A 72,089-nucleotide genomic window follows, 5' to 3' on the forward strand; every position below is an offset into this window, starting at 1 on the left:
CTTGGAATTTTTCTTCTAGGACGTTTTAGACCATGAAACCTGGAGGATATAAATAGAATATTGACATGTTCTTATATTTAAAATTTTAAACCTTGTTCTGTTATAATTTTGGTATGATCCAAGAGGATCCAAAAAGACCAAAATTTTAAAATCCTCATATATTAGTGAAAATAACATTAGATCATAGATCTCAGCGAGAGATTTCCAACGACATGAATGACACCTTAATCTGACACCATATGTTAAAGTTATGCCCATTTGAAGAGTCAAACAACTAAAAAAAAATTCTAGGCCAATAATAGGGTGCCACGTGGCACTTCCACAGGTTACCATGTGTTAGCCTAGTTAGCATTTGAGACAAAAGGTATGGAATCATAGAGGCCAATCATGAAGTACCACATGTAAAGTTCAGATTGAGGCACATGACAGAGGAATGGTTGAAGGGCCTAATCCATAGGAACCATGTGGTCCAATCACTTGTGGATTTCCAATCAGGTCAGACTGGGACAACCTGGGTAGAGAAAATAACAAGGGGATCAAATTTGATAAATGGGTAACCAAACTTGGTAGCACCCATAATTTTTTTGATGGTTTGGTTTGTTTGCATCATCGGTTATGGTGACAAAGGGACGACGAATGGTTGGTGGCAAATTTTTTAACAGACCATTGTTTCTATTATTAAAAAAAACGTATATCATTGGGTTAGCGGGCTTTGGACCCCCAATCTTCCAGGATCAATGAACCACATAACTTCTACAAACCAGGAGCACTCAAGTGGGCCATTAAAAACTCTACCCTCCGATTTATATTTAAACAAATTCATTTTATACAACGCGTAGAGGCGAGGGCACAAAACCAGAGCTTGAGGGGCTGTAACTTGGCATGGATGAAACTTGGAGGAGATTACAAAATCTTGCACACCGAGAATCAACAGTTAAGGTTATAGGAGGGGAATATTCCCTATAATACTCTAAGAATATTTTTATGCAAAATCTATGTGGAATCTAAAATATTTTTTGAGGCTCCAAAATTGCAGGTGAAAAAATATTATCAATTTTATACTCAAATTATTCAAAATTTCTATAGGATTTCATTAGTGCAGTCTGTTTCTCGATATGGGTAGCCCATTTTCAAGTCATTCCTAGGATTGGAGGTATAATGATTTATTTTTTCATGTAATCCTTTTTATTTTTGTTGATATGAATGAAGATGCCTCCTCACTATTGAAGTAGGGCTTGGAGACATAGTCCAAACTAGACAAACTCCATTATCAAACAATTTTGTGCATTGTCTTTATGGTCTCCTTTGTGTTGCTTCTTATTTAAGTGTTTTCACATATGGTTCTTACATGCTCATTCATGCAATTATAAAAACATCAATGAAGTAAATATCCCATGATCATGTTTGGTATCAAAGCGATCTTCTGGCTTATGTGAATTTTGAGTTGGAATGATAACCAAGACCAAGCTCGAATAGGGTGAAGGAAAACTTATGCCTTTTGACCCAAATATTGGATGTGTAACACGAAGAAGGAAAATGGTAGATAATGATTCCCATACCAAGGAGGAGAAAGCTTTTTGTAAAGCTTTCTACACCATGGAAAATAAGGCAGACAAATTGTTTGCAGATTATGAGAGGAAATTGATAAAGAATGAAAATAAGGAAGAGAACGCATAAGACAATGCTTCGATTATAAATCAAGGAAATGGAGGAGAACCTCCTAAACCTCTATCTCCGTATTCAAGTGAATTCTCTACTTCTTCATATTCTTCTCATCATTCTACTAATTAGTCTAGAAAAGCTTTTAAAAACTTTTTTAAAGTTGGATGTAAAGTTTGATTTTCCCATTTTTAATGGAGAATATATTGAAAAAAATATAAATAATTGGATCAAACATATTGAAGTGTATTTCAAAATACAACAAATCGAAGAAGATGAGGCCAGTATTCTGTTAGCGCTTGAAATTTCACCTCAGGCTGAGAAAGGCAAACTTCAAGGCAACATCAAACCACTTAGCCTCGTAGCTAGCCCTACGGGGCAGGAGAGGGCTCTCTCCGGTATATCTCGGTAAAGATCTTCAACGGGCGAGATAACCAATAAGGAAACACTGATTTTAGGCTAGTAAACTGATAAAAAAGGTTTGAATTGGACGTTTTAAGATTTTGGTGGAAAGTTGGGGAAAGGCAATTTTGGGTGCGGGGATTGGACACAGTTTTTGGAGGGGGTTCTTTGGGGTAAGGTAGGAGACAATATTGATGCCTTTGATAGAGGTGGATGGATGAGAATGACCGGTGAGAAGTTAAGGAGAGCAAGCAATAACCTTGAATTCCCCTTAAACAGTTGAAAACATTGATATTAAGCAAACTTAAAAGCAGAGCATGACAGTCATGAATTCTACTTTAACACTTCATTTGCCTAATTTGCAGAAGGAAAAGTAAGGAAGTGATTCACATAACACACTTACAAGTATAGAGAGAAACACACCATCAATACATGTGACCACAAGAATCCCAAAAAGGACTGCAAAACCCTGGTCTTCCTTTGCCAAAAATTGCAGAGATACAATGAGTAATACAATAGAGCTTATCCCTCAAGAGTCCAACCATGAAAATGAGCAAGAAAGTACATAATATAGGCCATCTAACATCTTTCCCTGCCTCTAGGGGTCTAGCTCACTATCCTAGGAGCTGTTTCAACCAATTCTAAACTAAGCACTAAAAACTAGGCAACCAAAACAACTTGCCTCTATAAGCTAGGAAACCAATTCATTCATTAAATTTTACCTATCTTATGAATGAATCTTCTAGAAGAGATAAATAAGTGTCTAAACATCATAAAATTACATCATTTACAACAAGGAGGATGAAAATCAACTCCAAAAAGTCAAATCCAGTCAAAACTGCGTTTTGCTGAGCTGTAGGTTGAATTCCTGTGCAAACTGCCTGATGGGTCGCGCGCAATTCCTGGATGGGTCGCGCGCCTTTGGAGGCACTTTTGAGGCACTTCCAGGTGTCCAAATGAGGCAAAAGTGGGCTTGTTGGAAAGTTCTGGATGTCTACTTTCCAACCCAAGTGGAATTTCTGAATTTGGTTGTCATTTGCCCCTCCAAAATTGCAATCTCCCAAGACTGCTTCCTGTGTGTCAAAAATGTTGCAGAAGGTCATTTTTTGCTTGTTTTTTGACTTTCTGGAGGCCCAAAACTTGGTGAAATTTCTTGGTAATGGCTGAGCAAGTGTAACTTTCCATGAAAAATCCAGAAATGCTGAGATTTTCCAAAATGGGGTTGCCAAACGAAAGGTGAAGAAAACCTGTTTTTTGCCAGGAAAATCACAAATGACCCAAAATGCTCAAAATTTTTTGAAATTTGTGTTGAAGTTGAGTTATTTAGTATCGTGCTCCTTCAAAGAAGCCTCAGCCAAGATATGGAGGGGGTCGGGCCTTTTCCTTCGTTTTTGTGCTTTGGCCAACCGTCTTTGGAGCACTTTCATTCTTGCCTTGCATACGTGCATCCGCGCCCAATAATGATTTTTCATGTTCCTGAGCAAGTCCTTATCTTGGTTGGTCTTGGCCAGCAACCTCTCCAAATGAGCATTGACCTGGAGAAGCATAGCCTCTCGCTCAACCGGTACCAAATCGCCGGGTCTCTTTCGAACCAAGTTGCGGTCCTCATGAATCCTTTGCAACTCATCAAGAGTGTGCTCATCCTCCAACTGCTTGTTGCGCTGCTCTAAATATGTGATCATCCATTGTGCCCCTTCCAATCTTCGCTGCAATGAATCATTTTCAGCTCTTAGGTGCTGAATGATCTCCTTTGACTCTAGGCTAGGAGAACTAATATCAAGGTCAACAACCTCTATGTCCGGAACACCTGATGGCTCCTCATCAATCCTAGGTTGTTTGTCCCTCTCTGATACCTGTGTTGCTGTCGGAAACGAGGCCCCTTCCACCTGATGTGGAGATAACACTCGTGGTGTTGATGAAGAAGGCAAGACCCCTTCCACCTGGTGTGGAGAAAATACTCGCCGAGCTGCTGCAAATAAGGCCCTGTGGCCTCTCTGATAAGTGACCAATGGAGGAGAGCTGACATGTCTAGTCTCAGGGATATCATGCTACTGTGATGGTCCTCCCTCCTCATGAACAATCTCAGGATGTGGTGGTGGTGTTGTGAAAAACTCACGAGAGATAAACTCCTCCCATGGGATGCCATGCTGAGCCAACTGATGTATGGCCACAAGCTAGATCAAGCCATAATGATAAAGGCTCCTATATTGTTATGCTGGGCTTTTCCTCTGCATCAGGGGCACCATCCTCTCAATATTCTGGCACAAGAAAACCGGGATGTTCATCATCCGTACCCGTGTGAAATGCATCAACAAGCGAATATGGTATGAATACACACGTGAAAATCTGCCCTCACAGGTGAAATAGCGCATGATAAGCCTCATCAAAGGAGCATACTCATTCCTCAAAAATCTGAAAGGAAATACACCCGTCAAAAGTCTCATAAATGCAGGTTTAATGTAAGGCTCGTACTGAAAACTGTCCAATATTTTGCGCTTGTTCCACACTTCTCCAACATTTGGTATCCCTGTTGCTTGAGCAATCATCTCAGGTGTCAATGTAAAATCCACCCCTGCAAGGTTCACATGCCCATCATGCAAATGCAAAACAAACAAGCGAGCCAACTCCCTGTGATGCTGAATCTGAGAGATCCTCTCGCAAAACTCATAACATGACAGATAACAGAAACATGTGACTGCAATTGGACAAGCCTGCAAATCGGTCAAAGAGGTGGGCTCCTCTCTCTTATGGTGACCGCTCTTACCACCCCTGTGAGGCCTCCTATGTACCTCAAACTCTGAAGCTGACTCATGGTCATCACTTTGCTCATAATCGGTTTCGGTTTCTGACATGGTTTCAGGAGAAAAGTGGCTGAAATGTACTGCTGCTTCTGCTTTAAAATCTGCTGTTTTAACTGTTTGAGATGCTGTTTCAAGGGGACAAATAGCACAAGGGAAATGTTAGGGAAGGGAGACTTTGAAGGGAAATTGGGAAAAATATGTGAAATAGGGGGTTAAGGGGAAGAATCATGACATATACATCATCATACAATTTCATTTGCAAGGATGTTATGGGAGGTAGAGTTCAGGGTTTAATTCTTGATTTTTTAGGAATAGGGGTAGGGTTTCAGGGCTTTTAGTATTTTTGGTAGGGAAATTAAAGAAAAATGATAAGGGAGTAAGAAATGGGATGTAGGAAAATGTAGGGAAAAATAGGAGTGAAAAGGATGACCTTAAAACAGCAAAACAAACACTAGCACTTTGACATTTTTAAACAAATGCACATGGAGTCCTTATTTTGCAAATGATGGCTTTTTAAGAATATTCTCATGCTATTTACAAGCTTTAGCAAATAACAATCTTGATGATGGAAGGCCTACCTGCAAGCTTGAAAAATTCCGGGGTCGTTTGGCAGTTCACTGGCAAATTTCTGTGGAGAAAACCCCAACGGGTCGCGTGCACTGCCCAACGGGTCGCGCGCACTCAATGGGTCGCGCCCGTGTAATTTTTGCACTGGCAAAGGCACTCTGACGGGTCGCGCGCCAGTCTCGATGGGTCGCGCGCACTCAGGCTTCACAATTTCGCCCAAATTCGCTCCAACACAATTCTCTCTATTGCTTTGAGGCACAATGAAGACTAATGGAGGGAGAGAGAGGTTTTATATTCTTGTTTTAAATTGATTTCATTTCAAAACCCTCTTTCTAATGTTTATCATGACACTTTTTCAAAATTTGAATGCTATTGACTTTATGGTTTCTTTTTGTCCTGAAATTGGTTGAATTGATGTTTTTCCTTGAAAATTTTTGCAGGGATAGCTTCTGAGGAGTCTTGGCAAAGGGGACCAGGGCTGCATGCTGTCTTTCGAAAAATTTGAATTTTTACAATTTTTACAAAATTTTGAGAAATGACCTTGGCTTTAAAAACAGGGTTTTTAAATCCAAGGTAAAAAAATAGCTGTACAAGATGAAATCTTTTAAAGAAACACTTTGATAATCATCCCTCTGGCCTGCTGGGCATTTATTGACTTTTAGAGACATGACCTTGAAGACAAATTGGACCTAAACCCTAGACCTAGAATTTTGACCTCAAGACAAGACAAGTAACCTTGAAAAAGTTTAATGACTGAAACAACTTGATCCAGCAGTGCCAAGAGGGGAATAAAGACACCAGCTCCTCCATCAGGGTTATGGCATGCCTAATGGAATGCAATAAGATGACACTGATGAGACACCTACTTATGCACATGCAAAGAGCTTTGATCGCTGATGGAGGGCTACTAGACCGACTCTAACATATTCAACTAGAATCTCTTCAACTGGGATATGTCACTCTTATATGGTGGGAGAGAATGCTTCAGAATGGTAGCAAAGATTTCAGTAAACTCTTTTCTTCCTCTTCCAAATTTGTTTTTGCATTGAGAGAACAATTATATCCTTTGGGTTTTCAACAAAAGGCCTTGATTTGGACTTTTTCAAGAGTGATGGAGGCGTTTCAGTCTAGGGTTTCAGAAGAATGCGCCGCCGCGGCCCCTGGAGTCTTGCTCTGCTCTGGAGCGGCTAGAAGCCGGACCGTTGGAGACTCAAAGCTTGAGGCTTACCTCTGGTCCTGGGCTGGTTTCTCTGATGGGAAGGATTTCAAGGATTCAAACCACAGCGAAAAGAGACCGATGTGTTACGCCTACTGCTGGGCATAGGTCGATTACCTCAGGGTGGCTCTGATCGGATCTGCTGATGAAAAGTTTTTCTATGAATCGAACCATAGCAAACTGCGACCGGTGCGCTCCTCCTCCTTCAGGGTGCAGATAGTTTACCTCACGGCGGCACCGAAAATCTTTTGTCCGGAGTTTTTTACTCCAAAACAAACGGCCCTTACCCTGTCTCGTCTTGATACGCCAGCATACGAGAACGCTCTGCACAGGTATGGCAAATATGTCTGCGGCTATGGAGAAAAGAGGCGCATGCCAGCTCCCAGGACCCGTTTTGGTACGCCGTGGTTTCGATCTGCAGATCTAGGGCGGATTTCAAATGGCAAAGCCGCAGATCAAGTATGGGGTGGGAGCAGGGACCTGGTTTCGCGGTGTTTTGAGGCCCCTATGAGCTCTGCAGCGCAGATCTGGGCTCTTACCACCTCGACGCAGCTTTTCAACAGAGGGCTCGAAGACTATGTCATGCAAACGAGCGATAGCCCCAATAGTAGACCCGATCTGGGAAATGGCATACTAGATCGGGCCAAACTTTGCAGAACTGGGGTAGACTTACCAGATCTGGCCAGATCCAGGCAGAAGCAAAATGGGTTTTCGCCAGATCCAGAAAACAATTCCGAAAAACGGGTTTTGATCAAGGCAGACACAGCGGATCTGAAGCAAATCTTCATCAGATCAACAGAAGGAAGACACGTCTGCATGCAGATCTGGGAACAGATGAGTATTCGTGAGTTAAAAAAAGAGATCCAAGACAAACTCGGAATCCCAACTGCATTACAAATCCTTTTATTTTCAGGGTTTTGCATGCAGGATCAACACACACTTCAGCATTACAGGGTTGCGAAGGACTCAACAATCATACTCAATCACCGTTTGCGAGGAGGATCTAAGGGATCTACCTCAAAACCTACAAGCTCATACCGCGATGCAGCCAAAGGGAAAGAGCCTTCAAAGGGGAAAGAATCAATAGCTGTAAATGCACCTCCAGGACAGTATATCGTGGATCAAGTGCCAGAGAGCCCATCTATCTCTTTGGATTTACCAGAGGTAAAGTACATATTCTCAGATCTACAGAAAAATGTTGTTATATGTAGATTTAACGGTTTCTGGCCTAGAACCGATGCATTGTACCAATGGATTCACACGGTCTGGACAAAAAACTGCCAAATTCACCTATGCTCTAAGGGTTTCTTCATAGTAACTTTTCTCGAAGAAGAAGAAAAGGAAAAAGTTCTCAATGAAGGGCCATGGTTTTGGGGCAGTGCGGGACTGTTTGTTACTCCATGGTTCCCGGAGTTTGATGCTAATACTATGGTGGTATCAAGGATGCCTGTATGGGTAAGGCTGCATAATCTTCCGATACATTTCTGGCACTCCAAGGCCTTAATAGTTATAGGGAATACCCTTGGAAGAACGTTAAAGATTGATTCCGAGAGACACATAAAAGGAATCTTTACTTTTGCTAGAATATGTGTCGAGGTAGATCTTAGCCAAGGTTTACCTGAAAGCATCATTCTGAACTTCAACAACTCACAGTGGAAACAACCGTTGGATTATGAGAATACAGCCTTCAGATGCAGGGGATGTCAACAAACAGGTCATCTGTACAATGCATGCAAAAGCCTCAACAAGAGCAAGCCACAACAAAGGAAGCCCAAAGGTTGGCAGAACATAGATGAGGTTGCAAAGAAGAGAGCCGCGGAAAGGAAAGCCTCTTCGACACCAGAGTTTGAAGAATCAGAAACAGAAGAGGATGATACCATCATAGAGGAAGCAGAAACAGGGAATCAGAAGGAAAACATATCAGAAAACAAGGCTCCACAACAGGTAGAGACCCACCAAAATCAGGCAGAGTTGAAAAGCATGGATCAAAGCATGGGAGCCAACAAACGGCATCACCACTCAGATACCTCAGACTCAGACAAAGAAACTGGCACACAGAATGCAGGAACACAGCTAGTCATTGCTTCGACCGAGCCCACTCAAGGAGAGTGGCGTAAGGTCGAAAAGAAAAAGGGGAGAAAAACCTGAAGTGTGAGTTTCACTGCCGGAATTCAGTTTTTTTCCCCCTTTTTCCTGCTTTCTCCTCTTCTTTTTTCTTTTTCTTTGTGCACGTTAGTCTTCTAACGTTGTGTAACCAAGCGAGCCCATGTGGCAGATTGCGAAATGCTTCATTGCAACTACTAGTGTAACTTTTCATTAATTCTTTAATAAAAGGTTACCGCTTTTTCCTTTGGAAAACAAAAGGCCTTGATGGAATGGAAATATTTGAGACAAGGTAAAGACCAAAATGTTCAAAATTTCACAGAGGAATTTAGGAAGAAAACATTAACATTGGGAATTCCTTTAGATTCACCTAAGACTATGATGAAATATATTTGTGCTTTACATAGTTATCTCCAACATGCTTTATTATTGTTTGAACCCACTACCATTAATGCATCTTGTTTGAAATAAATTCACCTTGAAAGCAGGGAAAACATGAACGGTAATATCGTCCAAAGAAGTCATCATCAGAACATCAGAACAAAAAATTCAAAGGAAAAGGAAAGGGAAAGGACAAGAAGACAACTACAACCAAGAAGGAAGAGGGAAATTTGTCTTGCACACATTTCAATAAACAAGGGTAAGATGAAGATCATTCTTGGAAGTTGCATCCAGAATTGAAACCAAAGAAGTATGGTGGAAAAGGGAAGTAGAAGACAGTTTCTACCATGCAACAAGTCCTTAGATCTAATTTCGGTGATGAGCCACAGATTATAGCTATGGGAATATTAGGTAGCAACTCTCTTCATGCTAATTCAAGAACTGAAATTCATGCTATTTAAAGTTCTGCAAATGAATCTCATGTTGAAAAATGGAAGAAAAGTGAATTGTTCCATATTAGGTTTGTGTCTAAACATACAAACATTGATACATTGTTTGACCCAGGTTCCCAAGCCAATTTAGTCTCAGAATAAATTTTTGAAAAATTGGTAATGGAAACCAAACCTCATAGAAAAACCTACCCTCTTGGCTAGGTATGTGACAAAACAAAACTCTATGTAACCAAGTAATGTGGGGTTAGGTTTTTCATTGCATCAAAACTAGTAGATGAGGTTGATTTGGATGGTGTCCCACTAGATAATAGGAGGGAAGTCTTATTCTAACATGAGGAAAAATACCATCTCACAAAGAATGGGGTGGAGTGCATTGTCAGAGCCGATCGTATGAAGATCAATGCAAGCCTTGTTAGTGTAGGAAAGACGAAAGGGCTCATTAACTCCAAGAAAATTACATGCTTGTGGTTGTGAGGGAAAAATATGTTGGAGCATTTTATGCTTTCAAAGGATGTGATCCATATCATAGTAAATAATTGAATGATATTATTTCTAATTATGATGGGATTTTTCAAGAACCAAGTGGGTTGCCTCCTTCAAAGGAGATCCAACATGAAACTCATCTCCAACAAGTTGCCCCTTTTCCAAATGTTGGCATGTACAGGTTGTCAACTATTGAAATGGAAGAGATCAAGAAGAAGGTACATGAATTGTTTAACCAAGGAGTCATAATACCTAGCTATGCTTCGTGTGGTTCACCATCGTGTTGGTTCCTAAGAAATATGGAACATGGAGGATGTGTGTGGATTATCAGGCTCCCAAAAAGATCATGGTGAAGAACTACTACCCTCTCCCTTGCATAGATGATTTACTTGATCAGTTGAAAAATTATGTTTATTTCACTAAGTTGGATTTTTGCAGTAGCTACCACTAAATAAGAATTGCAGAGTATGATGTGTAGAAGAAATCCTTCAATACCAAGCAATGGTTGTCTGAATGGTTGGTAATTCCATTTGGGCTTTGCAATGCCACAACTACATCTATGAGGGTGATGAATGATGTATTTAGGCCTTTTCTAGATGATTTTTGGTTTGTGTGTCTTTATGATATACTAATTTTCAGCATAAATTGGGATGATCATGTAGTAAAAAGAGTGCTTGATATTTTACAAAAGGAGAAACTGTATGTAAAAATTCCCAAATGTGAATTTTACAAAACTTCTTTTGGTTTATTTAGGTCATATTGTTGGAGGATGACAATTGAAAATTTTCCCTTCAAAAGTCATGTAATTGTTAAATGGCCTAAGCCTACCAATGTAACATAAGTAAGATGATTTTTGGGCACAATACAATATTGGAGGAGGTTCATTGCCAACTTCTCCATCATAGCATATCCTTTGCATGCCTTAACCAGTGTGAAGAAAATTTTTCAGTGGGGAGGAAAACAACAAAAGCATTTTGACACCCTAAAGGAAAACATTAGTACCGCACCAGTACTATCCTTGTTTGATCTTCAACAACCATTCGAGATTGGGACAAATGCCAGTGGTTATGCCATGGGTGCAATGTTGATGCAGTAGTGGAAACCAGTTTGTTACCATTCATATACTTTCTCTCAAGTTGTTGTGAACTATCCCACTTATGACAAGGAGTTGTATGCTTTGGTCCAAAGCGTCAAGAAATGGAAACATTACTTAATTTGGAAGGAGACTATCATCAATATAGACTACCATCCTTTACAATAACTTCAGTCACAAACTAGGTTGCAACAAGCACGTAATTTTAGGTGGATGGGATTTCTTCAATAGTTTCACTTGGTAATCAAGTACAAAAAGGGTACAAGCAACAAAGTAGAAGATATGCTCTCTACACCTCTTGTTTCTGCATCTACTATTTTGAAAAATATTCTTTATCTCATAGAAGTTATGTCGAGAAATATTCTATTGATGAGGATTTCAAATAATTTTATGAGAATATAACCCATGGGTCATAGGTAGACAACTACCATTTGCATGGAAAACTACTTTTCCACCTTGGAAAACTATGTATTCCTTCCAATGAAAGAGTCCATGTAATATGAGAAGTTCACACTTTTCTTGTGTCTGGTCATTTTGGTGTAGGAAAGACTATGTATCACTTGCATAGGTTTTTCTATTTTCATTGTATGAAAGAGATTGGAACTAAATATGTAAAGGGGTGTGTGATGTGCTCTATTTGTAAGCCCACTAATAGAAAATTGGGGTTTTATACACCATTCCTTGTTCCTTCCCATCCTTGGGAAAGTGTCTCCATGGATTTTGTAGGAAGGTTTCCTTTTTCAAGAAAGGGTCATGACTATTTGTATGTCGTGGTGGATAGGCTTAGAAAGATGTGTATATTATTGTCATGTAAGAAGCATATTACTACTGAGTATACTACTCAACTCTTCTTTCAACATGTATGGGTCCATTTTGGGTTGCCCACATCCATTGTTTCTGATGGAATCTCAATTCCTTGGAGAGTTTTGGAAAAGTTGGTGGAAGATGATGGAAACCAAGATAAAGAGGAGCATGACATTCCATCCATAAAATGACAGATAAATAGAGGTTGGCAATCGAATAATGGTTCACTTGCTTCAAGGCTATTGCAGCAAATATCCCAAGTTGTGGGATGAGCAGATCCATTATGTGAAACATGCATACAACAAGGCCATGCACTCATCTACTCAAAGCTCACCATTTGAGACATACTTCAGATACTTGCTGAAAGATCCCTTAGATTTAGTCTTTGAGAAGGATGAGGATTCTAGTGAATGAAGTGACAAAGACAAAGCACACAAGTTCATTCAATGGATCCAAAAGATTCATCAAGTAGTGTTGGAATTCTCGGAGAAGAGTCAGGCTCAATACAAAGCTATACATGACAAACATTGAGTTGATCATTAGTTCTAGGTTGGAGATAGGGTATGGATCCATATTAGCAAGGACAAGATGAAGGGAGAAGGCAAGAAATTGAGACCAATTAGATATGGTCCTTTCACCATCTTGGAGAAGATTAGGAACAATGCTTATTATCTTGATCTTCTATCATATATGCAGATGTATTTTGTGGTTAATGTTGAAAACTTGAAACTCTATGAACCACCCATGATCATGGATCTTAAAGAGAGTGGTCAAGTTCCATCCATGGATGATTTTGCAATAGAGTACTTGGAAAAGTTACCTAAAGACATCATCCTAGACAGGAGGACCAAGAATTCACAACGAGGAGACATGGAGTACCTTCGAGTGGGTTTCAAGGGCATGCATCCTAAAAGGAAATGATGGATTGAAAATGAGAAAGCGAGAGATGAATTCCCTCACTTGTATGTTGATTGATAAGGATTTTGGAGGCCCAAAATATTCTCAGTGGGGAGGAATGATTTGAGAGAATTTCAAAAGATCAAAATTTCAAAGTCCTCATATCTCAATGAAATTAACATCAAACCATAGAGCTCAATGAGACATTTCCAACAGTGTGAATGACACCTCAATCCAACATTGTATTTGAAATACATGGCCATCTAAATTTTAAGTCAAACAACTAATTTTTTTTTGCAAGCCACTAATAGGATACCATGTGGAACTCCCACAAGCTTCCATGTGTCAGTCATGTTAGCAACTAAGACAAAAGGTAAAAAATCACATGGGCCAATCAAGATCTGCCACATTTTGAGTTCAAATTGAGACACATGGTAGAACAATGGTCAAAGGGCCTGCTCCATAGGCACCAGATGGCCCAATCACTAGGCACCACGTGGTTGGCTAGTTAGGTAGGACAAAGACAAATTAGGAAGAGAAATTAGTAAGGGGGTCAAATTGGAAAATGGATAAGAAAACATGGTGGTGCCCCTCACTTTGTTGGCAGTTTGCATTAACGATTATTGTGACAACATGGTGGGGAATTATTAGTCGTCTAAAATGGGTGGTGGGTGGTTGGTGGTCTAATGGATCCATGTTTCTATTATTAGGAAAAAAAACAAATGTGATTGGGTTGGTGGGGTTTGAACCCTTGACCTATCGGGCCCAACGGTCCACACAACATCCAACAACCGGGAGTGCCTAAGTGGGACATTGAAAACTTTGCCCTCTATTTTATATTTAAACCAATTCATTTCATATGACGAGTGAAGATTGGGGTGCATAACTAGAGCACGAGGGGGTGGAACCAGGTACGGAAAAAACTAAGAGGAGGTCATGGAACCTTCCACGCTAGTAACCAGGAGTCAAGGTTCCAAGAGGGGAATATTACCTAGAATACTATGATGCATAATCTACATGGAATCTAAAAGTTTCTGTGAGGGGCTAGAGTTTGAGGTGACAAAATGTAATTGTAACATGCCACCCCACATTTACCTGCTTTTACAAGCCCTCTAGGTAAATGTGAAGTGGAGTGTCACTATGACATGACCCGATCTCCTAGTTCTAGTTAAGGAAGTGGGGCCTACAAACTGACAACAATCTGACATCCTATAGGGAATACAAATCACCCAAGAGCTGAAGAAACACCCCAGGTGGTCAATCCCTGAGTTGGAACCTTGTTTCAGTGACCTAGACCTATAACCGCACCCTTGAAACTACCTGCATGCAGTTGTGAGCCTCCAACCACACTCACAAGCCTCACTTTGTACGATTATGACCCCAAATCTCTAGTTTTGTGCCTATGGTTCTAGGATTTGAGCCAATTTTCTAGGCTAGTCTCGAGATCACTACCCATAACTTCCTATAACTTTTCAAAATCATATTTCTCATAACAACAATGTTAATCTTTAAAACTTGGAACCAGAACTTGACCTACATTGATTAGAACATACTAGACATTTCGTCAAATGCATGGTAAACATGTAAGATATAGGTCATGAATGCATATCTAAGTGTAAATATATGTACTTTAGCTAAAAATCATCGAGAAGGTATAATTCCCTCTTGAGTAGTTGAAACAACACCTGTTAGTCCATGCATTCATCAACCATTCATTAACTTATCAAAACATGAACGAGAGCCATATCTAGAACATATTATAGAACCATGCTTGTAACCAACATATAACCAGAATATTAACCATGAGAAAACAACCATCAAAGCAACATAATAACAGGTACAATTTCTCATAGAGTACAATATAAAAATAACTCTTATGCAAAATCCAACCAAGTTAGGGACCTCCACATACCGACCAATCATTTATTGAAGTGAACCAAATCTTTCTTTCAACTAATCACCCCCATGCCATATTCCAAGCATGGATGTGGGATCTCATGGGATAAACCTAGACATAAACAACCAACGGAATCCAGAGGTTAAACCACCTCCACCCTCAAACTACCATGATCTCGCCAAAACTGGTCAAAGTGATCACATAACCAAAACAAGCTTAGATGCCTCAAAATTTCTTCATAATACCTTGAGGAATTTGTCTGTCTCCACCCACCTGTCGAGGGCTTTCTAGAGAAAACCAGATCCAACACAAACCCTTGGTAATTTTCCTAAGACCACCTCACTTGGTTCCAAAACCTTCCAGCAATCCAATGCTCAACCAAGGAATAAATCCCACCACACCATGGCTATCCAAGAAATGAAAATGAAAGGATGAAACCACTGTCAAACCTAAAAAAAACCCATGCCAATGACTACAAATGAACCAAATAAACAAATTTGTGCACCATACATTCAGAGCTTAGCTAGGAAATCACACATGCAACCTATTACTTGCAAAATCTTCCTTCTAAAGTTATTGATCCAACCTTCTCCTTTCATTCCTTTGCCTTCCTTGCTTTTCCTTTTCCTTATTTTTCTTACTTGCATTCTCCTTTGGGTGCTTTCTCTCTTTAACTATTCTCAAGCCAAAACTGATAAAAGCTGTGAAATGATCCTCAGAAGCCTTTTCGTCATTGAGGCTTCTATTTTCTTCATTTTCCTTAACTTTCCTTAAATTTCCTTCTCATGCAAATATGTGTCTCTTCACCTTCCTGTTCACCTATTTTCCTTTATTTATCATAATGAAATGCCGGTTAATGCCTCTTTTATGTTGCCAATTTCCATAGCCATAAATAAAATGAAAGTGATTCCCACTATAGTTCTTTGCCCAACATTAAACTTGGAATACATGTCCCATGACCTTGGTCTTATTTTTCTTTTATTAACCTTTATTACATGAAATTTTAACTTGGGGTTGTTAAAACCCATCCCCCTTAGGGGAACACCATCCTCGGTGTTCAATGACACCTATGAATAGAAAACCACTGAAAAAAACATATTGCCTATGGATCTTTATAACACAACTCGATGTGCTATTTACAATGAACAAACATTGCAAACCTTGACCAACATGACAAACATGACAATCATACCGCTATTTGGAGCTTTATAATAGAACTCATTGTAGTCTCTACAACCATACACATATATACATACATATACTAAAACTAATTTTCTTGACCCAACAAATAATGAAGGATACAAAGATCACATTTGATCAACCATCCCCCATGTAGCTTCACTGGGCCCAAAGTGCTTCCAATGCATTTTAACTTGCTCTATTTCTTGGTTCCAGAGCATGAGCTATTTCCACTGCAATATGCACTGAGGTTCTAGCTATAATTCACCCTCTGGTTCCACCCAAAGTACATACCAGTTATTCACATGATCAACATCCTACACATACTTCTTAAGCAATGAAACATGGAAAACATCATGGAATTTCACTGTCGGAGGCAGTGCAAGTCTATAGGCCACTGGTCCAATCCTCTCAAGGATCTCAAAAGGCCTACAATATTGAGATGCCAACTTGGCACATGATATTATCCTCAAGGATCTACTCTTAGGCTTGATGCACAAGTACACATGCTCCCCAACATGAAACTCCTTAAATACCCTATGCTGACCTGCATAAATATTCTACCTGTCTTGTGTTGCCTTCAAATTCCTCCTAATAATCTTCATTTCTTTTCCATCTCTGCCAACATATCTGGTACAATCAATACTCTGTTCACTGGATCACTCTAGCTGATAGGAGTATTACAACTCGACTCGTAAAGAACCTCAAATGGACTCATCTTCAAGGAATCCTGAATGATTATTATAAGAAAACCCTACCAATGGAAGATACTCCTTTGAATTCCTCTGCTGATGCATGACATACATCCTCAAAATGTCCTCAAGAATCTTGTTAATCCTCCCTATATGTCCATCTATCTACAAATGATAAGTTGTACTACAAGCCAACTCTGTCCCCAAACTTGCAAACAACTCCTTCCAAAACCTGGAAGTGAACTTGAGATCTCTATCTTATATGATCTTCTCAGGAACACCATGAAATCTCACTTAGATTTCCCTGATTAAAATATGAGCTGCCTCACTGGATGAATTCATAGACTTAACTGCAATGAAGTGAAGTACCTTACTTAACTTGCCAACCACAACCATGATGGAATCATGCTATCTTGATGTCCTTAGAAAACCTGTAATGAAGTCCATTGAAATGACCTCCCATTTCCACTCTAGAATCAAAATCAATTGCAATAGACCAGTTGGATGCTTATATTCTACTTATACCTACTGAAAGTCCAAACATCTCGCAACAAACTCAACCAACTCTTTCTTCAAGTTCGGCCAATGATATAATTTCTTAACTGCTATCAATTTCTTCTGATATCTCGGGTGAATTAAATACAACTTAATATGAAACTCCCTCAAGATAATCTTCTTGAGCTCACTATCATCTGGTACATAAATCTTGTTCATGAATCTGACCAAGCCATCTGCCATGAGGTGATACTTGTCATCCGTATCACCTTCACCTTACTTTTGTAACCTATACCTTAACTGATGATACCTGACATCATGTTGTCTTTCCTGAAAGGTCCACTCATGCAAGTTTGTCCCATAAGAAATCACTACTGCAATGTGATTCACCTGCACTCTTCTGCTGAGAGCATACGCAACGTTGGTCTCCTTTTCCTTAACATACCTAATCTCAAAAATCAAACTCACTAAGAGTAGTGAACTATTTAGATTGCCTATCATTGCTATTAGGCTAGTCAAATAAGCACCTCAATCCACTATGATCACTCATCTAAATAAACCATCTTCCAAGAAAATAATGTCTCCACATCTTCAAGGCATGAATGATATTTGACAACTCAAGATCATGAGTCACATAGTTCTTCTTGTTCTCATTCAACTTCCTTGACTCATATAATACCACCTATCCTTCCTACATCAGGACTCAACCATATCCTTTGTTACAAGCATATGTATCCAACACTAAATATTTTTTCATAATCTACAATCTTTGAGACCAGATAATTTGTAAGTAAATGCTTCAACTGCTCAAAACTAGTTGCACACTCCTCAGTCCATTCAAACTTCTTCCCTTTTCGTTGTAAATATGTAATAGGATAGGAAATCCGGGAGAATTTCTTGATGAACTACCTGTAATAACCTACTAGACCCATGAATGATCTGACCTCATCCACATTACTAGGAGCTTTGCACTCCATGATATATCTGATATTTTCCAGGTCCACTGTTATACCTTTCTTGGAAAAAACATGTCCCAAGTAATGAATTTCAGTCTTAAAGAAACTGTACTTGTTATGATTAGCATACAACTGATGCTCTCTCAACCATCTCAACACTGTTGCCAGGTGTTCTACATGATCCTCCTCATTCTTACAATATATTAATATGTCATCTATGAAAACAATCACAAAATTGTCTAGATAAGGACACAACACACTATTAAACAAACAATGAAAGTAGTTAGAGAATTAGTAATACCAAACGAAACCCTTACAAACTCATAATGCCCAAACCTTGTATGGAACATTGTTTTGTAGATGTCCTTTTCTTTGATGCATACCTAATGATATCTTGGTCTCAAGTCAATTGTTGAAAACATTGTTTCTCCTTTCATTTGATCAAACAAGTTATCAATCCGTGGCAATGGATACTTGTTCTTGATAGTGACCACCTTGTTCAACTATTTGTAATCAATACACAACCTGAGAGTTCCATCATTCTTCTTCACAAACAATACTGGTGCACCCCAAGGTGACACAGTTGACCTAATGTATCCCTTATTAAGCATTTCCTTAAGCTGCAACTTGAGTTCCACTAATTCTGGAGTGCTCATCATATAACGTGCCTTAGATGTTGGTGCTTCTCCTGGAATCGAATTAATAGAAAAGTCCACTTCCGTAAGAGGAGGAAACTCTGAAATATATACTAGAAACACATCCTAAAAATACTGCAAAAATAGATACCTCTTCAATACTTCAGCATCCTCAACATCCTCCCTTTGTCACCAGAAACATGCATTGCAAACAAGACACATCCTTTCCTGCAGCTGCACTTACCTTTCATAGTTTTAACCATTCTTTCCATTATATGCTTCTTCTTTCCCTGCAATATTCTCTTCTTTCCATCATCATCCAAACATTCAATAGCCTTCACTTAAAAATCTACATTATTCCTGTGAAATTACAACCAATCCATGCTCAAAATAGTATTGTACAATTCGAAAGGAATCACATTTACATATGTTGATGTATGCATACCATTCAACTCAAATGCACAAGAGTCTCACTCAATGATGAAATATTTTATTGGTCCCTGTAGCCAACTACACTAACCAAGACTCTACATGCATTTCTTTACTCAAGCCACACTTACCCACTAGGTCAGGATTAACGTAACTATAATTAGATCCATGATCAATCAAAATGGAAATAACTTGATCAAAAAGTTTACCTTCAATCTTTATAATGGATTCCTGGTGATCTCACTGCTTATTATCAAATGTTGCATAAATATGATGAATGATACAACTAACATCTTTAACTACATGTGCCTCTTGAGCAGGATATATCTGAGGTATTCCACCCTGATATAATAGACAATCCTTATTGCAATGATCCTTGCCACATATCTAACACTACAATGTTTCCTTTCCATTACCTTTTTTCAGCTGCTCTCCAAGCTGACATCCATGTCACTTCTCTGTTATACTGAACTTCTAGTAACGAGCCACATTTTCTTTCTCACCTACATCTTGAGGTATTTCTAGCTTTGGAGGCCATTTTCCTTTGGTATTGTCATTTCATTTCCAAGAACTCTTAGAATTAGTATTGCGCTTCAACTGCTCATAACAATTCTTCAACTTCCCAATGACTTCCTCCAATGACTGAGGCTCATGATACTCAATCTGATCCATAGATGCTAAAGGCAATTTATTGATGAACCTTCATCTTCTCGTCCTTAAGATAAGGCACATACCTCAACAATTATAGAAACTTAGTAATGTATTATTCATCTATCATAGACCCCATCTTCAATTCATAGAACTCCTTAGCCTTACTTTCATAGTATCTCTCTGACAAGTACTCCTTTCTAAAATTCTTTTGAACTCATGCCAACTCAACTCCTCTGTCTCAATGCCTCTGACACACTTCACATATTCACACCAAATATTTTCCTTTCCCTTGAGGCTAAAAGTAGGTGTCCCAGCCTTCATGTTCTCTAAGTAATCATACAGCTTGAAGAACTTCTTCATCCCAAGCATCCATGCTTATAAATATTTTGGTTTCTTCAACTCTCCATGAAATGCAGGAGCCTTGGCTTTCTTGAACTCATTTGTAAAGTATCCCCTCTCTCTCCTATAAGGATGATAGTGATGATGACCATGATGCCTCTGTGATCCATAAATATAATAGAATCAATAACCACTACCTCTCCTGTCCAACCTATGTCCTAATCGATACCTACTAGCACATTCCCCATTAGTCCTTCCCTCATGTCCATAACTGATCCTTGGTTGTCCCTGTCTCTACAAATCTGATAAGATTTGAAGGATGACTGCATTGACCTCGAATTTCTTTTTCTGAGCCCTGGAAAGCCTTTATTTTGAATGAATTATCCTGTCATTATCTACTTTCCAACTTCTGATTTCTGCCTTCAGACTTCGCAAGGTATCTGCTATGTTAGGAGAATACTCTTCCCCATGCTGCTCAAATGATCTATAAGGAGTCACATGAACCATAATCCACCATTATGCTTGTCATCTATGATCCTATATCTCCTGCAAACATACCATATCAGATATCCAAATATAACATAATCAAACATACCTTAGTGAAGTTCAGGGGAGGTTATCTCATCTGCACAATTCAATCCAGATTAATGGGACATACATGTATATATATATATAATGATACCAACATATCAACCTATCGACATCATCTCAATAATCATGTAGGACACCAAAAACTATAACATTGACTATATACATGGCAACCATAGCCATTACAATGCTTGCATACAACTGGTGTGCATGCATAGCAATCACATCCCACCCATCCAATCCAAGTGTTTAAACTTGGAAGCTATTATACCAATATGTAACACGCCACTCTACCCAATTTTATAAGCCCTCTAGTTAAATGTGAAGTGGAGCACCATTGTGACATGACCTGAACTCCTAGTTCCAATTTAGGAAGTGGGGTAGGCCTACAAATTGACATCCTACAGAGATTAAAAATCATGGAAGAGATGAATAAACACCCCAAGTGGTCCATCCCTAAGATGGAACCTTATTTCATTAACCTAAACCTATAACCACACCCTTTACATTGCATGCATGCGGTTGTGAGCCTCTAACCACACGCATAAGCCTCACTTTGTGCGGTTATGACCCCAAATCTATAGTTCTGTGCATGTGGTCCCGAGATCTAAGCCACTTTTCTAGGCTAGTCTCCAAACCACTTCCCAAAACTTCTTGTAAATTTCCATAATCATATTTCTCATAGTGAAAACACTAATCATTCAAACTTAGATCTAGAACTTGACCTAAAATAACTAGAATATACTAGACATTCCATCAAACACATGGTAAACGTGTAAGCTACAGGTCATGAATGCATATCTAAGTGTAAATCTTTGTACTTTAGCTGAAAATCATCGAGAAGGTCTAATACCATCTCAAGTAGTTGCAACAACACTTGTTAGCCCATGCATTCATCAACCATTCATTAACTTATCGAAGTGTGAACAAGAGCCATAGCTAGAACATATTATAGAGCCATATTGTAACCAACATATAACCAAAACATTACCCATAACAAAAAAACCATCAAAGCAATATAATAACAGGTACAAATTATCATAGCGTACAATAGAAAAATAAATATTATTAACTTATCAAAAATCCAACCAAGTCAAGGACTTCCACATACCACCTGACCATAGATTGAGCTGAACCAAATCTTTCTTTCAACCAATCACCCCATCCCATATTCCTACTTAAGACACTAATCTAACCTTCTCCTTGATTTCCTTTGATTTCCTTGCTTGTCCTTTTCCTTCCTTTGCTTGCTTTATTTCTCCCCTTGGCACTCTCTCTCTTTCACTATTCTCAAGCCAAAACTGACAAAAAAATGTGAATTGATCCTCAAAATATTTTTTATTATTGAGGCCTCTATTTTCTTCATTTCCCTTCTCATGCAAATTTGTGTCTCTCCACCTCCCTTTTCTTCTAATTTCCTTATTTCCCATAATTAAATTCCAATTAATTCCTCTTTGCCTTTGCCAATTTCCATAGCCATAAATAAACCGAAAGTGATGCCCACTATAGTTCTTTGCCCAACATTCAACTTGGAATATGTGTCTAATGACCTTAGTCTTATTTTTCCTTTTTTAACCTTTATTACATGAACTTTCAACCCAAGGTTGTTACAATAATTAAGTTTATACTCAAATTACTTAGAACCTAGACAGGATTTCATTGGTGCAATTTGTTTTCGGATTTGAGTAGCCCATTTTCATGTCACTCCTAGGATGAGAGGTATAATGATGTATTTTGTCATGTACTCCTTATTTTTTCCGTTTTAAATCAAGAGGCCTCCCCGCTATTGAGGTAGTGCTTGAAGACATAGTCCACATTAGACAAACTTCGTTATCAAACTTTTGTGTGAATTGTCTTTATGGTCTACTTTATGTTGCTTCTTCTTTAAGTGTTTGCGCATATGGTTCTTACATGCTTTTTCATGAATTTATGAAAACATTAATGAAGTGAAGATCTTGGATCATGGAGATATTCTTTGAGGAAATTAGGCTTCCTGAATGCTTTTGAAGTTTTCTTCAATTAAATTAGGTTGGAATTTTTGTTATACCTTCCTTTTTGAGATGTTTTATACTATGAAATACAGAGGAGACATATAATAGATCTCAAGGAACTTATTTTAAAATTTTCATATGCTAGACTTTGAGTCCCTAGACAATAACAAAGTCCAACAATACAATTTCCATTTTTATATTTATGAGGTGTCCTTATAATCCATTGATGAATATCTAGATCTATATCTAGATTTAGAATATTTACAAGATCGAGTAATGTATTATAATTCATATTTTAAGATTAATACAATACACTAGATAGGTTTTAGGCCTTTTTTACCAATATTCTTTCTTGTCTCTCCCATAGGACCATAACCAACGAATATATGAGAGCTTGATAGTTATGAGCAATTGATATTATCAAAACATGGTATCATGCCATGCTGAATCTTTTTGGGGGTCTGGTAAGTACTGAGTGGAGGCTCCAAGATGATTTTACTATTTTGTTTTTGTCAAATTTGTTGCGTTAGATATTACCAAGAGAAGGATCACACATATAGCTAGTTATTCTACAACACTGGCATCTACATGTGTTCATTACAAATCATATTATCAATTGGAAAATAAAAGACGAGTACTATTAAATGGTCATGAATGGTGACCTAGAGGATAAACAAATGGTGCAAGAGATCGATGGAAGAGACCAGTTTATTCACATGGAGTTCTCCCATAATGTCTACTTATCTTATGATTAATTTTCTGGCTTCAAATGTTATGACATGCATTAGAGGAATTTTGAGGTCTAAAATGGGCCTCCTAAGAAAAATGTACAACCAAAATAGACTTTATAAGAACCAATAGGATTCAAGATGATGATGTAAACCATGGGGGATGATTCACCATTTTTGGGGTAAAAATGTGAAAAGATTAAAAAATAATAAAATAACCAAACTACTTTTTCAGCTCGTATTTTGTACTTATATCCCTAATGTTTTAATCAAATTTCAAGCGGGAGTACTCATTGGATGCAAAATTTAATTCCTCATCCAAAGAGTACCCATGTTGCATACTTTCAACAGACCCTGCTATACGAAAAATGAGAAATACATGAAAAAATGTGATTGCAATCACATTGTTCATGTATTTCTAATTTTTCATGTAGCAGGCTCCATCGAAAGTATGCAACATGGGTACTACTTGGATGAGGAATCAAATTTTAGAACCAATGAGTGTTCCCACTCGAAATTTGAGTAAACCCATAGGAAGATAAGTTGAAAAAGCATTTTTCTTTTTTCCCTCTAAAATTTGATGATGTAATCCAATCTTATTTTATTATTTCCACTATTACTTTATAATTTTGTTAGGAGGCCCACTTTAGACAAAATTCATCTCATTTTTTTAATTACTAGTAGAATTTTTTCCCTAGTTTTAGTGTCAGAGAATATCCTTGCTATAAGATGCTTTGCATAGAACACTATGTTGGTGGATTCACGACGATGACAAAAATACCACAATTACTGCAACAAAGCCGAATGCATAATGCTAAAGTGTGAAAAACATTAAAATCCATTAGTTCCTTCTAAATATCATATTGGTGGGTTCGAGATCATTATATATATATATATATATATATATATATATATATATATATATATATATATATATATATATATATATATATATATATATATATATATATATATATATATATATATATATATATATATATATATATTGTGGGCACTTGTGCAATACAATTTTCAGAATTACACTCCTCCATGCTAGAGGAATTTGCGAGCTACATCTTCGACACATTCATCCTACTCTTGTTCAACGTTGCAGAAACTTCTATAATTGTGGTTTTTTTGTTGATAATTCAATCTTCTCCTTGTGAAGAAAAATTGGGCATTTGAATATGAATTGAGAATAAAATAAATTGGGCATTTAAATATGAATTAGAGAATAGAAGAATGTTTGATTCCTCTTACCAATTAAATTTGCATCCATGCATGGTTTTGATCTTTCTGGTGAAAGGAAGAAATATGAAAAAGAGACTTGCGCAATGACATATCTACTATTGATGATGGGTGAGACAAATTAATGAATGATCAAAGGTTTTTTATGGAGCCAAAGAGAAATAAATGATTTTTGACCATGCACCCAAGGCACTTTGCATAAATTTTTCTTCTTGGTTTCATGATCCTCGACTCCTTCAATCTATATCAGTTGTTCGGGGGACCACATTCTTGTTAAAGCAACAAATAGCAACAAACATTTATTTCTCCAACAATAGAAAATAATCCAAACAGTGTCAATTGAGTCCGTTCTGAAGGGCTACCACGATCCTTTAACAAAAACAACTAAATAAGGAAGCTTGATGTAGAGTTTTCAAAGGAATTTGAAAGAACCAAAATTAAGGATTAAAGCCTAGAATAAGGAGGAATTTATAAACATCTTGGCATTGGAAAGAAACAAATTGGAAGCTATTATGGAGGAGGTCTCGAGTAAAATCATAAAGGAAGGGAGATCAGAGGCTCTTGTAGAAGAGGGGAGGATCATCCATGATTTGGAATATCAATGAAATAAAGAGGAAGTGTTGTGGAGATATAAATCATGATTTCAATGGTTACCAATGGGAGTAAGGAAAACATAGTTCTTCCACCAATAGAATCTTTTTCCTTATGTTGTGGGAGGGTCGTTTCCTAGTGGAGAATCAAGATATAAAATAGGAGATAGTGACCTTTTATCAGAACTTACTTTCAGAAGGAAATCAGTACCATTCAGAGGCAATTAGTCAAGTGGTTAACCACATTCCCTAGTTAATTACATAAGAGAAAAATGTGGCCCTAATGCACGAAATATCTCCAGAAGAGATTGAGGCTATGATGAAAGACATGCCTAGCAATAATGCACCTATTCTGCATGACTTCACTGCTTATTTATTCAAATATTGCTAGCACTTACTCGGTAAGCATATACATTCCCTAATGGAGGAATCTCATTGGATGAAACAAGATTGGTCTAATCTCAATGCCACTTTTCTTACCTTGAGTCTGAAGTCGAATACTGCCAACAAGCTTGGGGGATTCATAGCTATTGCTCTAAGTAATGTAATATACAAGATCATATCGAAAACCATAGTTAAAAGGTTGAAAACCCTCCTTAAGAAAATTATCAGTTTGGAGCAAACAAACTATGTGGAGGGGAGACAAGTATTAGATGGTACACTCTATGAAATAGAGGAAGAGTCCATGGATGTTAGTGAAGCTGGATGTCTTCAAAGATTATGATCGTTTGAGCTAGAGGTTCCTACTTAAAATATTGGTGTCTTTTGGGTTTTCCTTGCATGGATTAAATGGATCAAACCATTGGTTTCTATGCCTTTCTTCTCAATCCTACTTAATGGTTCCCCTACGTAGGCCTTCAGATCTTCCAAGGGGTCCAACAGGATACCCTTTGTCCCCTTTTTTTTCATTATTGTGGCCAAAGGATTAGGGAGATACATCAAATACATAGTGCATGTTGGACATCTCAAAAGAATCCACCTCCCAGGAGAGGACCTACCAATGATGCACCAATAGTTCATGGATCACACATTTCTCTTTGGAGGACCATGCATTCAGGAGACATAAATATCGTATGTTATTCTATTAGACTTTCAGGAAGCCTCAGGTATGTAGATGAACAAAGATAAATCAATTTTTTTTCTTTAATTCTCTTACTCTGATCCAAAGCAATTTGGAACGCATCCTTCGGTTCAATCCCTCCCCACCAAGTACATGGGAATTACCTTGGTCTCAAACCCCATATGGGTGAGTTTTTAGAAAGAGGTATGTAGTAAGATTTTGAAGCATCTAGCTAGCTAGACATTTAGATCCTTAAATTAGGAAGGAAGGACCACCCTACTCAAAGATTTTTTATAGGGTATTCGAGTATACCAACTATCTACTCTTCCTGTGCTAAAGATCATATATAAGGAGATAACCTCTATTTTTTGTAAATTCCTATGGAAAGGGATTAATTCAACCAAGAAATGGGAATTAGTGTCATGGGATAAGCTTTGTCTCTCGAAGACGGAAGGGGGTCTTGGGTTGAGAGACCCATAGATATTGAATGACATAATCAGGGCTAAATTGTGGTGGTGGTGGGTGCAAGGAGGCCTAAATTTGTGGAAAAGGGCATGGAATAAGAAGTATTGTAGGGAGCGTACATGGTAAAAAATTCTTAGATCTAAACACTTCCCCCTGGGATCCCCTCTTTGGAACCCCATAGTTCAGAGTAAACACATCATTCAATGACCCTTTTTGGGAAATTCAAGATGGAAAAAAGGTAGGTTCTTGGAGGAATCTTGGAAACAATACCAAAGTTGGATAGTATAAAGACATTAAATACCATCAAGGATTTTTTGCATGCCTAGGAAGCCTAACGGGCAGAATATTTTTGGAAATACCATAATTCTCAGTCCACATGGAGAGTATGGAAGACAAATAAGGAATGGATGCCAACTGAGGGCATTCATAATTGGTTAATTCTTCAAAACACTTTGAAATACTAGAGAATACTAATGTCTGAAGAGCTAGATAGGTTAAGATGGAGGTACAAGTTGTTAGGTACATGTACTATAAAGGAGGTATACAATCTTGTTTCGAGCAATTCAAAGAAACCCTGGGAGCCTTTGTGGAGAAAGATATGGACATCTAGGTTATGGCCAAAAGTCTCACACTTTCTATGGATAGTCGGTCAACGTTGGATTTTAACTTGGGACCATCTCCATAAGAAGGGATTTTTAGCGCCATCGTGGTGTCCATTATGTCAACAATAGGAAGAATGTATAGATCATCTACTAATTAGATGTTCTATAGTTAGTGAGATATGGAAGAAGGTAAGGAGTACATTTGGATGTTTGGATCATGCACTAAACAACATTTTGGAAACCATAGAGCAGTGGAGGGAGTCACTTTTCAAATTCCCAACGGATAATCATGCCTAGGTACTCATATTGGGATTTCTCCTTTGGAATATATTGAAATAGTTTAACCTGTGTTATTTTCAAAGGCCAACACTCTTCTATGCAAAATGTGTGGGCCATAATGAAAGAGAGTGCCACATAGACAATTCTAGTAGAAAATGGTTGGAAGATGATTGGAAGGAAGAGGGCGAGGAAGAACAAATCCTTGATAAATTGCAGTTGAAGAAGGCAATGCTTGGAAACAACAACCTTCCCTTGATTGAGTTGCAGTCTCCTCCTCTTATGCATTTTTCCCTCCCCCTAAAGGCTTTCTAAAGCTCAATTTAGACAGTGCCCCTAAAGGAAATCCTGGAATGACAAGGTTGGGAGGGGTTATGAGTGATAGTCAAGGTAATCCCAAGAGAATATGTGCAAGGTATTGTGGCATCACCACTAACAATGTGGTAGAATTCACTACGTTAGAGAACAATTATAAATTAGTTGGACGATTGGGGGTTCTTAAGTTATAGGTAATAGGGGATTCTCAACTAGTGATTCAGGCAATCAACACGTTGATTAATGACATCCCTCCCTATAAGATAATAAAGAGTTGGCAACTACAAATACATGTAGAAAGGATCCAATATCTGCTTCTTTCCTTCCCTTACGTTATCACTTTCCATTCTATAAGATCAGGGAATCAACTAATTGAATGGCTAGCCAATTGGGGGACTCATTCGGTTAACCTAGGCCTTGACTCCCCTTGGCCCCCTCCAATGAATCAAAAGGAACTAGAGAAATTAGAGGCTATTACAGAAAAGGATTATAAAACTTCCCTGATGGGGGTGACAAAATTAGGACCAACACCGAGGAAGTTGGTCGGCACCTCCCTCTCCTCGTGAAACTGATGCAAGTATAAAAAAAATGGAGATGGCTTCACTTGGCGCTTGGAAGTGAAACTTCTAGAGGAGACAAATCAAATTAAATCCTTAAGTGTGTGAAGGGGGATGGAGTGTGGGTTAAGTGTGGAGTGGAATGAAAGTTGAATGAAGAATTTTTACAATTTATTTGGATGTCATTGTGGGAGAGACTCATGGAGCCTACATAATTTAGGGGCTCAAGATAGACCAAGTTCTCTAGATCTTGGTTTTGATACCTTGATGGCAATTCTTCATGGAGCCTAGACCAATGGTTGGCATGGAAGTGGAAAGGAGAAGGGTTCCACAGATTCTTAGAGAGTTCAAAGGGCACCCCCAGATATCCAACTTGGAACTATAGGTATTTAATTTTGGGTTACTTTATTTTGTTTGTGGGAGTTCTGTCTGGGTGAATTATGGTAGTGGATATGAGACCTGGTGTGTAGTAGTTCTTAAATCAATAGGAGGAAGGTAGGCCTTGAGACGCTTTGTGTTTTCCCCACTCGCACTAGGGTCCTTAGTGTCTTGCTTGGTGTGGGTCTAAAAGCTTGGGGAATTCCTCTTTTGAGTGGTAGGTATGCTTTTCCTGCAGAATTGAGCTTGTAGTAGCAAGGTGGGGTGGAGTGTGTGCTCATAGGGTGGCTATGTAGGAAACAATCATGGGTTATGTGTTGCTATTACTCTATCAAATAGTGGCACAATACCAAGCAATAGAGGAGACAGTTGGAATACAGTGTGGGGTTTTAAGTGCCGAGTTGGACATGGAGTGAAGGAGAGTGACCCGCCCAGGTGGACTCAAAGTGAGAGTAAGGTCTCTTGTTCATATGGAAGCGAATCGTGTTAGATGGATAACGAAGTAGGAATGATTCGACAATGTGGGAAGCTTGTTGCGGTGGTGTGGGTCGGGAGGAGGGGCATTGTGGTAGGCAGATGGATGATGGGAAGGAGGTTGTGTAGCAAACAAGTAATTCATAGGGAGCTATTGACCTTCCACCACCATTTTATGTCCTTGAAACTCAAAATTTTCAGTTGATATCCATGATGGAGAAACTAGCCCGTGACTATCATGAATATTGTAACAAGGTAATTTATTTCATTAATGATCTCCAACATAGCCAATGGAACATGTTAGACAAAATGTTTTCTCCCCAGCGAGGTCAAAGGAGACTTCAAGTGAGTGTCAATGACATTGAAGGCCAAATGGCTCATATGGAGGCTAATATTCATGAAGCCATCCATCATCCACGTGGTGACAGAATGGATGATCTAGAGCTGGGTAATCCCACTGGTTAGATATGCATAATTGGGTATATTTTTATTCTAGGCCAGTTTTGGTCTTAGCGGGTAGTTCGTGTTTGGTCAACTGGCTTTTTTATGTTGCTATATTTGTATTTATGTCAGTACCATTTGATCAATAAATTTGGTAGGAATGATCCAGGTGGATATTGGTGGCAACGTGCCTATTCCACCTAGACATCCAGTCGGTTTCATCAGTTTCCTTGTTTATAACAACATTTACTATTTTTAGTAGTTTTTCAGGTCCTGAACCTCTAGAGCGGTTTTGACTCCCTAAATGGCATTTTTTTGAGGTCTACAATAGGCCCATAATTGTAGGGAGGGGCTTGCAGAAAATCCTGTAATACTTGGAGATACCTTTCTAATGAGGTATCATACACACCAAACAGAGATAATATGACCAAGTTACGACCTTGGGAAGTTGGCTTCCCAACTAACCTCAACAGGGCCCATAAATTCTTAGCGTTCTGTCTCCTCGAGTTAGGGTTTTGGTTGTTTAGGGTTTTCCCTTGTTGCTCAATAATAAAGAGGTCCTTGAGCTTCATTTTAACACAGTTCAAAGGCATATATTCGCCACATCTCTTCTCAGAGATAAGCTACCATCGCCCAAGCTAGTTTATTTCCATTTCTGTATGTAAGCATATTTCAGTTCTTTGATATTAATAAAATGAAGTTTTATTTTTACTGAATCTCCGTGGTTATGTGTATATCTATATTTTTCTGTGTTCCTGTATAATTATGGATCAATGGTATCATATCGGTTTGCTCTTTCCCTTTTTTCTTTACATTTCCCCAATGAGGTCAGGGTATCAGGTGTTAGGGATCAAACTAGTTGAACCTTTGCAAGACCAACCTTGAAAACCTCGACGACCTCCCATGGAAGAAGGAAAGAAAGATGAGGGGGTAGGAGATCCATTCAAAATATCACTCGAGGAAGCCCTTGAGTGATAAAGGAATGTGATGATGGATAAATTTACCTAGATCCTTTGACAACTACCCACAAGCGACACATCTTCATCCATCAACCACTCTTGAGGCGCCACTCATTTTAAGGTACAAGTTAACTTTGAAATTCACATATTTGAAGGATAGATAGATACAAATGTCATAGATAGATGGTTAACATTGTTGGAATGATATTTTCTAGTTCATGACTTTTCCAATGGGGAATATATTACTTTTTCACTCCTCAAAGCCACCCCACATGTCAATTATTGGTGGGAAACATATGGTGAATAAGAGGATGAGAGGGAATCCTCATTTTTTTAGTCGCACCCACTTGGAATTATTTTCGAGACTCCGTCAAGGAACAATATTACCCTGTCAGGAGCTGTGAAGATAAATACATAAAGTGGACCATGCTGTGGTAGGGGAGGAACCAAGATGTGTTAGAATTCACAAATGTTTTCCATACCCTTCGCACGAAGCTTGGTATCGAGGATTCTAATCATCATTTCATACTCAAATACCGTGACTATCTACACAAGTACATCCAAGACAAGATAGAGTTCCTGGAAATCTCCTCGCTTGGCACTGCTTATTGATACATTTTCAAGATCGAGCATAAATTTAAACAAAAGAAGTGAGACTTTGGATCTATGAATCCGAAGCAAGGGAAAGGCACCCCCAAATTGCAGAATAAAGGACAAAGCCAAGGTGGGGAAACCAATGACAACCCACCAAAGGCTCAAGAAAAGAAAAACACCACAAAGAAAAAGAAGGACACAGGGAAATGGTGTGAGTTCTATGAGAGCCCTACTCACAACACAAGTGAGTGCCGAGCTAAGAAGTCACTAGTCGTTGATATGAAGGCTTCTGAATTAGATGCATGTTTTGACTCTGTGTCAAAAACTGAGAAGGGGAATGACAAAGTGATCTGAATTTGAAACTACTTGTAAATTGTTTGCAAGGTATTCAATTCAGAAATATACATGTTTAAAAGATGTCCATGTCTTGCAGAAAGAAAACAAATGAAATTTTCAGCTGTTCATGACCCATTTAAGCATAGCAGATTTATTTCCTTTTACTATTTAACACACTAAAATGAATTTGTTCTGCAAAATAAATCAACCACAGATGCAAAAGAAGTTGATAAAGCAGTTCACCCCTCCTGGGCTATGTCTGCTGGGTCCAAAGCCCCCAAATGAGCTTGTCCTTGTTTTAATTAAATGCTCAAGTTGAATATATAGCTGAATAGAAGCATATACAGGTGGAATAGATGGTAAAAATGGATTCAGAACACTTGAATCCTTCAGGATTGACTACTGGTTCACCTCCAATGGATACCTGCAACCCTATAGAGTCTTCACAATACTGGGCCCTGGTGGCTCCTATAACTTTCACGGCTCCAAAACCTCTGCAAATGACCTCAGATGGCTGTAAGACCTGAACCAATGGCTTCAGAAGGTCGAAAATACCCAAAATAAAAAAAAAAAATTCGTCCAAAACTGCCTTTCCTAGCCAAAGTTATGGCCAATTAAAGTTTTCCTCCAGTTATGCCTAGAAACACTCTAGCTAACTTTAGTTGGAGTCCAGTTAGGCCCGCCAAATATGGCGGGCCTGCCAATTTTGGCGCTCCTGCCAGAATTTCTGCCAAGCGAACTGCAGTTACAATCAATGTGCATGTGACCAAAATCTTCGGTTGGCAGTTAACATCGGATTTCGCGCCGGGCGGTTAGGTTCTAAGCCCATGGTTTTGGGCTGTGGTCATATGGTATGGGGGCTGGCCCCCTTCGGGCCCCGCCCAACACAAATCAAACTTTACAAAATGTTTATCTCACTCATATAATAAGACCCGCTTGTTTGGCCCAATGTTAAGGTGTATGGCTAATAACTTGGAGGTTGTGGGATCAAACCTCACCGCCACCAAAGTTTTAACATGCGCCCAACACACCTGCTGACGTCATCATGGGCCACGTGGTGGCCTCCGGGACTGCCACGTGGCAGATTCTGATTCGCTGTCCAAAAGGAATATTCCCTAGAATATTCCAAGGAATATTCTTTTTTTTTAAATTTTTTTTAAAAATTCAAAAATTAAGGGTTATTGGGTGATTTTTTTTTTTGGCATAACTTTCTCATACGGCGACCGTTTTTCGAACTATTTGCGGCGCCAAAATCAAGAAGACGAGCACTTTCCAGTAGTTCAACTTGAACCAGTTCTGAGCATTTTAAATTTTGAGCATTTTACGACACTTAGGACATGAGCACCTGATCACGCCTCCCCATTGGGAAGCTTTTGGACCCCAAAAGCATTCAAATACCTGTTAAAGAGGTGAGGGTATAGCTCCCTCACTCTGTCCACCTCCATCCATTTTTCCTTGTTCGGTTTGCTGTCTTTGAAAACGACCCGAACATAATCTACACTACCCCTCCTTGAAGTGTGTGTCCTTCTGTCAAGGATTGTATCTTCTTTCAGCTCATCTAAGAATTCTGGCGAGAAATCTTCTATAGATGGCAGCTGAACAACACTTTCATGATTAGCAATCAAAGGAGGTTCATACAAACGTAAGTTCTCCACATTGACAACAGAATACATTTGCATGTAGGAAGGCAAATCTAATTGAAAAGCATTATTTCCAACCTTCTTGAGGATTTTGAATGGACCATAACGAATAGGCTTCAGGTTTTTACCTTCTCCTTACATCCTTTCCTTACTAATGTACAGCCATACCTCATCCCCTTCTTGAAACTTGTGATCGACTCTATGCTTGTCGTGTCTTTCCTTGTACTTGCCTTGACTCTTCTCAAGCTGTTCTTGAATTTGCTGATGTATTTGTTGAATTCTTTTAATGAATGAACGAGCTTTGTCAATATCACTATGTCCCTCAATGGCAACATCTTTCTCAAGAATGAAATCAAGAGGTGATTTTGGCAAGTAACCAAAACAAGCTTCAAACGGTGAGGTGTTTGTGGAAGAGTGCTTGGCACGATTGTAAGCATGCTGTATGTAGTGAAAATGTTCATCCCACAGCTTGGGATGCTTGCTGCAATATCCTCTCAAGAGGTGCACAATGGTTCTGTTCACAACTTCTGTTTGTCCATCTGTTTGCAGATGGAAAGCAGTACTTTTCTTCAACTTTGTGTCCATCATCTCCCATAGGTTGGACCAAAAATTCCCCACAAATCTGGAATCCCTGTCACTAATAATGGAAGTAGGCAAACCAAAGTGAATCCATACATGATGAAAAAATAATTCAGCAGTTTGTTCAGTAGTTATAGTTTTCTTACAAGGCATAAGTATACACATTTTGCTGAAACGATCAACTACTACATATAAATAATCATGCTGCTTTCTAGATTTTGGCAAACCTCCTACAAAATCCATAGAGATGCTCTCCCATGGTCTAGAAGGTACTGGAAAAGGAGTATACAAACCAAGCTTCCTATTACTAGGCTTGCTTGTAGCACATAATGAACATCCTCTTATGAACCTTGAAACAGAATCTACCATGCGAGGCTAATAGCAATACCTCTGTAGATGTGCAACTGTTTTGCTCACACCAAAATGGCCAGCAATAAGAGAAGAATGAGCTTCTCTTATGACATTTATTCTCTCCCCCTGTGGTATACACAACTTGCCCACACGAAACAGCAAATTGTTATGCATGTGATAGTCATTTTCTTCTACATGATTTCCTTTACTCAAGTTAGCATACACATCTTTAAAGTCATCATCAGATGCATATTGTTCTATGTAACTATCATGTACAATGGAATCATTCTTAAGTAAAGTAACAACACCAATAATAGGCCTTGAAAGCATATCAACAACCTTATTCAAAGTACCTTTCTTGTACCTTATTACCAAATGGAACTGTTGCAAGAAGCCCATCCATCTGAAGTGTCGTGACTGTTGTAACTTGCTTTGTGATTGCAAGTACTGTAAGGGCTGATGGTCGGTATGTATAACAGTTTCTTTGCCCATCAAATAGTGTTTCCACTTTTTGACGCTTTGCACCAATGCATACAACTCCTTATCATATGTAGGATAATTTACAACAGCACCATTAAAAGTTTCAGAATGAAAAGCAATAGGCTTACCATGTTGTAGAAGAACTTCACCCATGGCATAATCACTAGCATCGGTTTGTATCTCAAATGGTTGTCTCAAATCTGGTAATGCAAGGACCGGAGCTGAACTAATCTTCTCTTTCAAAGATTCGAAAGCTTTTTGCTGCTTGCCTCCCCATTGGAAAGCATGCTTCACACTTGTCACTGCATGCATAGGAGCTGCTATAGAAGAGAAGTTAGAGATGAACTTCCTCCAATATTGAGCTGCACCCAAAAAACTTCTTACCTCTGTTATGGATTTGGGAGTAGGCCACTTTACAATAGCCTCAATCTTAGCAGAATCAATTCTCAAAGCACCTCCTCCTACTATGTGTCCCAAATAAACCAAAGAAGTCTTTCCAAATTCACACTTTGACATTTTAAGAAATAACTGATTCTTCTTCAAAACATCAAGTACTTTCCTAACATGCATGACATGATCTTCTCTAGACTTGCTGAAAATTAAGATGTCATCTAAGTAGACAATAATGAAATCATCAAGAAAAGGACGCAAGACATCATCCATTACCCGCATGAAAGTTGTAGGTGCATTGCACAAACCAAACGACATCACAAGCCACTCAAAGAGTCCTTGTTTGGTTTTAAAGGCTGTGTTCCAAATGTCACTTTCTTCAATTCTTACTTGATGATATCCACTGTGCAAGTCTAGCTTAGTGAAATATCGAGCATATTTCAACTGGTCTAGCAAATCATCTATCCTTGGGAGTGGGTAACGATTGTTTACCGTTATCTTGTTCAAGACCCTGAAATCAACACACATACGCCAAGTGCCATCTTTCTTTGGAATCAATACAATCGGTGACCCACATGGCGAAGTACTTGGCCTTATGAATCCCTTGTCCAACAAGTCCTTGATTTGCTTCTTTATTTTAGCATTCTCCATAATAGACATGCAGTACATGCCTATGTTTGGAAGAGGACAATCTGGGTGCAAATGGATTTCATGCTGAATCTCCCTCTTAGGAGGCAAACTTGTTGGCTCCTGAAACATCTCATGATATGAATCAACTACATCATATAGTTCTGACTTAAGTTTTGGATCACAATTGTCAGATGACTCATGATTCACATCAACCTTGGGCTTAATCATAAGAAGAACAAAATTCTTACTTGAATTGACCAGCCTTTTTACCTGTCCCACATTCACCATCGCTATATTTGTCTTCTTGCGATGAGCTCTAACAATGAACTCCTTGCCATCTTTGAAAAGATGATATTTGTTTTCATGGCGATGAAAGATAGCTTTCCTGTCAAACAAGTAAGGACTTCCCAAAACAATTCCTACTATATCAAAAGGTACCACATCAAGTTCAACTGTGTTAGTAAAATGTGCAATAATTGCAAAACGAAATGTGCACTTTCTTGAAACTTGTAAATTTGCATCCTTGCAAATCCATCCAAGTGGATATGGCTTCGGATGTGGAACGGTCTCAAGTTTAAGCTGCTTGACCAAGTCCTCTGATATAAGGTTTTCTTGTGACCCACTATCAAAAAGTGTGTCAATTTTAGTATGTTTTGAAATCACCCTCACATGAAACAGTTCAATTCTTTCTTCCTCATTAGGAGCTTGTACATGGCAGTTTGAGGTACTAGTGCTGGCTTGAGTTTCAATTTATTTTCCCTTCAAATTTTTCAAACCCATGGCTGCAATTTTGGTTTCATCACCTGAATCATCCCCTAAATCCTGTGGTGTAGATGTAGTAGCAGCAATTTTCTATTTCCCTTTGGATTTGTTAGATTGAGGTCTTTTTTCAGGATGTAATTTCCAACAGTTTTTCTCCTCATGTCCTGGTTTAGAACAGTGTTTACAGATCACTTTCTCACTGTCCTGTTTGACAGATGCATTCTTTTTGCCCTTTCCCTTGGAGGTTTTCTCTTTGTTTTTCCCCTTGGGGGGCTTGTTTCTACCCTCTTCAAATGTGTTTTTTCCCCTTGCCTCTAAATGGGTAGCTTGAACACAAACCTCGTCCAGGCTAGTAGGGTTAAACATCAAGATGGTGTGTCTAAGGTAGCTATGCAAGCCACCAATGTATTTCAGCAAGGTTTCCTGGGTTTGTAAATCTACCCCTAACATGAGAGCTCTTCTCCTGAATTCTTGGGTGTAGTCTTGGACACTCTGACCCTTAAGTTGTCTGAAATTTTGCCAATTCATAATGGCTTTCTGCATGTGAGCAAGAGGATACTTTTTTTTTTTAATGGCTAACAGAAATTCAAGCCATGTTAAGGTAACCTTACCAAATTTCTTGATCTCCTCTTTAGTCTTGGCCTCCCACCAGACCAATGTTGCTCCATCCATTCTCAAAGAAGCCAACTGAATCTTTGTGGCATCATCATGCATATTCTGATCCTCAAGTAAACTTCCAACTGCTTAATCCAGTTGTCAAGCTTTTTTGCATTCACTTCACCATTAAAAATAGGTAATTCGAATTTTACATCAAGCTTCAAAAAAGGACTTTTTCCAGAGGATCTATGCTTATGCACAGAAGAAGAAGACGAGGATGAAGAGGAAGAAGATGACGATGGGGGTCATGGATCACCATTTCCTCCATGTCATTTCTTGGAATGATCATAATCCTTCTTACCTCCTGAAGAGCCCTCTCCTTCATGTGGATGTTTGGACCCTTCTCCAGCCAATTTCTCATTTCTTTCTTGGTACAATATCCTCACCATTTCAGTGAGGTCCAAGAAAGCCTTTCTGAAGACTCTTTCTTCTTCTTTTGGATCCATGTTTGCAGGAATTTCTCCTTCATATGCAGACATTCTTGAAGCTTCTGCTGAGGCTCTTGAGGGTGAAATTGAAGGTGGAGGTGATGGCTCTCTGGCCTTCCTTGACTAAGGATTCTCTCATTCTCTAGTCAACTGTCCTTCCCCTCTTTTAAGTTTCAACCTAGTAAGCATCAATACTTGCAAGACAGTTAGAAGATCTTTGCACAAAACCCTGAGCTCTGATACCAACTTGATCTAAATTTGAAACTACTTGTAAATTGTTTGCAAGGTATTCAATTCAGAAATATACATGTCTAAAATATGTCCATGTCTTGCAGAAAGAAAACAAATGAAATTTTCAGCTATTCATGACCCATTTAAGCATAGCAGATTTATTTCCTTTTACTATTTAACACACTAAAATGAATTTGTTCTGCAAAATAAATCAACCACAGATGCAAAAGAAGTTGATAAAGCAGTTCACCCCTCCTGGGCTATGTCTGCTGGGTCCAAAGCCCCCAAATGAGCTTGTCCTTGTTTTAATTAAATGTTCAAATTGAATATACAGCTAAATAGAAGCATATACAAGTGGAATAGATGGTAAAAATAGATTCAGAACACTTGAATCCTTTAGGATTGACTACTAGTTCACCTCCAATGGATACCTGCAACCCTATACAATCTTCACAATACTGGGCCCTAGTGGCTCCTAGAACTTTCACGGCTCCAAAACCTCTACAAATGACCTCAGATGGCTGTAAGACCTAAACCAATGGCTTCATAAAGTCCAAAATACCCAAAAACAATAAAAAATTCGTCCAAAACCGCCTTTCCTAGCCAAAGTTATGGCCAATTAAAGTTTTCCTCCAGTTATGCCTAGAAACACTCTAGCTAACTTTAGTTGGAGTCCAGTTAGGCCCGCCAAATATGGCGGGCCTGCCAATTTTGGCACTCCTGCCAGAATCTCCGCCAAATGAACTGTAGTTACAATCAATGTGCATGTGACCAAAATCTTTGGTTGGCGGTTAACATCGGATTTCGCGCCGGGCGGTTAGGTTCTAAGCCCACGGTTTTGGGCTGTGGTCATATGGTATGGGGGGCTGGCCCCCTTTGGGCCCCGCCCAACACAAATCAAAATTTAAAAAACGTTTATCCCGCTCATATAATAAGACCCGCCTGTTTGGCCCAACGGTAAGGCGTATGGCTAATAACTTGGAGGTTGCGGGATCAAACCTCACCGCCACCAAAGTTTTAACATGCGGCCAACACACCTGCTGACATCATCATGGGCCACGTGGTGGCCTCCGGGCCTGCCACGTGGCAGATTCTGATTTGCTGTCCAAAATAAATATTCCAAGGAATATTCCATGGAATATTCTTTTTTAAATTTTTTTTTTAAAAATTCAAAAATTAAGGGTTATTGGGCGATTTTGTTTTTGGCATAACTTTCTCATACGACAACCATTTTTCAAACCGTTTGCAGCTCCAGAATCAAGAAGATGAGAACTTTCTAGTCATTCAACTTTGAACCAGTTCTGAGCATTTTAAATTTTGAGCATTTTACGACACTTAGGACATGAGCCCCTGATCACAAAGGGAAGCATATTATTGATGCAGAGCCCAATGCCACCATTGCCACCACTAATATCCAGAAGGATGAGCCTAAAGATACAGAGGAAGGGGAGTGACTCTTCCACTAATAGATGTGGGTGAAGGGTTATTCTTTACAATTCATTGTCAAAAACGGGAGCCAAAAGAACCTCATTTCAACATAGGTCGTGAAGTGGTTGGGCCTACCAATCACACCACACCTGCAACCATACACCATTGGGTGGCTTAACCAAGGGTGATATCTTCTCGTCAACCAACAATGTTGCCTTCCCTACAACATCAAGCACTTCACAGATGAGGTACTATGTGATGTTGCTCCTCTTGAATTTTGTGATGTATTATTAGGAAAACCATACTTGTGGAAGTGACATGCTATGTATGAGTCTAGGCTTTGCACTGTTATTATTACTTTGGGAAATAAGTTGTATAGGATACCGGAGGTAACACCGTCTACTGCCATTTCTTTGATCACTACGAAGCAATGTAGTAAGATCATTTCCCATACCGAGAAATTTGTTTTCCTTATCGTTTGCCCTCAGGGTAAGAAGAATATTGTGCCACAATCTCCAAACAAGGCTCCTCCACATGTAAGCAATAGATGGACAAGGTTTTCGAGGAGTACAGGGACTATCTTCACCTCACCCACAAGGGTAACTCTACACTGTTAGGTCAAGCACTCCATCGATTTGACCTCATGCGTGAAACTACCTAATGGAATGATTTTTTGATGCTCTATTATGGAGAATAATGAAATCAAGAGGCATATTTAAGAGCTATTGTAGAAAGGGAACATCAGGCCAAGTTCATCACCCTATGGGAGAATAACCATGTTGGTATAGAAGAAGGACAGGACCTGGAGAATCAGTATTGAATATCAGGCACTGAACAAGATCAATGTCCTGAATAGGTATCCAATACCATGGATTGATGACATTTTGGACCAGCTCAAGGGGGCCAAATATTTCAGCAAGATTGACTTGAAGTCTAGTTATCACCAGGTACCTGTTAGGAAAAATACTAAGAGGGGGGTGAATCAATGTTTTTAAACTACTCAACCTTTTTCTTTTCTCATTCATATTTTTGTATGCCACTATTATGAAGTAAACCTACATATGTACGTGATTGTGATGAAGACAAGTAGCATATATCTAGTTAACTAACTTTTCAATTAATTAATAATTTGTTTAACTTGAACTAGTGTATCAATACTTCATTAGACATTAAATAAATAGTAACCATGTGCAATAAGAAAAAAATAAACCATCACACATAAGCAACACATCAACACTCATGAACACCAGGGTTTTTAGGTGGAAACCTAATGTGGGAAAAAACCACCACTGTTATCGTCTCTATCTTCTTCTTTTATTATAAAAAGAAATTTCTTATAGTCTTGTATTGGCATAGATTTATACCAGTATGCAGTCACCCACCTATAAAAGGCTACAACCTTCTCTCATTCTCCTAAGTTCTTCGTGGATCACTTTTTAGAATATTTGAAAATGAATCCATTCCAAATATCAGATAGAAATACTAAAATCAACATTGTATCAAGTCACTGAACCAACTGGATCACCAAATAAAATATTGAAATAACCTATTCAAAAAACCAGACCAACTTATAACACTATATACCCATTCATTAGAATACCAGAGTACATACTATTCATAACAGAAACTAGATCCTATCAATGCAAACCCTAATTAAACATATGTTAGAATATATACTATTTAGATGCATACCCACGTGTATACGCACTTTTCTGTAGGATGATCTACGTACAAATCTCAAAACAAAATAATCTGAATTTGAATTAATACACTACTGAAAAAATCACTGAAGCACATATTGACCCCATCACATATCTCTAAACCACATACAGAACATCACATAGAAACATCATTACTATTCATCTACCCAAATAGCACTTTTAAATATAGATTATCATGAAAGACTTCATCGATAGACATCAGAAAACATAATAAAACAAATCATTATTATCATCAACTTATACTGCAAAACCCTAATAGATGTACGCACCCCTTATAAATCATTTTAGTATATGTACGTGCATTCCATACTTGACACCCATGTACAGATATTTCCATACTATAGAATATATATGTGACTACTTAGAATCAATATCACGTATGTATGCGACCTTTTTGAAGAAAACCTGCATACAAATACGTAATTACTAAGTCAAACCTTCACTGCACAACATAATACCTGTCAAACCCAAGTCTGCACATACACCATAATAGATACACATCATAACATAATCATCATAGATCTATCAAAGCATAAGAATATTATCTAATATGTAGTCATTTCATATATAATAGATATTCTCCATCATCATACTCCTTGGTGCACACCTATTTCAGATCAAACCAATCGCTAATAACCCAATACTTTCACTCCTGGAAATTTGACCTCCATCTCCTTATATAGCTTAGGCCTTAGCCAATACCTTAGGCCAATTCCATAGTTATTCCAATGGTATTCTTTGACAGGATAAAATATCCATTGTCGCGCTCATTACTATAGGTCAATACCATGGTAAAGAACCTAGTATTGAGAATACTATGGTGCAGAAATTGTACACAACTTTGCTTCACCATACCTGCATATGTATGTGGAATTTTTTTATAAGACACACATATACTTCTTAAAACATCACCTTTATCTTTCCTCTACATCTGAACTGATTTTCCTTTGTCCAAGCTCTCTATCACATATGTATTGTCCTGTATACTCATTTTTCTACCATCATGTTGACATCTTTATCAAGTAGGTTTCCATCAAGGAAAATAAATTAGTCATAATGTTAATAGTACTGATTGAACCCTCTGATGTGTGGAAGACTGCCTGCAAATCCAAGGAGGGCCTTTTGGAATGGTTGGTCCTGCCTTTCGGGTTGACAAATGCCCCAACAACCTTCATGAGGTTGATGGATGACATCTTGCGACCCTTCACCAACTCATTCATGGTGGTGTATTTGGATGACATTATAATATTTATCCATAGTTGGGAAGAGCACCTCCACCATATTCGACAAGTCCTCCAAACCTTGCAATAACATAAGTTGTGTGCCAATTTAGAGAAATTCACTTCTGGTATGACCTAGGTTCAATATTTGGGGTACATCCTTAATGAGCAAGGTGTGCATGTGAACCCAGCCAAGATACAAGTCATTTGGGATTGGCCAGCCCAACCACTCCAACAGAGCTCCGAAACTTTTTGGGTCTTTTCAAATTCTACCACAGGTTTGTGTTGGTGTTCTCTCATATCACTTGGCCTTTGAGTCAAGTCACCAAGGGAGGAGCAAAACAAAAGTTCTTTTAGTCTGAATCCCAATAGAAGGCGTTTTATTATTTGAAGCATCGCCTATGATTTGTACCAGTGTTCACATTACCAAACCTACAACAACCATTTGATATCAACACATGACTTCGACTATGCTATTGGTGTAGTTCTTACTCAGCAAGGGTCTAGTTCTTACTCAGCAAGGGCATCCAGTCACATATCACAGTGAGACACTTTCTTACACTGTCCGAAAGTATCCAACCTATGAAAAAGAGATGTATTCCATTGTGCATGTCTGCTCACAATGGAAGCATTACATGATGGGGAAAGAAATGGTCATCCACACAGACCACCAACTCCTGCATTTCATATAGACAAAAGGGAAGTTGCAGAATGACCACCATTAGAAATGGTCCACATACCTACAATAGTTTCATTTGAACATTAAGTACAAGAATGAAAACACCAACAATGTTGCAGACTTCCTCAGCCTATCACCATTCATGGCACTGACCACTATGCTCGACTCTTATGGGCATGAGACTGCGGGGTGGTTGCAACTTTACAAGAGTAATAGAGAATTTGGCAACACATACTAGACGTTCTTGGAAGTAAAGCAAGTTCCAAATTTTCACCACTAGGATGCACTATTATGGCACTTAGGACAATATTGTATTCCTTCAAGCGAGCGTGCTAAGATGATTTGGGAGGAACACTATAGTCAGGTCGTTGGATATTTTGGGGTAGAGAAAACAGTAATTGTAATGCAAAAGTATTTTTATTGGTTGAACCTTTGATTGGATGTTGGCAAGTACATCATATCCTGCACTGCCTGCGTTGTTACCAAACTGACCATCAAGAAGCAAGGCATATATACTCCTTTGCCTACTTGTAGTCAACCTTGGAAATCCATCTCCATGGATTACATGTTGGGCCTTCCTTCTACTAAGCATGGAAATGACTATGTTTTCATGGTTGTCGACATATTCTCTAAGATGACCATTCTAGTGGCTTGCAAGAAGAGTATCACAACATAATCCACTACTAAGATTTTCTTTGAATGAGTGTGGGTGCACTTTGGGATCCCATAGTCCATTATCTAATATCGGAACAACAGGTTCCTAAGTACATTTTGATCAAGTCTATGGTCGATGTTGGATACCAAGTTCACTAAGTCCACGACATTCCATCGCCAAACTGATGGCCAAACAAAGTTTGGTCGATGTTGGATACCAAGTTCACTAAGTCCATGACTTTCCACCGCCAAAGTGATGGCCAAACAAAGTTCGTCAACACAATGATGGTACACATTTTGCACATGTACAACTCAAATCATCCATGCAGATGGGATGAAATTCTCCCCTATGTCAAACACATCTACAAAAGAGCTCTTCTTTGCTCAAATGGCCACAACCCCTTTCAGGTGGGATTGGTATTCTAGCCATTATGTCCCAGTGATGTGGCCATACCATTTGTAGCTACTCAGGTAGATTAGGCTCATGTTCAGTCCAAAGTGATAGGGATAATAAATTCATTGAGCACATTGATCACATCTGCCAGTAGGTCCATGAAATATTGGACAAAGCCAATGCTAAGTACAAATTGTGACATGATCAACATCGGGTGCCACACAAGTTCAACGTGGGTGACAAATTTTGGCTACATTTGTAGGAGGAATGCATTGTTGGGCCCCACCGCAATCTTTGCCCGCTATGATATAGGACACACACCATCATCAAGGCTCTAGGGGATAATTACTTCGAGCTAAGCATTCCACTGTTCCTTGTCTTGCACCCAATATTCAATGTGGACAACCTTCGTCCATACTTTCCACCATTGTTGGACACATCCGACATTGCAGAACAATACACACCAACGAAGTTAAACCTAGTTTGCATGGAACATGCCACAAGTGATTAGATCATGGAAACATAGATCAAGAAAACTTTCCAACAGAGGATCCAAATATATTGAGTTGTTAAAGCGGGCCAACTCATTCACTAGGGCAAGTGGTTCACCAGGGACGAGGTTCAACAAAAATTTCCTCACCTCATGGAGGCTCTGCATGCAATGGGGACCATTTCTTCCTAAGGAGGGAGGACTAATCCAGGTGGATATTAGTGCCCACACACCTATTTCACCTAGATCTCTAGTCGATTTCATCAGTTTCCTTGTTTATAGCAACATTTACTATTTTTAGTAGTTTTTCGGGTTTTGAACTTCCGAAGTAGTTTTGACCCCCCAAACGATGTTCTTTTTAGGTCCACAATAGGATATGATTGCAACAAATCCTATAGTACTCAAAGGGATCATTATGATGTGGTCTCGTGTGTGCCAAACAAAGATAATATGACCAAGTTACAACCCCAGGAAGTTTGCTTCCCAACTAACCCCAATGGGGCCCATAAACTTTTCGTGTTCTACCTCCTGGGGTTAGTTTTTTTGTTGTTTAATGATCCAAAATGGATCTTAAATCTCTAAGTCTTGAAATATCAGAAACAGAGAACGCAGAGAAAAACACTAAGGAATGGCAGAAACCCAAGTGAAGCGGAAAAAGATGTATCGTTGAATCAAAGCCGTCTGATCTTCCAGATCTACAGTCAGGATTGAATCAATGATATCGCATCGGAGGTGGCCAACAGAACATATCAGAGGCAACCCATTGGGAAGTGCGATTAGTGATCCAACAATTAAACGTGAGTCGTCATATTGGGCGCGCAGATCCAACAGTGGATATCGCATGCAATAATCCAAGAGGAGGACTTAACCGTAGGCCCAAAGACCATGCAATATGAAATTTCCGCTTTATCGCATCACAATGATCCAAAGAAGAAGGACTAAGACCTGAAGCATTTTGAAAGGTTGATGTGCGATTGCGATATTGATTGCATCGCAAAGGGGAAGGACCATTGATCAACCGCAATACTGCCGATGCACTGATCGTTGATGAGGCCGATCGGAGCAATCGAAGATCGGGCAAACAATACAAAGGAGTGTTAACCATTGCGACAGCGTGGACCTAAAAGGATAATAAGGCAGGCTTTATGAAATTTGAGTTCTGGATCAAAAGATTTGTGGTCGGATTTTTCAATGTATTTTTTGGGTGTTGTTATGTTTGAACTAAAAGAGTTATTTCAGGATTTTTGTTATGAAGTGTTAGCCTCCTGTTGCAACAGGTTTCATATTTCATGATTGACAGTGGAAGTGCCAAAAATGTTCATCTTTTTCCTGCTGCAAAAGTTCCATTTTTGAAAGATTTCTTAGCTAAGGGAAAGCCAAACAGCCTAAGCTTGGCTTCCTTAGGTTTAGATTGCTTGTCTTAGAAGATAAAGAAAGAAAATCTGTCCAAACAGTTTAAGCTTGGCAGGATAGAAGCTAGGTAGAGAATAAAGGAGCCCAACTGTTTAATCTAGGTCCTTGGAAGCAATAAGGGTTGTTTTTAGATAGGAGGGCAGCTAAAAAAGAAAAAAGCAATCAGGGTCTGCAAGTCCAAGTGCACCCTTCCTGAAGTAACAAAAAATGCTCGGTGTATTAGGTTGGATAGGTAGCTTGAGGTTGCAGAAGCAAGATCATCTTCAGTGTTGGCCTTGGCAAAGAAAGCTCATCTCATCAGTGGCAGAGGTACCAAAGCAGTGTTTTAATGGCAGAGTTCTAGAAGCATGTCTAATTTCCTCTCACTCCCCCTCAAAGTTTCTTACTAACACCCCTAAAGGACCTTGGGATCTGCCCAACAAGTCCTGAGTCCATTTCATTTTTGTGAAACATTAAGTCAAAGTTTTGACTTTCTTCATGAAAAGAAGCCACATTTCTTGTGTAAAAGTCATGTTTTCATCTTCTACACAATCTCTATGTCTATCATCACTTCATAGACTTATCATTGTTCCCTTTCATTTCCACTCTACCAGATCATATTAACTCCTGATTCTACTATATAGCTCCCTAACTGTTCCCCATCCCCATTTACTACTAAAACTATATAAAATCCCAAAAATATTAAATAACCCCCCCCTTGGCACTATAGCCATATGTTCTAAAAACTGGGGAAATATTAAGTCCATCTGGGACTTATATTTAACCTTTCCTCGTTTGTCCCTTGGGATCAGTTAACCCCTGGTTGAACTGATAGCCATTTATTCCCCTTCGCAGTCATTTCCCAAAATTAATGTTTAAAATGCTTTATTAAACATTAAATTCTCATTCCCCCGCTTAAGCCTAACCCACAAAACCCATGTTTCCGAAGTTTTTTCCCGCTGGCGTATAACCCATAAAACCCATCTTTATTAAAGTCCCCCCCCCCCCGCCACATGAATAATTAAATAAAATAGCGGGCGGGTCCCCGCCCTAACCTTCCACCGACTTACCCGTCCCGTCGGCCGTTAGATCTGGCCCGCCCAAGATCTACAGTGGGTGGGTCTTTTCACATGCCAACACGCCGAGGGTTAGCGTCCGGGAGTTCGGCGGTTTTCCCATCATACTCCTGCCACGTGTCATCCTCCCAGGTGTGGCAGAGCCCCCTCCTCCCAAACCGCTTCAGTACAAAGGCAGTGCGCCCGAAACCGCAAACCGCTCTCTCCTGCATGACATCAGTGCCACGTTCCACCACGCGTCACCCTCCTCGCCTCCGCTGCTGTGCCACATTGCCACCACCTCATCCCTTTCGTGCCCACGCCCTGCCACCGTGTCATTGCCACGTCACCACCCCGTCAGTTGCCCCGTCATCTATTCGTACCCAGGACCCGCCAATGACATCACGCTGACCTCATCCCGAAAAAGCGTCAAAAGCACCCAAATGTCAATTTTTGCTTAAAAAGAGCGTGCAAACGACCATTGTAGTTCATTTCTATTGGTTCATTTGAAGGCTCCGGTTCGCTGTTTTATGCATTTCCTCATTCCCAAAGCTTGAAATCAAGCAACTGAGTTGCCGCAGCCGGCAAATTCGGCTTCATAGCCTACCTTCGCACCAACTTGTCCACTCTCGGCGCTATTGAACCAGGTATTTGTCATATCTTCCCCTTTTTCGCTCCTATTCTTCATTTCATCCACTGCACATACTGCAAACCTGCAAATTTCCCCAATTGGCAGCTCTGCCACGCACAAAACTCCATTAAAACCCACTTGAAACTCTTTACTTTAGGAAAAGCCTCATAAACCTTGTACCCATTTATAATTGCAATGGCAAGTTCCGTTTAGAGCTCGGCCCCCAGGAAAAATCTCGCAGTACCTCAGCATCGCCTTGTTTTACCTTATTCCACTGCTTAAATCAATCCACTGAAACTGTAATTGTCCTCTGCCCCTTTGCATTGTTCCTCGCAGTCTTTAACTCCAGAGAATTCACTAAGGGAAGGGAAGTTGACCCAGAACTCCGCAAAGTTGGTCTCTCATAAGATAAGTGCCAAGCAGTCAAGCTTTTATTACATTTTGAGTTCAGTCCCGGGTTCCTCTGCTAGTCCTCACAGATAAGTTTGTTTAGCTAGTTGTTGCCCTGATTTTCTTTTCAGCTCAAGCATTCAAAAGTTGCATAATGGCCACTCCATCAGCTCTGAACATCACTCCCATAAATCCACCAAGCAAAGAACTTGAGTCAATGGCCTTGGCTGATACAGACTATCTTATTCAAGACCTAGTTGGAAACAGAAATCATTTACAGACCTACTGGTAGCTGAGAAATAGTTTCATAAACAAATCTGACATGTATGGCATATGGGAGTCCAATCTGCCACATTATTTCCTCCCTTCTGTCAATATTTTTCCTGAGATTATTCACCTGTGTGTTGCAAATTATGAGCCAAGTCAGAGGGCTGTTAAGTCTCCAGATGGGAGAATACTTTTTCATATCACACCTGACTCCATCAACCAGATGTTGAATTTCAAACCAACTCAAATATTGTTGCCCTTCTCCATGAACAACTTGCTGGAAGAGGCCTCCTGGCTCCCTGGCCCCAAGATTGAGAAAATTGCTAAGATATTTATGAGGGCAGATTGCCAACCTAAGGAACCACCTCCATTCCTATACGCCCATTTCAATGAGGTGGGCAAGTTACTTATAGAAATGATATCTTATGTGTTGGGTTTCAAGACCAGTGAGCAAGTGGATGAGACAATATTGGTTCTGTTGTCTTCATTTAGCCAAGGATAGCCTCCTGCTATCAAATATAATTATGCCAAGTTCATAGCAAATAAAATCCATGACCAGCTCATTAAGCTAGATAGTTAAGGAGTTTTCAAATATTCCTCATACATCTATCATCTGCTCATGTATTATCAGTCTGAAAGTTTCCAGTGTCCCATCAAGAAACTGGATTCAGAGGGAGAAAGGAGATCTGTAGTTTTCTGGTCATCAATATTCCACCAAGTCCAACATTCTCCTTACTCGTACTGTGAGTTCATTGACCAGTTCGTATATCCAGTCTCCTGCCTCTTAATGAAAGCTCCCCCTCCTAGACTAACTTATGAGATGCAGAAGTTATTGCAGTTATCTAAGAGCTACAAAGTAGGTGATTGGTACCTATATCAGGACCACACTGTGATTAAAATCTATGGCTGTGAGCTTTGTCCTTACAGGCTCCCAAGATATCTGCCAATGAGGCTCTTTGCCTTGGAATATTATAGCCAACTTATAAATTTAGATTTGACTCATTTTCACAGCACCAAGAAGAAGGCTCAACTGAAATTTAAAAACCACATAGGCCCCTTCATCCTGAAAAAGAAGGAAGGTCGGCAAGATGTTGACCTGATACTCAAGGATCAACTCAAGTTGAAAAGAAGTTTCTGGTGGGTCCCTTATGACCCGCTTGGCTTTATTAATGCCAGAAGGGTAAAATACAGATTGACACCCTATGACCACTGCAAAAACCCACACATCGAAAAATATGCTAATCAAGATGCATGGGTACAAGGCACTTTAGTTGAAGAATTCACTATAGAGGAAATTTTGGAGCAAACTGCTAAAGATCTTGAAAAAACTCTTGACTTGGATTCTGCTGGCTAGGTAACTCTCAAGTTGCCATACCAAGTTGAAGAAGGCACATCCACAGCTGCAGCTGCACAAGCTGCCCAAGGGGCATCTACATCAGCAACAGGTACAGCTAAAGGAAAAGAGCCAATGGAGACAGAGCAAGAAATATTCACAGAGCAACCTGTCATTTCAATGGAATAAATTCAAGGGTAGACACCTCCACAACAAATTGAGGCACTACAAGTGCCACCTCTGCAAATTCCTATCAATGAAGAAAGAAGCAGAAAATGAGACCGAGAAAACTCCACACCTGCTAGTGGGTCTAGACAACAGCCTGAATCTAAGAGGCAAAGAGTTGAACCTCCAATTGAGGAAGAGGTCAGTGAAGAGGTCATAGAAAGCCCAAGAAGGGAAGTAAGCTAGCATACACCTACAAGCTCTTTACAGCAAGAGCAAGAAAGACAGCATGGCATGGAGTTGTCTTCCTCCACACAATAAGGCGAGAGACCAGCTAGCGTCAAAGCCAACTTCAAAGAAATCAAAGCTCAAAATGAGCTACTTAGAGTACAACTATATGACCAATTTCTTAAGGCAACACCTGCCAAACAGGAAAGATTGATGGCAGCATTTGACATCAAACAAGAAAAAATGATTCTTAGCCACTTCAAGCCCAAGGACCAACAACCACAGTCAGCTGCAGACTTTGTTAAGATAAGGTTAGAGGTCCTGGCCAAGGACATTCACCCCATGGATCAAATAGAGCTACATAAGCAAACAGGGGAAATGGTCTATGCCACCCTTGCAGAGAAGGCCACATTGGCCCATGAGTTGAAAGAATCATTGAAGAATACTAAAACTCAGCTGGATTTCGAAAGACTGTCCTCCACAGCCAAAGACAACAGAATCAAAACATTGGAGGACATTATTGTGGACTTAGGACATGATCCTAAGGATCCTAAGGGTGTGAGGGCCCTTATGAAGAAGAAGGATGATGATATTGCTGCATTGAAAAAGAGATTAAGATTGCTTCCTACTGAGCACCCTAAAACAGGGGAACTGCAGAAAGAGAAAGAAGCTGAGGATCAATTGGATTTGATGATGAAACTGAACCAAAGAGTAATTTATTTGGAAGGGGAGTTGGAGAGAGCACTACAAGGAAAGCAGGGAGAGTCGACCTCCCAGCTACACCAAACAGTCCCAACTGTTGCTGCTATTCCACCTGCACAAGCAACGGTGACCCCTCCCATTATTCTGGAAACCACAACAGCTACCGATGCTACAGCGACAGCAACAACAGCACCTGAAACAAGCATGAGCATGGACGAATTGACAAGAGTTTTCAATGAGCTAAAGCTACTGGCAACAGAGATAAAAGAGGCCAAAGAAAAGCTGGCCAAACTAGAAGAAAGATATGATAAGTCCAAAATGACAGTGGCTGAGCAGACAAGGGAGATTAAGGCCCTAAAGGACAAAGTTAAAACTTTGGAAAAAGAGTTGTCTTTGGACAAGACACTGGCTGAAATAAAAAGAATTCTGTGGGCCAAAATTTATCAGTCAATCACTGGCCAATGGAGGTCAATTCAAGTAATGTATGAACAAGTAGAACTAATTGGCCTTGCTTAGTTTGAAATTCAGAGAGCCAAAGCAGCATTGGGAAACATGCCTGAGCAGGCCAATAGAATGATCAATTTTCTGAATCATCAGACTAAGGAAGAACTGGCAGCACTGCATACCATAAACAGAACAGATGCTATATTGACAATAAAGAGAGTGCCCACATTGAGAAGCTTGGTGTAAACTCTAGAAGCAAGGTGTCAAGAAATACAAAAGGATGTGGATAATTTTGAAATAAAGCTTGGAGCACTACAGACTAGAGGACTGCCCAGCCTATTGACCAGCGCTGGAAAGTTATTGACACGTGACCAATATGCAACCAGGCTTAATAATTATGTCACAAATCAGCTTACTACCGCATCAAGTTCTACAGCAGAGGTAGGGCTGCCTTCAGGACAAACTCTCTATGACAGGCTGGAAAGCTTATTTTACATGGAGCATGAAATTAATCACCTGTTTGAAATGCCGCCCAACTATTACAAGTACACAAAGGCCGATGAGACACTTGTCAAAATACAAAAGCATCAGTTACCTCCCGAGGATTGGTGGCAGGCAATGCTGGCCATTTTGCCCAGGTAATTTCAGTTTTCCCCCTTTTTGTCTATTTCAAAATCTTAGTTAGCTACAAGTCAGCAGCAAGCACCAGATAAGGCACGCAGAACAGGTTGGAGCAGTCACAAAGCAAAGAGCTGGGACAGTAAGCCTAAGAGCGCGAATTTTTGAAAGCACATTCCAACCGACTCAAGTGAACTAAAAGGTCAACATTCGCTGACAGAAAAGAACAACTGTTACATTCTGTCTTTATTTCAGCATTTACTTTCTCATCAACCACTCCTTAGGAGTTGGTAAAGAAGTTATGAGTGAATAACTCATCCTCTAGATATTTTTGTATCTTCTTTTTGTATAAATACCACCCTCTGCATTGTAAAAAGGGTTGGTTGGCTAATGTATTCCAAGAGAGACTCGCACTGTATATTTGATATTTTATATAATCAAAGACTGCTGAAAAGCTTGGAGAATGGACTGTTTGATGTGTTGTTAATGGTTCTGAAGAATCAAATGTGGAATTCTTGTGCTGCAATATGAATCAATAAGTGTTCCTTACCTCTGTTATTTCAATTTCATATATGCTCAAGTCACAGAACGAAGGATTGGTTTAGACTTTGCTTAGCTGCACTCTATGCCCAGGTTCTGTGGTTTCTTTATGTTTTCCTCTTGATCTAGACATAAATATGAATTCTGTTATGGCTCATGTTTGATCTATTTCACATATGAATGACTGTTATCTAGGAATTCTTAGCTGCTCCTAGATAGAGTTCTTTCATCTTCCTTCTGCTAACATGTTTGAGAGATTCTTTGTTGCCTCTCTTTCCTTAGCATTTGTTCCATCCCTTTAAGCTTAAATGTTGTTTCATGAGCAGCTACCTTGCTCCTCATTCTTCCTGAGACCAAGAAAACGCACCAGCAGTATTACTCCATGACTCCATGCCCAATGGTTTAAAACTTACCAGACTATGCTTCGCCTCTCTACTTGAAAGCACCATCCTTCCCACCAAACTTAAACAAACCCCTGAACCCAATAACTAGCCTAAAATCATCATCAACCAAGGTAAATCAGAAAGAGAGAGCCCTCTCTGATTGCAGGTGGGCTAGAACCTGCAATCCAAAGATTGGTTTATGGTTACCTCGGCCGTATCCTTTTAGGAGCTTAAGGACAATCTAAGTGATAACATAATGGCGACTCCACTGGGGAACATCCTCATATAATTTCACAAATCAAGTTGGAAAGCTCCATTGGGGAAGAACCAGACCTTCAATGTTTCTTTCTCGTTGTCTGAAGAAAATCATCTGTTTCCTTCAGAACCATTTTTACAAGTTTATTTCTGATCTGTGATGGTGGACAGAGATCAGGCACTCCAAAGTTGATCACCCACCTGGCGACTCCACATCATCTTCACAATCAAGACTCCACTGAAGAAGCGAACCTGAAAGAGAAATTTTCAAAGTTTTTGAGCAGTTCTACAGCTAATTAACCCCATTCCAAAGTATTAATAGTCAGACAGGATGACCGGGTGTGTGGAAGATGAATTCGAACAAGCTGTAAATGAATTCAGGAAGTTGTTATCAGAATATGAGCTTGATGAGAAATTTTTTAAATTGGTGTTGCTAAAGGTCAAAGCAATACAACAGCCTCAAATCAAAATGTGTCTTCTTGATTTACTTGCTGAAGAACATCAAAATGAGATTGAACTTCTGCATTCTCAAATCCAGTCATATGATTTTCACGATCCTAAAGAATCTTTCCAAAATCTCCCTTCTCCAAGTCATGAGGAAATTGTACTACCTTCTGACCTGCAGATTAAGGATAAACTTGTTTTCAAGACAAAGACTGAAGTATTGGCTGCAGAGTTTGCTACTGAGGATGCAGATATTACATCAGACAAAGAAGACCCACAAGAAACTCTCCCACATAATGCTTTTGTTGATCCTGTAGTTGATTACATGGAGGATCTTCTCAGCTCAAAATCTTTAACATATTTTCTCTATGAGGACCAAGTGGTTCAGCAGTGGTCTTTATATGTTACAATTTTGATTATGAGAGCACATGACCAAACAATGTTTCTGATTTCAGCAACTGTCAGTCAAACAGTTTGTTTCTTTCTACAAGTGCTTAAGTGGTTGCACTGGTTGTTTCATTTTACCTAACCAGCAAGCAAGTGCTGATTAAGGTAGGTAGGTAGGATTTCAGTTTTTTTTTAGATGGAAAACTTGCTGCAGTTGAAGCCCGAAGTGAAGGCCCTAAGCTTTTCAAGTCTGCTGTCATATATATAAATAAAGCGGCCAGCAAAGGGAAAGTCTTTAGAATACAACAAATAATTGAAGATTAAGGCAGTCTGACCTGCTGTTCTTGACTTTTCACAAGGAAAAGCCATCCCCAAGTGGAGCCACTGTTAGCCTCCTATTGCAACAGGTTTCATATTTCATGATTGACAGTGGAAGTGCCAAAAATGTTCATCTTTTTCTTGTTGCAAAAGTTCCATTTTTGAAAGATTTCTTAGCTAAGGGAAAGCCAAACAGCCTAAGCTTGGCTTCCTTAGGTTTAGATTGCATGTATTAGAAGATAGAGAAAGAAAATCTGTCCAAACAGTTTAAGCTTGGTAGGATAGTAGCTAGGTAGAGAATAAAGGAGCCCAACTGTTTAATCTGGGTCCTTGGAAGCAATAAGGGTAGTTTTTAGATAGGAGGGCAGCTAAAAAAGAAAAAAGCAATCAGGGTCTGCAAGTCCAAGTGCACCCTTCCTGAAGTAACAAAAAATGCTAGGTGTATTAGGTTGGGTAGGTAGCTTGGGGTTGCAGAAGCAAGATCATCTTCAGTGTTGGCCTTGGCAAAGAAAGCTCATCTCATCAGTGGCAGAGGTACCAAAGCAGTGTTTTAATGGCAGAGTTCTAGAAGCATGTCTAATTTCCTCTCACTCCCCCTCAAAGTTTCTTACTAACACCCCTAAAGGACCTTGGGATCTGCCCAACAAGTCCTGAGTCCATTTCATTTTTGTGAAACATTAAGTCAAAGTTTTGACTTTCTTCATGAAAAGAAGCGACATTTCTTGTGTAAAAGTCATAGTTTTATCTTCTACACAATCTTTATGTCTATCATCACTTCATAGACTTATCATTGTTCCCTTTCATTTCCACTCTACCAGATCATATTAACTCTTGATTCTACTATATAGCTCCCTAACTGTTCCCCATCCCCATTTACTACTAAAACTATATAAAATCCCAAAAATATTAAATAACCCCCCCTTGGCACTATAGCCATATGTTCTAAAAACTGGGGAAATATTAAGTCCATCTGGGACTTATATTTAACCTTTCCTCATTTGTCCCTTGGGATCAGTTAACCCCTGGTTGAACTGATAGCCATTTATTCCCCTTCGCAGTCATTTCCCAAAATTAATGTTTAAAATGCTTTATTAAACATTAAATTCTCATTCCCCCTCTTAAACCTAACCCACAAAACCCATGTTTCCGAAGTTTTTTCCCGCTGGCGTATAACCCATAAAACCCATCTTTATTAAAGTTCCCCCCCCCCGCCACATGAATAATTAAATAAAATAGCGGGCGGGTCCCCGCCCTAACCTTCCACCGACTTACCCGTCCCGTCGGCTGTTAGATTTGGCCCGCCCAAGATCTACGGTGGGCAGGTCTTTTCACATGCCAACACGCCGAGGGTTAGCATCTGGGAGTTCGGCGGTTTTCCCGTCATACTCCCGCCACGCGTCATCCTCCCAGGTGTGGCGGAGCCCCCTCCTCCCAAATCGCTTCAGTACAAAGGCGGTGCGCCCAAAACTGCAAACCGCTCTCGCCTGCATGACATTAGCGCCACGTTCCACCACGCGTCACCCTCCTCGCCTCCGCTGTTGTGCTACGTTCCTGCCACCTCATCCCTTTCGTGCCTGCGCGCTGCCACCGTGTCATTGCCACGTCACTGCCCCGTCATCTATCAGTACCCGGGACCCGCCAATGACGTCACGCTGACGTTATCCCGAAAAAGCGCCAAAAGCACCCAAATGTCAATTTTTGCTTAAAAAGAGCGCGCAAACGACTGTTGTAGTTCATTTCTATTGGTTCATTTGAAGGCTCCGGTTCGCTATTTTATTCATTTCCTCATTCCCAAAGCTTGAAATCGAGCAACTGAGCTGCCACGGCCTACAAATTCGGCTTCATAGCCTACCTTCACACCAACTTGTCCACTCTCGGCACTGTTGAACCAGGTTTTTGTCATATCTTCCCCTTTTTTGCTCCTATTCTTCATTTCATCCACTGCACATACTACAAACCTGCAAATTTCCCCAATTGGCAGCTCTGCCACGCATAAAACTCCATTAAAACCCACTTGAAACTCTTTACTTTAGGAAAAGCCTCATAAACCTTGTGCCCATTTATAATTGCACTGGCAAGTTCCGTTTAGAGCTCGGCCCCCAGGAAAAATCTCGCAGTACCTTAGCATCGCCTTGTTTTACCTTATTCCACTGCTTAAATTAGTCCATTGAAACTATAATTTTCCTCTGCCCCTTTGCATTGTTCCTCGCGGTCTTTAACTCCAGAGAATTCACTAAGGGAAGGGAAGTTGACCCAGAACTCCGCAAAGTTGGTCTCTCATAAGATAAGTGCCAAGCAGTCAAGCTTTTATTACATTTTGAGTTCAGTCCCGGGTTCCTCTGCTAGTCCTCACAGATAAGTTTGTTTAGCCAGCTGTTGCCCTGATTTCCTTTTCAGCTCAAGCATTCAAAAGTTGCATAATGGCCACTCCATCAGCTCTGAACATCACTCCCATAAATCCGCCAAGAAAAGAACTTGAGTCAATGGCCTTGGCTGATACAAACTATCTTATTTAAGACCTAGTTGGAAACAGAAATCATTTACAGACCTACTGCCAGCTGAGAAACAATTTCATAAACAAATCTGACATGTATGGCATATGGGAGTCCAATCTGCCACATTATTTCCTCCCTTCTGTCAATATTTTTCCTAAGATTATTCACCTTTGTTCTGCAAATTATGAGCCAAGTCAGAGGGTTGTTAAGTCTCCATTTGGGAGCATACTTTTTCATATCACACCTGACTCCATCAACCAGATGTTGAATTTCAAACAAACTCAGATACTATATATTTACATATGAATTTTTATATATGTATTTACCTTAATAATGATACCATTTATTTTTATCTTATTTATTAATTTATATTTTTTCATTTATTTATTCATATATTTATTTATTTATGTAATAAATAAATAAATAATTTATTATTATTTCATATTTATTTATTTATTAATAATTTATAATTCTTCATTTATATATTTATATATTTATTTATTCATCTTACACCTAATATAACTAAATTTATATTTTTATATATAAATTTATTTATCTTTATTTATTTATTATTATATTATAATTTATCATTTACCTAATATAACTAATTTTGACCTTGCTCCTTAAGTCAACCTTTTGCCCAGGTAACCGTTGGTGTCTCTGCTCTGGCTATTTAAACAGGCTAAGCTGGATCTGCTCTTCAACTTGTCCTGACGATGAACCACACTGGTTGGTTCGAAACGCGTCGACAAATGATTTCTCATGTGATTTTCGCCGAAAAATCTATCATAAACTTGTTATGGATCACAGAAGCCTCAACTCTACAAACTCAGATACTGTTGCCCTTCTCCATGAACAACTTGCTGGAAGAGGCCTCCTGGCTCCCTGGCCCCAAGATTGAGAAAATTGCTAAGATATTTATGAGGGCAGATTGCCAACCTAAGGAGCCACCTCCATTCCTATACGACCATTTCAATGAGGTGGGCAAGTTACTTATAGACATGATATCTTATGTGTTGGGTTTCACGACCAGTGAGCATGTGGATGAGACAGTATTGGTTCTGTTGTCTTCATTTAGCCAAGGACAGCCTCCTGCTGTCAAATATAATTATGCCAAGTTCATAGCAAATAAAATCCATGACCAGCTCATTAAGCTAGATAGGCAAGGAGTTTTCAAATATTCCTCATACATCTATCATCTGCTCATGTATTATCAGTCTGAAAGTTTCTAGTGTCCCATCAAGAAACTGGATTCAAAGGGAGAAAGGAGATCTGTAGTTTTCTGGTCATCAGTATTCCACCAAGTCCAACATTCTCCTTACTCGTACTGTGAGTTCATTGACCAGTTCATATATCCAGTCTCCTGCCTCTTAATGAAAGCTCCCCCTCCCAGACTAACTTATGAGATGCAGAAGTTATTGCAGCTATCTAAGAGCTACAAAGTAGGTGATTGGTACCTATATCAGGACCACACTGTGATTAGAATCTATGGCTGTGAGCTTTGTCCTTACAGGCTCCCAAGATATCTGCCAATGAGGCTCTTTGCCTTGGAATATTACAGCCAACTTATAAATTCAGATTTGACTCATTTTCACAGCACCAAGAAGAAGGCTCAACTGAAATTTAAAAACCACCTAGGCCCCTTCATCATGAAAAAGAAGGAAGGTTGGCAAGATGTTGACCTGATACTAAAGGATCAACTCAAGTTGAAAAGAAGTTTCTGGTGGGTCCCTTATGACCCGCTTGGCTTTATTAATGCCAGAAGGGTCAAATATAGATTGACACCCTATGACCACTGCAAAAACCCACACATCGAAAAATATGCTAATCAAGATGCATGGGCACAAGGCACTTTAGTTGAAGAATTCACTCAAGAGGAAATTTTGGAGCAAACTGCTAAAGATCTTGAAAAAACTCTTGACTTGGATTCTGCTGGCCAGGTAACTCTCAAGCTGCCATACCAAGTTGAAGAAGGCACATCCACAGCTGCAGCTGCACAAGCTGCCCAAGGGGCATCTACATCAGCAACAGGTACAGCTAAAGGAAAAGAGCCAATGGAGACAGAGCAAGAAATGGTCACAGAGCAACCTGTCATTTCAATGGAACAAACTCAAGGGCAGATCCCTCCACAGCAAACTGAGGCACTACAAGTACCACCTCTACAAATTCCTATCAATGAAGAAAGAAGCAGAAAATGAGACCGAGAAAACTCCACACCTGCTAGTGGGTCTACACAATAGCCTGAATCTAAGAGGCAAAGAGTTGAACCTCCAATTGAGGAAGAGAGTGAAGAGGTCATAGAAAGCCCGAGAAGGGAAGTAAGCCAACATACACCTACAAGCTCTTTACAGCAAGAGCAAGACAGACAACACGGCATGGAGTGTCTTCCTCCACACAACAAGGCAAGAGACCAGCTAGCATCAAAGCTAGCTTCAAAGAAATCAAAGCTCAAAATGAGCTACTTAGAGTACAACTATATGACCAATTTCTTAATGCAACACCTGCCAAGCAGGAAAGATTGATGGCAGCATTTGACATCAAACAAGAAAAAGTGATTCTTAGCCACTTCAAGCCCAAGGTCCAACAGCCACAGTCAGCTGCAGACTTTGTTAAGACAAGGTTAGAGGTCCTGGCCAAGGACATTCACCCCATGGATCAGATAGAGCTACATAAGAAAACAGGGGAAATGGTCTATGCCACCCTTGCAGAGAAGGCCACATTGGCCCATGAGTTGAAAGAATCATTGAAGAATACTAACACTCAGCTGGATTTCGAAAGACTGTCCTCCACAGCCAAAGACAATAGAATCAAAACATTGGAGGACATTATTGTGGACTTAGGACATGATCCTAAGGATCCTAAGGGTGTGAGGGCCCTTATGAAGAAGAAGGATGATGATATTGCTGCATTGAAAAAGATATTGAGATTGCTTCCTACTGAGCACCCTCAAACAAGAGAACTGCAGAAAGAGAAAGAAGTTGAGGATCAATTGGATTTGATGATGAAACTGAACCAAAGAGTAATTGATTTGGAAGGGGATTTGGAGAGAGCACTACAAGGAAAGCAGGGAGAATCGACCTCCCAGCTACCTCAAACAGTCCCAACTGTTGCTGCTATTCCACCTGCACAAGCAACGGTGACCCGTCCCATTATTCCGGCAACCAAAATAGCTACAGATGCTACAACGGCAGCAACAGCAGCACCTGAAACAAGCATGAGCATGGACGAATTGACAAGAGTTGTCAATGAGCTAAAGCTGTAGGAAACAGAGATAAAAGAGGCCAAAGAAAAGCTGGCCAAACTGGAAGAAAGATATGATAAGTCCAAAATGACAGTGGTTGAGCAAACAAGGGAGATTAAGGCCCTAAAGGACAAAGTTAAAACTTTGGAAAAAGAGTTGTCTTTGGACAAGACACTGGCTGAAATAAAAAGAATTCTGTGGGCCAAAATTAATCAGTCAATCACTGGCCAATGGAGGTCAATTCAAGCAATGTATGAACAGGTAGAACTAATTGGCCTTGCTCAGTTTGAAATTCAGAGAGCCAAAGTAGCATTGGGAAACATGCCTGAGCAGGCTAATAGAATGATCAATTTTCTGAATCATCAGACTAAGGAAGAACTGGCAGCACTGCATATCATGAACAGAACAGATGCTATATTGACAGTAAAGAGAGTGCCCACATTAAGAAGCTTGGTGCAAACTCTGGAAGTAAGGTGTCGAGAAATAAAAAAGGATGTGGATAATTTTGAAATAAAGCTTGCAGCACTACAGACTAGAGGACTGCCCAGCCTATTGACCAGCGCTAGAAAGTTATTGACACATGACCAATATGCAACCAGGCTTAATAATTAGGTCACAAATCAGCTTGCATCAAGTTCTACAGCAGAGGCAGGGCCGCCTTCAGGACAAACTCTCTATGACAGGCTGGAAAGCTTATTTTACATGGAGCATGAAATTAATCACCTGTTTGAAATGCCGCCCAACTATTACAAGTACACAGAGGCCGATGAGACACTTGTCAAAATACAAAAGCATCAGTTACCTCCCGAGGATTGGTGGCAGGCAATGCTGGCCATTTTGCCCAGGTAATTTCAGTTTTTCCCCTTTTTGTCTATTTCAAAATCTCAGTCAGCTACAGGTCAGCAGCAAGCACCAGATAAGGCACGCAAAACAGGTTGGAGCAGTCACAAAGCAAAGAGCTGGGACGGTAAGCCTAAGAGCGCGGATTTTTGAAAGCACATTCCAACCGACTCAAGTGAACTCAAAGGTCAACATTTGCTGACAGAAAAGAACAGCTGTTACATTCTGTCTTTATTTCAGCATTTACTTTCTCATCAACCACTCCTTAGGAGTTGGTAAAGAAGTTATGAGTTAATAACTCATCCTCTAGATATTTTTGTATCTTCTTTTTGTATAAATACCACCCTCTGCATTGTAAAAAGGGTTGGTTGGCTAATGTATTCCAAGAGAGACTCGCACTGTATATTTGATATTTTCTATAATCAAAGACTGCTGAAAAGCTTGGAGAATGGACTGTTTGATGTGTTGTTAATGGTTCTAAAGAATCAAATGTGGAATTCTTGTGCTGCAATATGAATCAATAAGTGTTCCTAACCTCTGTTATTTCAATTTCATATATGCTCAAGTCACAGAACGAAGGATTGGTTTAGACTTTGCTTAGCTGCACTCTATGCCCAGGTTCTATGGTTTCTTTATGTTTTCCTCTTGATCTAGACATAAATATGAATTTCGTTATGGCTCATGTTTGATCTATTTCACATATGAATGACTGTTATCTAGGAATTCTTAGCTGCTCCTAGATAGAGTTCTTTCATCTTCCTTCTGCTAACCTATTTGAGAGATTCTTTGTTGCCTCTCTTTCCTTAGCATTCGTTCCATCCCTTTAAGCTTAAATGTTGTTTCATGAGCAGCTACCTTGCTCCTCATTCTTCCTGTGACCAAGAAAATGCACCAGCAGTCTTACTCCATGACTCCATGCCCAATGGTTTAAAACTTACCAGACTATGCTTCGCCTCTCTACTTGAAATCACCATCCTTCCCACCAAACTTAAACAAACTCCCAAACCCAATAACTAGCCTAAAATCATCATCAACCAAGTTAAATCAGAAAGAGAGAGCCCTCTCTGATTGCAGGTGGGCTAGAACCTGCAATCCAAAGATTGGTTTGTGGTTACCTCGGCCGTATCCTTTCAGGAGCTTAAGGACAACCTGAGTGATAACACAAATAAAGGCCGGATGGTTGGTTCACCGTGCCCGCTGGTCCTATCGTTCAAACTGTTTCTATTATGAATAATTGTGCCATGCTATAAGCAGTAATCATGTAACAAAAACGTGTTATAAAAACACGAATAAAACATAATAGCAGAGGGAGTTCAGCAGTTGATAAATAAAAAGAGAAACTATGCCAAACAGGATAGAGAGCCTAAGAGCTAGAGTACAGAGGTGGAAAGTCGAGCATAGCAGAGCCAAGGAGGTTGTGAAGCCATCCAGGGGGTCTGGAGGTTGTGACACTTTGTTTTAAAGTGTAAACTCTGTGTATTGCCACTGACTATTGTGTTGAGACTCACTGTTTGAGCTCACACTTGTAATCTCTGTTTTGAAGACATAATTAGAGCTCGCACTGAAAACTTGGACCAGGAGACATATCCAGGAAGTCTGGTGAACTCCTTTATCATTTGGTTGTGTTGATATGTGTTTTATTATGTCTTTTAACTGTTGATTGTCTATATTATTTACAATCTTATCGATCCATTGCACTAAGTAATATAGGATTTTCCTGCACATAAGTCTGTAATACCTTAGTCTTTATTTAAGATCGCATTTCAGATCAAGTGGTATCAGAGCTTAAGGTTTTTGTTAAGGTTAGACAAGATTGTGTAGGAATTTGAATGCTAACTAGATTAAAGATCTGAAGAGGAGGAGTACTTGTTGAGGCTAATCCGGAGATCGAAAGAGTCTTTTCTCAGAGAAGAATGGTAGAAGAAGCTCCATTGGGATTAGAATCTCAGTTTATAGACAATTTTATGACCATAAGAGCTATGGTGGAAGAGATGTATCTGGAGTTCAAGAAGGGTCAAGGTGAAAGCACTTCAACACGTAAACTAGACAAAGGAGCAGAGAAACCTTTTCTTTTTTCACCTCCATAAGACAAAGGAAAAGGAGGAATGCCTCCTCCACCGTCGCCTCCATCATCATCATCATCCTCAGAGTCATCCTCTTTGCATAAAACTAGCTCTTCAAAGAAGAAGAAGAAAACTTCTTTAATCAAATTAGATGTAAATTTTGATTTGCCAATTTATGATGGAGAACTTAATGCAGAGAAGCTAGATAATTGGATAAGGTAAATTGATGTATATTGCAGGGTATAAAATGTTGATTCAGAGAGGAAGGAGATCCAGCTGGCTAGCCTTTGACTTGGAGGAACTGCACTGGTATGGTGGGAAGGCAAGACACAAGCTGACCTTCAAAGACATGGTAAAATCATTTCTACATGGAATGAATTTGTTTCTGCTATCAAAAAACAATTCTATCCTTTGTCTTACATGCAATAGGTAATGATGAGTTGGCAAACTCTTTGGCAATTGAAGGGATAGAGTGTGCAGAGTTATACTCAGGAATTCAGGAAAAGAGCTTTAACTCTAGGTATTTCATTGGAATCACCTAAGACTTTATTGAAGTATATAGGTGGTCTTCATAGTTATTTAAAGCATACTATACTTATGTTTAATCCCACTAGCTTAGATGATGTATCAGTTCAAGCAACACATCTAGAGGCTAGAGGTAAGAATGTAAACCCAGAGGTTGGTAAATCATCTAAATATTCTGTAAACAAGAACAAGGAAAAGAAGAAACTGAAATGGAAGGAGAGGAAAGCAAACACTGTAAAGAAGGATAAACTTTCATGCACTCATTGTAAGAAATAAGGACACGATGAGGCACACTGCTGGTATTTACATCCAGAACTGAAGCCTAATAAGTTCGAGGGTAAGGAGAGAGAGAATGTTGCTACTATTCAGAGGGACTTGGGGTCAGACTCAGGTGATGAAACAATAGTTACAGCTACAGGAATTAAAGGTAAAGATTCTGAAGCATCCACAAGTAATTATTCACAATCTGCTGATAATGAAAGTAATGAGAGGAAAAGAAATGAGCTATTTCATATTAGAGTAATTTCCAAGAATAATAAGATTGATACTTTATTTAATAGTGGATCACAAGTAAACTTGATTTCTGAAACAATTGTAAAGAAGTTGGGATTAGAAACAAAGCCTCATAAGAAGCCATATCCATTAGGTTGGGTGTGTGATAAAACAAAACTACAAGTCACGAGACAATGTAAACTTAGGTTTGCTATTGGATCAACATTTATAGATGAGGTTGAGTTAGATATAGTTCCATTGGATATATGTGGTATTGTTTTAGGAAGTCCATACTTGTATGATAAAAAAGCTATTTTCTATAGAGCTGAGAATAAGTATCAACTCACTAAAGATGGAATAGAATACACTGTAACGGCTCATAAACTCAAAGATAACTATTCTCTCATAAACTCAGGGCAGATGAAAATAATTGTGAATTCAAGTAAGCAATTTTTACTAATGGTTGTAAAGGCAAAGGATCCTGAAAAATCCAATGCATTTGAAGGCTGTGATCCTAGACAAAAAGCTGATTTAGTTAAAGTTGTTTCGTAGTATGATATGCTATTTCAAGAACCTAAAGGTCTGCCACCCAAATGGGAAATAGTACATGATATTCATTTACAACAAGATGCTCCACTACCTAACATTGGAATGTATAGGTTATCAGCTTTAGAGAATGCAGAGATAAAGAAGTAGGTACAAGAGTTGCTTGATAAGGGGTTTATACGACCAAGCACATCACCATGTGGATCACCAATTGTGCTGGTGAGAAAGAAAGATGGTTCGTGGAGAATGTGTATTGATTTTAGAGCACTAAATAAAATAACGATCAAGAATCATTATCCTCTTCCTCGAATAGATGATTTGTTAGATCAATTGAAAGAAGTAGTTTACTTTTCTAAGTTAGATTTAATAAGTGGCTATCATCAGATTAGAGTCGTAGAATATGATGCCTGGAAGACTACTTTCAAGACAAATTAAGGACTTTATGAATGGTTGGTTATGCCTTTTGGCTTAACTAATGCTCCTGCTACATTTATGCGAGTTATGAATGATGTATTTAGACCATTTATTGGTGATTTTGTAATAGTTTATTTAGATGACATTCTTGTTTTTAGTAAGACATGGGATGAACATGTAAAGCATGTGAAGCAGACTTTAGATGTTTTAAAAAGAGAAAATCTCTATGTAAAACTGTCGAAATGTGAATTTGGCAGAACATCTTTAAATTATTTGGGTTATATTGTAGGGGGTGGTGAATTGAAGATAGATCCCTCTAAGGTTGAAGTCATTGTGAATTGGCCTAAACCCAAATCTGCTTCAGAAGTTAGGATTTTCCTAGGGGCAGCACAATACTGGAGAAAGTTTATTGCTAACTTTTCATTGATTGCAGCTCCTTTACATGCTTTAACAAGTTTTAAACACGTGTTTCAGTGGGGAGGAAAACAATAGAAAGCCTTCGACACCTTCAAAGATAAAATTAGTACAACACCAGTACTAGCACTGCTAGATATTCAACATCCATTTGAGATTGAGACAGATGCCAATGACTATGCCATGGGAGAAGTGTTGATGCAACACAAGAAACCCATATGCTATCATTCTGAGACATTTACTTCTGCAGTAGTTAATTATCCTACATATGATAAAGAATTGTATGCATTAGTACAAAGTGTGGAAAAGTGGAAACATTACATAATGGGTAAAGAAACAATCATACATATAGATCATCAACCACTTCAATATTTTCACTCACAAACTAAATTGCAGCAATCAAGACATTATAGGTGGATGGGTTTTCTACAACAATTTCATCTTGTCATCAGATATAAGAAAGGCATACACAATAAGGTTGCTGATATGTTATCAAGACTAATCATAAATGCATCTACTATACTTAAGCATAACTCAATGATTCATGAAAGTTACATTGAACAATATGCTCAAGATGTATATTTTAAAGTTGTATATGCAACTTTAAGTCATGGCAAACAGGTAGAAGAATTGGATTATTATGTAAAGGACCAACTCTTATATCATTTTGGAAAGCTATGCATTCCACAAACTAAAAGAGTTAACATAATTCGAGAAGCATGTATACTTCTCTCATATCAGGTCATTTTGGTGTAAGTAAAACAATTGTATAGTTGCAAAGGTTCTGTTATTGGCCAAGAATGCATGAAACAATTTCTAGATATATCAAAGGGTGTACTATATGTGCTACAAGCAAGCCCAGTAATAGAAAATTAGGCTTGTACACTCCACTCCCAATTCCTTCTCGTCCTTGGGAAAGTGTTTCCATGGATTTTGTTGGGGGATTGCCAAAGTCTAGGAAAGGTCATGATTATTTGTATGTAGTTGTGGACAGATTTAGTAAAATGTGTATTTTGATACCATGTAATAAGCAGGTTACGGCTGAACAAATAGAAAAGTTATTCTTTTAGAATGTATGGGTTCATTTTGGGTTACCCACTTCTATTGTATCTGATTGAGACTATCGATTTGTTGGGAAGTTTTGGTCAAGTCTATGGGAGTTAATGGACACCAGATTGAATAAAAGCACAACATTTCATCCACAGATAGATGGTCAGACAGAAGTGGTCAACAGGACAGTGATCCAATTGCTTAGAGGTTATTGCAGCAAGCATCCCAAGCTTTGGGATGAGCATTTGTGTTATGTGCAACATGCTTACACAACATGCTTACAACCGTGCCAAACACTCTTCTACTTAGAGATCTCCTTTTGAGACTTGTTTTGGTTTTATACCAAATTCTCCATTGGATTTTTTCTTTGGTAAAGACATAGCAGTTGATGGACATAGTGATGTGGACAAAGCAACCAAGTTCATTGAACAAATCTAGGAAATTCACTAGGCAATACAGGAACAACTGGAAATAAGTCAAGCCAAGTACAAGGCAAGACATGACAAGCATCGAGTTGAGCATAGTTTTCAAGTTGGTGATCAAGTCTGGCTGTACATCAGCAAAGATAGAATGCAGGGTGAAGGTAAGAATCTTAAACCAATAAGGTATGGACCTTTCAAGATACTTGAAAAAATTGGTGAAAATGATTTTCTCCTTGATTTACCAGCTTATATGCAGATCTACTCAGTCGTTAATGTTGAAAACTTGAGATTGTATGAACCTTCAATGATTGAACATCCCGAAGAGTAAGGCCAGTTGCCTTCTATTGAGGATTTGTTGCCTGAGTATCTCAATGAGTTGCAAGAGGACACATTTCTGGACAAGAAGGTGAGAACTACATGTTGAGGGGATGTTGAGTACCTGAGAGTAAGACTCAAGGGTTCAAATCCAAGCAAGGCATGATGGATAGAAATTGGACAAGTGAAGGAACAATATCTTCACTTGATTGATGCTTAAAACCAAATTTTGGTGGTCCAAAAGCTTTTCAGTGGGGAGGCGTGATCCAAAATGGATCTTAAACCTCTAAGTCTTCAAATATCGGAAACAGAGAATGCAGAGAAAAACACTAAGGAATGGCGGAAACCAAAGTGAAGCGGAAAATGATGTATCATTGAATCAGAGCCATCATATCTACTAGATCTATGCTTGGGATTGGACCAATGATATTGCATCAGAGGTGGCCAATGGAACGTATTGGAGGCAGCCCATTGGGAAGTGTGATCAATGATCCAACGATTAAACGTGAGCTGTCGAATCGGGCGCGCAGATCCAACAGTGGATATCGCATCACAATAATCCAAGAGGAGGACTTAACTGCAAGCCCAAAGATATTGATTGTATCACAAAGGGGAAGGATCGTTGATCAACCGCAATACCACTGATGCGACGATCACTGATGAGGCCGATTGGAGCGATCAGAGATCAGGAAAACAATACAAAGGAGCATTAACCATTGCGACAGCATGGACCCAAAAGGATAATAGGGCAGGCTTTATGAAATGTGAGTTCCGGCTCAAAAGCTTTGTGGTCAGATTTTTTAGTGTTTCCAATGTATTTTCTGGGTGTTGTTATGTTTGAACTAAAAGACCTATTTCGGGATTTTTGTTACGAATAAAGGCTGGACGGTCGGGTTCACCATGCCCACTGGTCCTATCGTTCAAATTGTTTCTATTATGAACAATTATGCCACGCTATAAGTGATAATAATGTAACTAAAACATGTTATAAAAACATGAATAAAAAAGAACAGGAGAGGGAGTTCAACAGTTGGAAAATAAACAGAGAAATTGTGCCAAATAGGATAGAGAGCCAGAGAGCCATAGTACGGAGGTGGAAAGTCAAGCAGAGCGGAGCTAGGGAGGTTGTGAAGCCATCTAGGGGGTCTGGAGGTTGTGACACTTTGTTTTAAAGTGTAAACTTTGTGTATTGCCACTAACTATTGTGTTGAGACTCAGTATTTGAGCTCACACCCTTAATCTATGTTTTGAAGACATAATATAGAGGTCGCACTGAAAGCTTGGACTAGGAGACGTAGCCAGGAAGTCTGGTGAACTCCTTTATCATTTGGTTGTGTTGATATGTGTTTTATTGTGTCTTTTAACTGTTGATTGTCTATATTATTCGCAATCTTATCAATCCATTGCACTAAGTAATATAGGTTTTTCTTGCACACAAGTCTGTAATACCTTAGTATTTATTTAATATCGCATTTCAGATACCACTTGATCTAAAATGCGATCTTAAATAAAGACTAAGGTATTAGTTTTTTGGTTGTTTAAGGCTTTCCCTTGTTGTTTAATAACAAAAAGGCCCTTGAGCCTCATTGTAGCACAGTTCATAGGCATGTAGCCGCAACATCTCTTCTTAGAGATAAGATACCATTGCCCAAGCTAGTTTATTTTCATTTATGTATGTAAGCATATTTCAGTTCTTTGATATTAATGAAATCAAGTTTTATTTCTACTGCATATATGTGGTTATGTGTATATTTGTAGTTTGTTTTGTTTCACCAACGAAGAAAATGCATGGGGATATCAGAAGGGGATTTGTCTATAGCCACCTCTAGAAGAGAAGGTAGTTCCCAACCAGTGCAAATTTCAAAATCTCAACCTCTAGAAAATGGGAAAAAGGTAGGAACTTCTTGAGATATGTGCTTCGTAAGGCAGGTAAATTCTTGCTGAAATCTAGATAGATGAGCCAAATTACAAAATATTTTCAACGAACACCCCTAATTTCCCAATGAAAGTGCTTTCCTTGAGTATATATGCGTTAAATAATAAAGGTAAGATCTGATACCTGAAAATGAAGATCTAGCAAGAAAATGCAGATATAGTAGTACTGTAGGAAACTAAGGTTTTTGACGATGGAATGAGAGAAAACATAAGAAAGAGTTGGCATCAAGGGGAAGTAATGGCAATTAATTCATGACACATAGCAGGAGGAAAATATGTAGTTTAGGATGATTATAATCAATTTCCAAGAATGGGTCGTGACACCCTATAGAATTTTACGATGATTTCAATGCTTGGAGCAAGGGAATGAATCAACCTAATGACAATCTATGGTCACTCCATCCCACGTCAAAAATCAAAATTCTTGATTGATCTGAGAGAATTTAGACATGTACTTCATGATGACTATTGGATTATAGGAGGGGATTTCAATTTGATAAGAAATCTAAAAGAGAATAGTGGAGGGGTTCAACACCAAGACTTAGTGGCCTATTTTTTCAATAAATTCATGAGTTGCAACTAGTGGAGGTAGAAAATAGGAATGGACTACACACTTGGAATAACATATGCGATGGGAAAACTGGGTTGCCAACTCTTTGGATCAATTTCTCCTATCTGATGATGTCCTAGTCTATTACTTATTTGTGGTGGAGATGATCCTCATGTGCTTCGGGTCATACCTATGGCTGATTAGGTTTGAGATCGACTTAAAAATGGCACCAAGGAACTTTCCTTTCCAATTTGAGATCTTTTGGCTCCAACACCCATGTTTTTTGGATTGAATGGATCAGTGGCGAGTGGAGATATTAGTATAAGAAGGAAGCCTGCTGCATATTTTTCAAAGGAAATTGAAAGAACTAAAATTAAGGATTAAAGCCTAGAATACGGATGAATTCAAAAACAACTTGGTGGAAATAAAGGGATTGGAAGCTAATATGGAGGAGGTCTAGAGTAAAATCATAAAGGAAGGGAGATTAGAGGCTCTTGCAGAAGAGGAGGGGAAGATCATCCATGATTTGGAATCTCGGCGAAAATAAGAGACAATGTTGTAGAGATAGAAATTGTGAGTGCAATGGTTACGAGAGGGAGAAATGAACACATAGTTCTTCAACCAATAGAATATTTTCTCTTATGTTGTGGGAGGGGAATCTCCTAGTCGAGCATCAAGATATAGAACAAGAGATAGTGACCTTTTGTCATAACTTACTTTCAAAAGGAGACCAGTACCGTTAAGAGGAAATTAGACGAGTGGTTGACCACATTACCTAGTTAATTACATAAGAGAAAAATGTGGCCTTAATGCACATAATCTCTCTGGAAGAGGTAGAGGCTACGATGAAAGACATGCCTAGCAATAAGGCACATATTCCGGATGGCTTCACCACCGATTTCTTAAAATATTTCTAACACTTACTCGGTAAGGATATACATGCCCTAGCAGAGGAATCTCATTTAATGCAACATGTTTGGTCTAATCTCAATTCCACTTTTCTTACCCTGATTTTGAAGTCAAATAATGCCAACAAGCTTGGGATATTCATACTTATTGCTCATAAAAGATCATATCAACAATCATAGTTAGAATGTTGAAACCCCTCCTTAAAAACATTATCAGTCTAAAGCAAACAAAATTTGTGGAGGGGAGATAGATATTGGATGTCATTGTGACAACTCATGAGATGGTACACCCTTTGAAACAAAGTAAGAAGCCAGGGATATGATCATTTGAGCTGGAGGTTCCTAATTAAAATATTGGTGTCTTTTGGGTTTTCCCCTGCATGGTTTAAATGGATCAAATCATTAGTTTCTATGCCATTTTTCTCAATCTTGCTTAATGGTTCCCTAACACAGACCTTCAAATCTTCCAAGGGGCTCTAATAAGGAGACCCTCTATCCCCTTTTTTGTTCATTATTGCAGCCAAAGGATTAGGGAGATACATTAAAGCCACAATGCATGCTGGAAATATCAAGGGCATCTGACTCCTAGGAGAGGACCTACTGATGACACACCAACAGTTCATGGATGACACATTTCTCTTTGGAAGACCATGCATTAAGGAGACACAAATGATGGATTCTATTCTATTAGACTTTCAGGAAGCCTTAGGTATGTAGATCTACATAGATAAATCTAAATTGTTTTTCTTTAATACTCCTACTCCGATCCAAAGGAATTTGGAACGCATCCTTGGTTTCACTTTCTCCCCACAAAGTACTTGGGAATTCCCTTGGTCTCAAACCCCCTATGGGTGAGTTGCTCGAAAGAGGTATGTAGTAATATTTTGAAGCATCTAGCTAGAAGGACATTCTTATCCTTGGATTTGGTAGGAAGGACCACCCTATTCAAAGATGTTTTACATGTTATTCCATTGTACCAACTATTTGTTCTACTTGTGCCAAAGATCATTTATAAGGAGATCACCTATATTTTTTGTATGTCCATATGGAAAGGGATTAATTCAGACAAGAAATGGGTATTGGTGTCGTGGGATAAGATTGATCTCTTGAATATGGGAGGGGGCCTTGGGTTGAGAGACCCAGAGATCTTGAACAACGTAATCCGGGCTAAATTGTGGTGGTGGTGGTTGCATGGAGGAAGAGAGTTGTGGAAAATGATATGGAACGAGAAGTATTGTAGGGGGTGTACATAGTTATAGATTCTTAGATATAAAGACTTCCCCTTGGGATCCCCTCTTTGGCACCTCGTAGTTCAAAGTAAACACACCATTCAACGACACATTTTTTGCGAAATTCAGGATGGAAAGAAGACTAGGTTCTGGGAGGAATCTTGGAAACAAATGCCAAAGTTGGATAGTATAGAGACATTAGATCCCATCAAGGATTTTTTGCATGCCTACGGAGCCTCACGAGTGGCATATTTTTGGAAATACTATAATTTTTAATCCACATGGCGTGTATGGAAGACAGAGGAGGACTGATCGGTAGCTGAGGGAATTCAAAATTGGTTAACTCTTCAAAACACTTTAAAAAATAGAGAATAATGATGTCTAAAGATCTAGATAGGTTGAGATGGGGGTACAATTCGTTAGGTACATCTAATATAAATGAGTTATACAATCTTCGTTCGAGTAGTTCAAAGCAACCCTAGGAGCCTTTGTGGAGAAATACATGCACTTCTAGGCTATGGACGAAAGTTTCGCACTTTCTATGGCTACTAGGTCGGCGATGGGTTTTAACTTGGGACCATATCCATAAGAAGGGATTTGTAGGGCCATCATGGTGTCCATTATGTTAGTA

This window comes from Pinus tabuliformis, chromosome 3_1, assembly GCF_031772625.1.
Source record: "Pinus tabuliformis cultivar Carrire ecotype Pingquan chromosome 3_1, CPIR1, whole genome shotgun sequence".
Lineage (NCBI taxonomy): Eukaryota > Viridiplantae > Streptophyta > Pinopsida > Pinales > Pinaceae > Pinus > Pinus tabuliformis.